A 72,089-nucleotide genomic window follows, 5' to 3' on the forward strand; every position below is an offset into this window, starting at 1 on the left:
GTGTGACCCTGAGCATACCCTGTTTGACTTCTTTATCTGTATAAAGAGCTGGATGGGGAAAAGAGGGAAACCATACCAATGTCTTTACTAAGAAACTCCAAATGGGATTGTGAAGAGTTGAACATAACTGAAAATTACTGAAAAACAATAAATAGTCTTGGTAACATCTCCACTAAGTGAAAATGGCTACATGGTAATGTAGCATTTTATTTAGAAACAAAAGACAAGGATTTGTATTCTACCATTTACTAGACTTCTGACATCGGACAAGTAATTTCATTTTGTTGGACCTATTTCCTCAACTTAAATATAAGGAAGTGGCAAAAGATTATATCTTAGATCTTTCCTAGCTCTAATATTCAGTGATTCTGTGACATTGGGTATAATGGGTTTGATGTCAATCAACTAGCTATTCAAGTGGTATTACTAAGGTCCTACTGTGTATCAGGGACTATACTAAGTACCTCTTCCAAGAAATTTGTTAGTAATTGTGTTGTTAATGGCTTAACCCAATTAAAATTCTTAAGAATTGCTTCAGAAGTGACATGAATTCTAGGGTCTTCAGGGTGTATGTATAATTTTCATCATGATCCTCATGATCCTCAAGAATCATAGTCCCATATAGAATCATGAAAGGAACCTCAGAAGTTAACCCCTACTTAAAGAATAACCCTTATATAAGACTAGAGCTATTTTCAAGTTACTGGGGCTTGTTCTTACTTCCAGCACCCTTTTGCTTGTTATCACCTATCACTGGGACAGGTAGATAGAGCATTTAATAAAACTTTGGGTCTGGAGTCAAGAAGACCTAAATACAAATCAAGCCTCATACACTTTTCTAATTCTGTGATGTCAGGCAAGTCATCTGTGAAATGGGAAAAATATAGAGCACAGACAAATATAGCAATAACCATATCTCTTTCAAGGTCATACCATCTTGGCAACATAAAAAAAAAAACTTGCAGACTTGAATTTCTTTTTCTTGGGAGTTTCTGAAGCAGAGCCAAGATGGCAGAGTGAAGCCAGGAAGTTGCTCCCAGTTTCCCTCAAAAACCACATGAAACCAAGCCTTTGATCAGAGTCCAATGGAATGAAATCATTCTCCAGCTCAAGATAGATTGGAAGGAGTTCAAGAAAGGTCAGTCTCACTGGAGGGAAAGGGATGTATAGCCCAGCTCAGACAGTGACTGGGAAAGCCAGTGAGAGGGTCTTAATCACAGCAAATCAGCAATTGAGACCCTCAATTCTGATTCAGTAGTGGAGCAGAAGAGTGGGGCAGCCTCCAGTCCCAGTTCAGAAGGGAAACTGCCAGTTAGGGAAATCTGGAGAGAGTAGATAGGGATCCCTAATGGTGTGAGCAAGATACCAAACACAACGACCCCTGGGCTCAAAGCCAAGGCTGAGCTGCATGGGAATCTTGGGATAGCATCTCCTTTACTCCAGGAGCAAGGTTCAATTATAAAAAGCACAAAAGAGGAAATAAAAAAGATAAGGAAAGAAAATGAGCAAGAACCTTAACTTTAGAAAACTACTATGGTGAGAGGGAAGACTAAGACACCAACTCAGAAAAGGACAAAATTTCCACAGAGGAAATCTCAAAGAATTATATAAATTAGTCTCAAGTCTAAAGAGGATTCTTGGAAGTATTAATAAAATATTTTAAAAGGCAAATAAGAGAGAAGAAAAAATGAGAAAAGAAATGAGAGAAATGTTAGCCGATGTTTTTTCCCTATTGACTTGAAATTGATTAAAAGTGGAGCAATTATATTTTTTCAACTTTATTTATTTATATAACCAAAGCAAGTCATATTTAAAGTATTTTCTCTAATTCAGTTTGACTTGATCATGTTCAAGATTTTCAATCTATTATTTTTTAAAATATGAAAATCAATGTCCCTTTCCCCAAGAAAATAAAAGGGGGCATGAAATTGTATATACCTGGTAGAGTTCTCAATATATAGATTTTTCCTAAGAATTTGTTCGTGTTCATAATTCCAGGAAGATTTGAAGATATTTCTCTAATAGAAAGTTTGGATTTTAAGAATGTCCAAGGAAAATTATCACTACAAATTAGAAGTGGAGAGGAGGAAGGAAGACACATTAGATTGTGCATGTCTTTTTTTAAATCTCAATAATATAAAAGAATGAGACAAAGAATGAAAAGATTCCTGCTCTTAGGGAAATTACATTCTAATGGGGAAACAAGAAGTATGTGTGCATATGTATACATACAGGTGCACAAAAATATGTATTTATACTTGTATATAGATACAACATTTCTTTACCCTCTGTAATCTGATTTCCAACCGTATCATTCAACTAAAACTACTCTCTCCAAAGTTACCAATAACCATTTTATTGTCAATTCTAACACACATATGTTCATATATAGATTACATTAATACATAAACATGTGTATATTTATATGTGTATATATATGTGTATATGTTGCATAAGTGTGTGCATATGCATAATGTGTAAATATACATATATGTGTGAATAATCAGTTGGAGATCTTGTATATGAGCAAATCAAACTGATTTGTAAAAATGGCTTTAAATAATCTTATTCTCTGTGTCAGATATACACTGGATAAATATAGAATATAAGTACAAGGTAGTTGGGGCGGGAAGGATAAGGAAAGATATCAAAGAAGGTGATACTTGAGCTGCATCTTGAAGGAGAAAGATTCTAAGGTTGAGGTGAAGAATGATATTTTTGAGACTTAGGGGACAGTCAGTGTAAAGGCAGATAGATGCCATACATAAAGAACAGAAAAGGCCAGTTTGATTAAATTGCAGAGTAAGGAAAGGTAGGGGCATAATATGCTGTGATTCTGGAAAGATACACTGGGAATAAGATTAGAACCTCAACAGAGTTTATATTTTATCTTAGAAGCAATTGGGGACCATTTAATTTACTGAGTAGGAAATTTAGCAGTGTAGAAGACTGAAACAGGGAAAGACTTGAATTAGAGAAACCAATTTGGAGTCTACTGTATATTTTAGGCAAGAAATAAAAAATGATGACTGTGTGAGTAAAGAGAGAGATTGTGGAAGAAGAAATAGCTAAATTTGGCAACTAATTAGATATTGAAAATAGATTAAATTGAATCAGAGTAAAAGATAATGCCAAGGTTACAAATCTAAAACACTGAGAAAATCGTGGTGCCTTGCATAGAAATAGGAAAGACTGGAAGAGAAGTATTTTCAAAATGAAAGTAAATTATTCTGTTGTAAATTTTTTTGAGTTGTAACTGGAACCCCTACCTTTTAATGTTCAAGAAGTAGTTGAACAGAATCTCAACGAGAGTCTGTTTGATGTCCAGACTTGTGAGTCATCTGCATGAGTGCAATAATTAAATCAGTGGGATCTAATGACGTTACCAAAAAATAAAGTATAAAGGGAAAAAAAAGACCCAGGATAGAGACTTGGGAGACATACACTTTTAGGGCTTGTGATGACTTGATAAAAGAGTTTGGGAAGAATTGATTATACAGGTAGGAAGAGACTAAGGGGAGCAATGTATCTCTAAACCCCTAATACATAGAATACACTCAAGAGAAGAGGGAGCTCAATAACATCAGGTGTGAGTTGTGGCATGAATGAGAGGAGATGAAGTGGATATAATGAGGGAAGATCCATTTTTTTTTCTTCTAAGAGTTGTCTGGGAAAGAAGACAATAGCTTGAGGGAATGGTAAGGAACAATATAGGTTATTTTTAAGAATGGAGGAGTCTTGGTCATTGTCATTCTGCAGTTAGAGAGAAGATGAAGATTTGAGGAAAGGGGATAATTGTGGGAATTATCTTCTAAAGAACTATTCGGTTTAAATAAATCCACAGTGACTCTTTAGATGACCAACGCAAGTACTGCCATGCTCCTTGAGAACCATGGAGAACTTGGCACATTTTAGGAATTTCTTCTGGTGCTGAGTAGAGCATACAATTGCTAGGATTGATATAACACTTCTGTCACTGACCTAGATCTTATGAAGAATAGGATTTGGTGAGTAGAAATATGCATCATAGCTAATGGTTACAAAAAGTAAGTGACTTCAGTTTGGTATAGCTTTTTTTCTTGAAGTCAAACTGGTTCCATGAAAACACCATTTTCTTTCCTAGATGTGTATTATTTCCTTTCATACCATGTCTGAAGAGAGCTTAAGAAAGATTTCTAATGATCATCATATCTACTATAAGCAACAGCAATCCCAGAACTTTTTTCATCTTTTAATTTTACACTTTGAAAATAGAAGTCCCTAATTTTCTCAGAAATGATAGTTTCCAACTCCTAAAAAGGAAAACAAATCATTGTGTGATCAAGTTTTGGTGATGGTGAGAAAAACTAAAAGAATAGCTCATTGGTGCTAACATTTCTCCTTACCTAAATAAATTAGCACAAGTCATAAAAAGATGTTATATATCTGTAGCTGCTGGCTCTGGATTAATCAAATTTACATCAGTTATCAATGTGATAAAAAGTGATCTATTTATTGGAAATCTCTATTCCATATGGTCTTAACTACCTCCCTTTATCCATGCCAACTTTTCTTTTAAAAGGTATATGTACACGATAAATGTTGGAGGTGACATGGAAAAACTGGGACACTAATACATTGTTGGTGGAGTTGTGAACTGATCCAAACATTCTGGAGAGCATTTTTTAACAGTGTCCAAAGGACTATCAAATTGTGTATACCCTTTGATCCAGCAGTGTCTCTACTGAGTCTGTATCCCAAAGATAGCATAAAATAAAAAAAAAAGAATGTGCAAAAATATTTGTAGCAATCCTTTTTGTAGTGGCAAGGAACTGGAAACTCAGTGGATGTCCATCAGTTGGAGAATGGCTGAATAAGTTATGGTATATGACTGTTACAGAATATTATTGTTCTGTAAGAAATGAGCAGCAGGATGATTTCAAAAAGGCCTGTACAGACTTGCATGAACTGATGCTAAGTGAAATGAGCAGAATCAGGAGAATATTTTATATAGGGACAGCAAGATTATGTAATGACCAACTCTGATGGACTTGGCCATTCAACAATAAGATGATTCAGGTCAATTCCAATAGATCTGTGATAGAGCCATCTGCATCCAGAAAGAGAACTATGGGAATTGAATGTGGATCACAACATAGTATTTTCACTTTTGTTGTTGTTTGCTTGCCTTTTTCTCATTTTTTTCTTTTTTTAATCTGATTTTTCTTATGCAGAATAATAAATGTGGAAATATGTTGAGAAAATTTGCATAAATTTAACCTATATTGGATTACTTACAGTCTAAAGGTTGGGAAGAAGAGGGAGAGAGGAAGAAAAATTTGGGATGCAAAATTTTGCAAGGGTGAATGTTGAAAACTATCTTTACATATATTTTGAAAATAAAAAGCTATTATTAAAAAGTATATAGGCATTTGTGTATATATGTGTATACAAACATATCTTATATGTATGTTTCTTTATATGCATCATATATATGCATAAATATTAAGAATTGTTGAGTTGTTATATTCACCAGATAGGAAAAATTGAATAGAATAATTTAAAAGCTTGTAAATCCTAGTTCATTTCATTCCCAATAAGCACAAATGCTGAAAGATTTCCATGTATGAAAAACATTCTATAAAATGCCAGCTTCCATTAACACAGGGAAAATCTGATAACTAGCTCTAAATAGTATTTGCCTCAGCTTTTTCATTCATTGTAATTATAAACATTTCCATAAAATATATGTTTATCAGGGGAAAATATTCTGAAACTATGCTTTGAATCTAGAATTTTTCCCCTTCTATTTTCATTCTTATCTTCATTATGAAGATAAGAAGTGCTAGAATACTTAGATGGTTCATAAAAATAGCAGTCAGCCATGAAATTTTTCTCCCTGGCTTTTAAAGCAATGCATAGTTGCCAAAGGAAGAGTAGCACCCAGCATGCTGAAACTTTTCCGTTTGGCTGGGTTTCTATTTTGCAGTTAATAGTCTTCTTATATGGTTGGAAAGTTCTCTGCCCTTGAAGTTTGCTCCATGATGGTAGAAACTATCCTACTCCCTATATTAGCCTATAATCTGGGTCTTTGCGTCTTAAACCAAAGTATTCTCCTCCATTGGCAATTAAGGGCTGCCTCTTTTATGCTTGCTCAATGGGAGTTTGAGAGAGTGGAGAATATGGCACATACATTCTAGCCTCCTGAAGTATGAGTAATAAATCTAGTGTTCGGTGTGTTCTTCCAATTTGAGCTCCTACTGAATAATTGAAAACCAGAATTCTGCATTAAAGGATGTATAAGGGACAAGTAATTGGCACATTGGATCAAGCACCCTGTCTAAAGTCAGGAAGATTCATCTTCTTGAGTTCAAATCAAGCCTCATACTTTTACTAGCTGTATAACCCCGTTCAAGTCACTTAACTGTTTGCTTCAGTTTTCTCATCTGTAAAAGGAACTAAAGAAGGAAATAGCAAACCACTCCAATTTATTTGCCCAAAATGAAACAAACAATAAAATGAAGTCACAAAGACTCTTTTGACACAACTGCTATGACTGAACAACAACAAAGATTTGCATAAATGTAGAGAAAGCATTCTATGTAGGAACAACAATACTAAAGACAGATATAAACATGTTAGTGATATATCACTTCTATATATGAGGCCATGTAAAACATATTTCCATATTAGCCAGATTGCACACCAACCCCCACCTGAAAAAATTAGGTAGTTAGATATTGTCCAGGCTAGAGAAGAATGTGAATGTCTGGAGCAGGGAGAGGGCTGAAGTTAGTCAAGAGGTAGGATCAAGTCAGAGCATATATTCACCAAGCATTTATTAAAAACTTATCATGTCCCAAGTGCTATCTTAAGTCCTGAAAAAGACAAATGGGAAACCATTCCTGCATCAAGAAACTTGTACTCCAGAACCAAGAGAACATTGTGCAACAGCAAGATTATATGATGATCAATTCTGATGGAGGTGGCTTTTTTTTTTTTTTAACAATGAGGTGATACAGGACAGTTTCAATGGTCTTGTGATGAAGAGAGCTGTCTGCCCCCAGAGAGAGTACTGTGGGGACTGAGTGTGGATCAAAACATACTATTTTTTTGTTGTTGTTTGCTTTATTTTTGTTTTCTTTCTTATTTTTTTTTCCTTTTTGATCTGATTTTTCTTGTACAGCATGATAATTGTAGAATATCTATAAAAGAATTACATATGTTTAACATACATTAGTTTACTTGCCATCTAAGGGAAAGGATAGGAAAAAGGGGGGGGAGAAAAAATTAGTACACAAGGTTTTGCAAAGGTGAATATTGAAAACTATCTATGCATATGTTTTGGAAAACACTTTAAAAATATATTTAAAAAACTTGTACTCTATTGGAAGAAATAAGATGAACATAGAAATATAAGTGTAAAATGCATGTAATGTAAGCATAATACTCTTACTGAAGAGAGGGTACTAGTACATGGGAGGAGGAAAGGAAGTCTAGAGATCAGGAAAGGCTCTATAGCTACTTGAGCTGAGATTTGAAGGAGAGCAGGGAATTTAAGAAGTTGGGCATAAGTAGGGTTAGCTTTCATGGCACAGGGACTAGAGAAAGAATTTCACATATGGGAAATAGCTAGTAGACTAACTTGGTCTGAACATAAAATAGAATAGAATAGCTGAAGAAGATATTAGGGCAGTACATCTGCAAAGATAGGTTGGAGTCAGTTTGTGAATGGCTTTAAATATAAAATAAAGGAATATATATATATATATATATATATATATATATATATATATATATATATTATATATATATATATATATATATTGATAAGAGAGAGCCATTGGATACTCAAGTAAGGGAATAATATGATCAAGTACATACTTTAGAAACATAACATGTCTATGTCTTCCTCATTCTCAAGAAATCCTCATTTGATCTATCTTGTGTGGACAATAATTTGATAGTTATCATCCTTTAGGGTTAGGGTTAGTGTCATCTCTCTTTCTTTTCCTAAATAAATTTCTGAGAAAACTGTGAACAATTGGTGCCTCCACTTCCTTTGTATTCATTCTCTTCTTTATTCTCTGCATTATGGCTTCTAATGTCATCATTAACTGAAAGTATTGTCTTCAAAGTCACCAATCATCTGTTAATTACTTAACCTAAAGGATTTTTTCATCCTAATTCCTTTTAACTTTGCTATGCCCTTTGATATTATCACATTCTTTTTAAATTTATACTCTCTTGTCTCTAGGTTTGTATAGAATCCTCTCTTGTGTTTTTCTATTACTGGTCTGATTGCTCTTTATCAGTCTCCTTTGTTAAATCTTTATCCAGGTCATGATCACGTCTTGTCTCTTTTCTCTTCTTCAATTCTCTGTCTCTTTCTCTCCTTTTTCCCCTTTCTCCTTCTTTCCCTCCTTCCCTCCATTCCTCTCTTTCTTTTATTTTCAAAATACATTTATGGTTTTCAGCATTCACCTTTACAAAATTTTGTGTTCCAAATTTTTTCTCCTCCCTTCCCCCACCTCCTCCCTTAGATGGCAAGTTAATCCAATATGTTAAACATATGCAATTCTTCTATAAATTATCATACTGCTCTCTCTCAACACATGAATATATATATATATATATACATACATATACATATCTATATTGATTATCTCCTCAATTCCCAATTATGCAAATTATTTTACTGTCTCTTTATCCAGTCTTAATCTATCTTCTGATTTATATATATATATGTATACATACACATATATTTCATTTTCCTAATTACATATAAAAACATTTACTTTTAAAGATTTTGAATTCCAAATTCTTTTTTTTCCTCTAATCTTTCTTCTACCCATTGGGAAGACAAGTAGTATATCAATTATACATATGAGGTCATGTAAAATATGTTTCCATATTAGCCATGTTGCAAAAGAAAACACACACCAAAAACAAAAAAAAGAAAAAAAAAACAGAAAAATAATGTTTAAAAAGTGTGCTTTAATCTGCACTTAGAGTTCATCAGGTCTTTCTCTGGAGATGGATAGGTCCTTTGAAACTGTCTTGAACAAAGTATTTGTCTTTTACAGTTGGTCATCATTACAATATTTGCATTACTGTGTACAATATTCTCCTGATTCTGCTTTATTTCACTGCATCAGTTCATATAAGTCTTCCGAGGTTTTTCTGACATGATCTTGCTCATTTTCCAATTATATGCTACAATTTATTCAATCATTTTCCAATTGATAGTTACTCCTTCAATTTTCAATTTTTTGCCACAAAAAAGAACTGCTATGAATATTTTTGTTCAAATAAATCCATTTTTCTTTTCTTTAATCTTGTTGGGATACAGATGCAGTAGAGAATTAAGAGTATATACAATTGTACAGTTTTTTTTGCATGTAGCTCCAAATTGCTCCTGAAAATGATTGCACATAATTCTACCAAAAATTCATTAGTAGCCTTATTTTTCCACATCCTATGCAACATTTATCTTATATCTGGTGATATCTCAGAGTTATTTTAATTTGCATTTCCATTGATCAGAAGTGATTTAGAGCATTTAAAAAAATGACTTGTAAATAGCTTTCTTTTTTCTTTTTCTTTTTCTGAAAACTGCCTGGTAATATTCTGTGATAATTTATGGTTTGGAGAAAGCTTGTATACTTTTAAATTCCCTAGATACTTGAAAAATGAGTCCTTTGTCAGAGAAACTCCATAAAAGTTTTTCATAGCTTTTCTTTGAATTTTGGATGAATTTGTTTTGTTTGTGCAAATTCTTTTTAATTTGATGATACCAAAACTGTCCATTTTACATCCTGTAATACTCTCTGTTCTTTGGTCACAAATTCTTCCTTGATCCATAAATCTAAAGGTTAAATTATTCCATGCTCCCATAATTTGTTTTTGATATTGCCCTTTGTCTAAATCACATATCCATTTGGACCTTATTTCAACATATGGTGTGATATTGTTCTATGATTAGTTTATGCTAAATTGCTTTCAAGTTTTCCTAGCAATTTTCATCTAATAGTGATTGGGTTTATCAATCACTACATTACTAAAGCCATTTATTACTGTGTTTTGTGTACCTAATTTATTCTACTTCTTAGCCGATACCAGATTGTTTTCATAATTACCACTTTGTAATGTAGTTTGAGATCTGGTAGGGATAGACTGCCTTCTTTCACATTTTTTTTCATTGATTGCCTTGATATTCTTGACCTTTTTTTCTTCTAGATGAGTTTTGTTATTATTTTTCTACCTCTATAAAATAATTCTTTCATAATTTGACTTGTATGGCACTCAATAACTAAGTTAATTTAGGTAGAATTGTCATTTTTAATCACAATGGTTTAGCCTACCCTGCAGCAATTAAAATTCCTCTAATTGTTTGGATCAGGGGTTTTTTGTGTTTAAAAATGTGTTTTGTAATTGTGTTCATATAGTCCTTGGGTTAGTCTTAGCATGTATCATTTTATATTATCTGCCTTTATTTTAAATAGAATTTTTCTTTCTATCTCTTTGTATTGGGTTTGTTGATACTATACAGAAATGCTAAAGATTTATGTGGATTTATTTTCTATCCTGCCACTTTGCTAAAATTGTTGATTGTTTCAACTAAAATTTAGTTGATTTTCTAGGGTTCTTTAAAAATATCATCATATCTGCAGAATTAAAGTTCTGTTTCTTTCTTGCCTATTTTTATGTCTTCAATTTCTTTTTTTTGTCTAATTGTAATAGCTATTATTTTTAATAAAAAGTTGAATACTGGTAATTTAACCACATTACAGATGTTTGCTCTTGGTTTTATGTGGTTTCTACTTGTCAGTTTAAGACAAGCTCCATCCATCCTCTGTTTTAAATAGGAATAGGTATTGTAGTTTTTTCAAAAGCTTTTTCCATACCTTTTGATATAATCATATGATTTTTTGGTTTTTTGATTATTGATGGATTCAATTATGCTGATAGTTTATCTAATATTTGACCAGCCTTGCAATCCTGTTATAAATCCCATTTGTTCATAGTGCATTATCTTTGTAATATATTGCTGTGATTTCCTTGTTAATACCTTATTTAAAATTTTTGCATTCATTAAGGAATTCAAGTCTAGCACCTGATACTAGCTTAATCACTTAGAGGTCAAAAGAATGTTCTAAGATCTTGTCACTCAGAAGGTACCATCCTGAAATGGCAATAGGAATTCTCCAAATCAATGAAATTATAGTTCTATTTCTATCATTTTCTTATCACAACTATGAACTTATGATGATAAATGACTTAATGGTTTAACACACTATTTTTCATCTTTACATATTTTTCCAAGATCTCACTGTTGCATAAAATGAGATAAATTTGCATGTGCAATGAGATATAAAAAAAACAATAGCTTGGGTATCTAAATGAATATAGATTGACGCAAAGGTAAATGCTTGAAACCAATATCTAACTAGATGGGATTAAATACACAGTTCAAAAACTGAGAATTGTAATAATATGTTTATAGGAAAAAATTCTTCATGTATAAATTGGTGATTTATTATCTGTGAACAAGAATATGATCTGACAATATTTCAGAGCAATTATTCCACACTTGATCAAGGGTTTAAAAATTAACTTTGAAGCAACTTTCATTTAATATCCAGAAGACAAAAAAATGTATGTACATAGATGTAGTCATTAATATTTTGGTTTTATATCCTCTCCATTGCAAATATTCTCTTCCTTATCTTCCCCAGAGAGCCATCTCTTGGAACAAAGAATAAAAAAGAAACAGAACTTATGTGTATGTACATTTTAATTTTTTTAAAAGTTCATTTAGGTAGGTGTTCAAATGACATATTATCAAGAAGATTTCCGTTAGTTATGACTAGATACATTAGCTAAAAAAAACCCAATGCTAAAGTATATAGAGGGTTTTTATTTAAGGACCATGTAGTATGTGAGAAAATAAATATGTAACACCAATAATAATAATACATTTTAATAATCAAAGTAGTGGCTGACACATAGCACTTTAAAATTTTACAAAGTACTTTACATTAATTCACTTCAGGACAACATGTGATGACATTCTAATTTCCCTGACATGTTCATACATCCTCCTTATTGCACAAGATGGCTCTCTCTGGCAATGATTAAATCAGGAAGTAACAAAAGTCAGTAAAAATTTAGCAGAACTCCCAGGGACAGATAAGTTCCCATTTTTAGTCCTCTTTTAGATATGCACAAAGCTAATAAATATGTGTTTATATAATGCATATTATTATATAAATATGATACACATATAAATATATGTTTACATATGCATTTATACACAATATGCATATGCATATATACACATATATGTAATAATGCTACTCTTCCTTGTGTTCTTTATCCTCTTGTTCCACTTAAAATATATAGGAATTCTGCCTAGAGCTTACGTTTCTTGAGGCACTAAAAAATGGACAGAGGTCAATGGTAAAAAGTAAACCATTCAAGTGTGAATATCATTGAATGTGAATCATGTCTGTGCTTCCAAAGAGTATGTTCCCTTTTATTGTGAATCTCCACTTCAGGAAATATGTAATATTTTCCAAGGGACCATAACAGAAAGAGATGCCACAAGTGCAATTACCTGCTAGGTCCTTAAGCATAACATAGTCATTTCTTCAGTATCAATGACTGACCAACATTGTTTATACTGTGTAATGTGCTGAGGCAGCTAGGTAGCACAACAGAGTACTGGGCTTGGGGTGGGAAAGACTCATTATCCTTGAGTTCAGATCTGGCTTTATACACCTACTGGCTGTGTGATTCTGGGCAAGTTATAACACTGGTTGCCTCAGTTTCCTTCTATAAAATGAGCTGGAGAAAGACATGGTAAATCATTCTAGTATGTTTGTCAAAAAAAAAAAACTCAAAGGGGTCAATGAAGAGTCTGACATAACTGAATAATTACAGCAAAATTGATTGCAAGACACTTGTTGCCATCAGAATATTAGAACGCCTGTTCCATGATAAAATGCCAAGAATGTGGATCTAAATAACAAAATTGATTATAATTTGCAAGATAAATCAACATTTTAATTTGGTGCTATACCTTAATCATATCTCAGGTGTGCATAATTACTGTATTTCCATAAAAATAGAAGACATCATTTAAGTAGTCCTTTATCTGTTATAGCAAAATACTCATGCAGCCTACCAGTCTTAAAACATGAGTTGAAATTAATGTAAAACAACTAGTATAATTAAAAACTTTAAAAAATTTATAGACACTAAGTAAATGCCACATACACTATGCACACATACCTTAAAATAATAAATTTTTAAAAAATTTCTAAATGACTATATCCATCACTTTAAAATGTTTCAGTTATAGTGATGAAAACACTATAAAATACAATTAAGGATCTTTTAAATTATAAATAACTAACCTGTAAGAAAAGACAACTACTCAGTTTCTTCTATGTTGTCACATGAGTAAAGATAGGGATGCAATTCTACCTGTTGTAAAATTTGGTTATAATTTGATTCATTGTCAGTCAGTCAATTAACATTTATCAATTATTTACTATATCAAGCACTGTGTTAAGTGCTGTCAACACAATAAAGAGGGGGAAAATAGTATGTGCTTTCGAGGAGCTCATAATCTAATGGGGAAGACAACAAACAAATGAATCTGTAACGAACAAACTATACACAGGATAAATAGAAAATAATTAAAACAAGAAGAGCACTAGAATTGAGAGAGGTTGCAAGGGGAATGCTTTTACTGTAAACTTAATAAACCTCGACAACAACAGTTAAATTACATGATTTTCAAAAGAAATTTGAGGGGGGATGGAAATCACTAGATGTGATGGCTCAAGCCCATAACCTCTGCTCCTGAGTAGGTTTGGCTGCTGGAAAGGATCACTTGAGCTCATGAGTTCTGAATTGTAGTAGGGTACAGCCAATCAAGTGTCTGCCCTAAGTCCAGTATCAATATGGTGTTCCCAAAGGAGCAAAGGAGTACTAGGCTGCCTAAGAAGAGATGAATTGCTTTAAATAAGAAAAGGAAGTCAAAGTGTCATACTGATCAATAATAAGAACCTACAATCCAAAGCTAGGTGAGAATGGAAACTTAGTCTTCAAAACAAAATGGAACAAAGTAAAATAAAATAAACACTAAATTACTTTAAATGGTTATTTACATATTTGTATTAATTTTTAATTTAAAAATGAAATCTTCCGTGTCCTTTCCAGATCTCTTTTCTTCTTGTAAATTGTTTTCTAGATTTTTTTTACTCTTTTTCTCTCTGTGTTTCTATGTGTGTGTGTGTGTGTGTGTGTGTGTGTGTATAAACACACACACTATGCCATAACATGTTTAATGTAATAATATTAACATTTATAGTATTTTATGTTATATTATATATAATATATCAATATATTTTAACATGTATTATATATATTATATATATATATGTATGTATGTATTTTAGGAAACTAGTCTTGAACTCAGGAAGACAACTCATGCTGAGTTCAAATATGACCTCAGACATTTACTAATTGTGCCACCTAGGGCAAGTCATTTCTTGAGTTTACCTCAGCTTTCCTCATATATAAAACGAGCTGGAGAATGAAATGGCTAACTACTCCAGTGTCTTTGTCAAGGAAACACCAAATGGGGTCATGAAGAATTAAACACAACTGGAATGACTGAACATCAATAGCAAATATAGTCAGTATTTATATTGTCAATCTGATCCCTTTATTCATTTTGTATCACTGCATATGAGACTTTCTATATTTCTTTGTATTTTTCACATTTGTCATTTAAATGACAAAATAATTTTCCATTACATTAGTATACACAATTGGCATAGCTTTTTCCTTTGGATATATGGGGTTTGGGTGAATGGGATTTTTTTTGGCTGTTATGAAGCTATACAAGTAAATCTTTTCCCCTTTAATGACATTTTTAAGCCACTATTATAATATAGAATATAATCTGTTTTTTCATTTTTTTGTGTTAGTCCCCAAAAAATGTAGCTCCAACAGCAACATAATAGTGGATATGTCTTATAGCTATGCAATTTTTAAAAAATCTCTTTTAATTATCTTTGCAGAATCAAAGATTCAGGCATGGATGCAGTTGCCATGAAGTCCAACATGTACATGAGCAAGTGTCTCGTTTACAGTAAATTCTAAAAGCCATTATTCTGTCGCTCTCTGAAAATATTGAGTGAAGGATAGTTCTAATTATATAAAAAAGGACAACAACAACAACAACAAAAACTTTCCCACTATATAGTCTAAATTTGTCTCTTGGAGTTTTCATTCATAGGTTCCAGTTCTTTCCCCTGATGTTGACTAAAACAGTCTAGTTCCTTTTTCACATGTTTTCCCTTGAAATACCTGGAGACTTCATGTCATGTCTAATTAACTTTAGTCTTCATTTCTCAAAGCTGAATTTCATCAATTTCCTTGCATGACATGTACATCTCACCTTCCTCTGAGGATGCTCCAGTTTGTTAAGTATTCGTTCTAAAATATGGACAGTCAAATTTACAAGAATACAAGGTTTTCTCCAATTGATAAATGGTCAAAAGATATGAACAAACAGTTTTCAGATAAAGAAATTAAAACCATTTCTAGTCATAAAAAGTGCTCTAAATCACTATTGGTTAGAGAAATGCAAATTAGGAAAATTCTGAAGTACCACAGATTGGCTAAAATGACAGGAAAATGTAATGTTGAAAGTTGGAGGGAATGTGGGAAAACTGGGACACAAATACATTGTTGGTGAACTTGTGAACTGATCCAACCATTCGGGAGAACAATATGGATACCCTTTGATCTAGCAGTGTCTCTACTGAGCTTATATCCCAAAGAGATCTTAAAGGAGGGAAAGGGACTTAAATGTGCAAAAATGTTTGTGGCAGCCCTTTTTGTAGTGGCAAGGAACTGGAAATTGAGTGGATGCCCATCAGTTGGAGAATGGTTGAATAAGTTATGGTATGTGAATGTTATGGAATATTATTATTCTATAAGAAATAATCAGCAGGATGATTTCAGAGAGGCTTGAAGAAACTTACATGAACTGATCCTAAGTGTAGTAGAACTAAGAGAACGTTGTACATAGCAATAACAAGATCATACAATGATCAATTCTGATGGACATGGCTCTTTTCAATAGCACAGTGATTCGGGCCAGTTCCAATGGTCTTATGATGGAGACAACCATCTACAGCCAGAGAGAGGACTGTGGGGACTGAGTGTGGATCACAACATTGTATTTTCACCTTTTTGTTGTTGTTTGCTTGCATTTTTTTTCTTTCTCATTTTTTTCCTTTTTGATCTGATTTTTCCTGATAATTGTGGAAATATATTTAACATATATTGGATTACTTGCAGTCTAGGGAAGTGGGGGTGAAGATAAGGGAGGGAGAAAAAAAATTAGAACACAAGGTTTTTTAAAGATGATTGTTGAAAACTATGCATTTTTTTAAAAAATAAAAAGCTAAAAAAGGATTTGGAGTTCTCACAATAAATAAACAAATAAATAAATAAAATATGATCAGAACTGAACACAGTCTTCTAGATATTTGAAAAGAAAATAACAGGAAAATCAACTCTCTCTTGTTTTCATTTTTACTGAAGAACTTCACATTACTCTATTAAATGTCATATTATATTTCTTCTAGCTTGTCAAAAGTAATTTTGGATTCTGTTGGTTATCCCTCCCAAGAAATTTAATTATTACAAAGTAGTAGCTTAGAGTTATTTTATTTAGTACATTTCTGATCATTAAAAAATTTAAAAAATATTTCAGTATATTGCTTATTTTTGGTTTCTTTGAAACCTGTCAATTTATATCTTTTAGCTATTTTTCCATTAAGAAACAAAATTTACTTAATAAATCTTTACTGATTTTATATGCAATATTTTTGTCAAAGATATTTACTCCAAAAATCCCATTAACAGTCTGTTTCTTTCTTTGCACCATTTTTATGTGCAAAATCTCAGTATTTTGTTCATCAAATGATTATGTATTATTAAATGCATTATCATGTATTTGTGCCATGGCTTAGAAAGTTCCACTTTTCCACAACTTTGAAAAATGTTTAATTTCCTTTTAAATATTTTACTTTTATCATTCATCAGTTTAAAATTTATTATAGTATTTTGTGTGAAAATGCGGATCTAATGCCATTTTTACTTTTCATTGTTCCAAATGATTTATATTTGGATACTGATTTTCTTCCCAATGTTTTGTAAACCTGGATTTATCAAACACTAGCCTATTATATAATTTGGCTCTTTTTTTTTTTTTGCTCTAATTTCAAGTTACCCATTCTGCTTTACTTAAAATTTGTCCAATATTATAAATTCATTGCCAGATAGTTTTGATCAAAACTACCTTACAGTATAACTGGAAGTTCAGAAATGTAATTATTCTACCATGATCCCTTGTTTTTCTTAATTTCCATTAATAATATTATTGGCTATATTCTTTCATTTATGTATAGTTAATTGCACTTAATAGTCCATTGGAATTTTCACTGGTATGAAACTTTTGAAATTAACTTTTAACTTAATTAATTTAATTTTTCACTTTTAAAATTAATTTGAGTAACATTACCATTTTTATTGTGTTTGTTATATCTTTTTTTGTTCAGTCATTCTTCAGTTATGTCTGACTTTTAGGGACATGACTTGGGGATTTTGGATTTTTTTGGCAAGCAGCTTGAGCGGTTTGCCATTTTCTTCTTCAACTCATTGTACAGACGAGGAAACTGAGGCAAATATTGTTAAGTGCCTTGCTCAGGGTCACCCAGTTAGTAAGTATCTGAGACCAGATTTGAACTCAGGAAGTTGAATTCTTCACTTGACATTCTGGATAGTGTGCTACCTAGATGACGCATTTAATTAAATATCTCTATTATTTTCCTTTATTTCTTTAAAAATTGTTTTTGCTTTTGTTAAACAAATTCTAGGTTTATGCTGAAATATTTGATACATTTCATTATTATTGTAAACTATATTTCTGCTCTCAGCAATTTCCCTAGGGATTAAGAAGCCCTTGTAATTTTTGGTTCACCTCACTTTGATGAGAGATAATGAAATGCAATGGAAAAAGGACTTGATTTGAAGTCTGGAAAGAGCTAGGCTTAAATATAAGCTTTAACACTTTCTGGTTTTATTTATCATTTAAATCATTTAATTTATCAGAGCCTCAAGTTTCTCTAATATTAAGTAGGAATTAACATTTGCATTATTTACTGCATATTGTTTTTTTGGTGTGTGTATGTGCGCACGTGCATGTATGTGTATTTATCATGAGGGAAGAAGAGGCTATATTTTAGAAATGTTTGTTATTTTTTTGTTCAATCATTTTTCAGTTTTATCCAATTCTTTGTGACCCATGGAATTTTCTTGATAAATATACTTGAATGATTTGCTATTACCTTCTACAATTCACTTTACAATTGAGGAAACAATGGCAGAGTTAAGTGATTTATCCAGTGTCACATTTTATAAGTGTCTAAGGTTGTTGACCTTCCTTGGTAGAACCAAGCCTTCCTATCCCCGGATCCAGTGCCTCATCAGATGAGCCATCTGGTTGCCCCAATTCAGAACAACCTGCATAAACTACCTGCTATGTTACATTGCCTCTCATCATTTCTTATATGCAATATTCCATTACTCTCAAATACCATAATCAATTCATTCATTATTCAGTCTTTTGTTTCCAATTCTTTGTATTATAAATATGTTGCTATGAATATATGTATACAAATAGATTTTTTTTTCTATCAATGACCTCCTTGGAATCAAGTACCTATATTGATATGGTTGCCTATCCACAGAATTATGAAATAATGATTGCAATAAGATAGCAAGATCTTAATACAGTTAAAGGCAGGGCCATTGATGACCCAAGACTTTTTCTCTGTGTCCTACAAGTCTCTATTACATATTTAAGTTAAAAGTTAACTGTTTTCTTTGTGAATTGATTAAAACTTGATTTTAAATATACTTTTTTGGCATCTAAAAAGATATTAACCTTGTGAAAAAGTGATTTGAGGTTTAAGTTTTATGGTATTTAAAGTTTTATATGTTATACTCAAGCTTCTGTCATTTATCTGTTTTACTGGAAATTTTAATGAAATTTTAAAATAAATAACATAATTGTAGAAGCCTATCATTATTATGGTAATTTGAAATTTTACAATGTTACATCTCAGTAATTGAATGATATTCTATACATTTGTATTCTTCCAGAAAAGGCATTCTTCCAGAGAAAGAATTAATTTTCAAAATAATAGTAGCTTTCTTATTTTCAAAATATATGAAAGATAGTTTTTAACATTTACTCTTACAAAACCTTGTGATCCATTTTTTTTCTCCTTTCTCCCCTACTTCCCCTCACACCCTCCCTTGGACAGCAAGTAATCCAATATATGTTAAACATATTAAACATGTTAAACATGTTAAACATGTGCAATTCTTCCATACACATTTTCATAATTATCATGCTGTACAAGAAAAAATCAATCAAAAGGAAAAAAAAAGAAAGAAAGCAAAAATCAAGAAAACAACAACAAAAAAAGTGAAAATGCAATGTTGTGATCCACATTCAGTCCTCACAGTCCTCTGTCTAGGTGCAGATGGCTCTCTCCATTATGTCTATTGGAATTGGATTCACTTCATTGTTGAAAAGAGCCACATCTATCAGAATTGATCACCCCATAATCATGTTGTTACTGTGTACAATGTTCTCTTGGTTCTATTCACTTCACCTAGGAAAAATTCATGTAATCGTTCCAGACCTTTTTGAAATCATCTTGCTGACCGTTTCTTCTAGAACAATAATATTCCATAACATTCATATACCACAACTTATTCAGACATTCCTCAACTGATGGGCATCCACTCAGTTTCCAGAAGAACTGATTTTTTAAAAATATAGACCTAAGTATGCTATTTTTCTTTCTTTTTTCAAGTCTTCTAGTACAAAATGACGAATATTGAAATGTGTTACATGATTGTACACTTATAATCCATATTTGTTGCCTACTTTCTCAGAGAGAGGGAAAGGGAAAGAGGAAAGGAGGGAAAGAGAGAGAATTATTTTAACATGTACTTGGGAAAATACAATATATATTTAAAAGAAATTATTATATCATTTTCATTGCATATTACATGCCACAATTTGCATTTTTGAATTTAAAACAAGTGTGTTACATTGAACATATTCCTCATAGAAATAAAACTAAGCAAAAGCTAAAAATACATTAATTGCTACTACAAATAAACAAATGGATTTAGCTTTTGTTTTTTCAATCTGCTAATAGTGAAATCATTGGGCTAAGGGTCAGAAGACATTGGCTATAGTACTGTAAAAACTTAGGCAATTTTAATGAAAATATTTTAATGATCTAGAAAAAATAACAACAAAATTCATATGGAACAATAAAAAGTCGAGAATCTCAAGGGAATTAATGAAAAAAAAAAATCAAATGAAGGTGGCCTAGCTGTACCTGATCTAAAATTATATTATAAAGCCGCAGTCACCAAAACCATTTGGTATTGGCTAAGAAATAAATCAGTTGATCAGTGGAAAAGGTTAGGTTCACAAGACAGAATAGTCAACTATAGCAATCTAGTGTTTGACAAACCCAAAGATTCTAACTTTTGGGATAAGATTTCATTATTTAATAAAAACTGCTGGGATAACTGGAAATTAGTATGGCAGAAATTAGGCAAGGACCCACACTTAACACTATATACCAAGATAAGATCAAAATGGGTCCATGACCTAGGCATAAAGAACGAGATTATAAATAAATTAGAGGAACATAGGATAGTTTATCTCTCAGACTTGTGGAGGAGAAAGAAATTTGTGACCAAAGATGAACTAGAGACCATTACTGATCACAAAATAGAAAATTTTGATTACATCAAATTAAAAAGCCTTTGTACAAACAGAACGAATGCAAACAAGATTAGTAGGGAAGCAACAAACTGGGAAAACATCTTTACAATTAAAGGTTCTGATAAAGGCCTCATTTCCAAAATATATAGAGAACTGACTCAAATTTATAAAAAATCAAGTCATTCTCCAATTGATAAATGGTCAAAGGATATGAACAGACAATTTTCAGATGATGAAATTGAAACTATTACTACTCACATGAAAAAGTGTTCCAAATCACTATTGATCAGAGAAATGCAAATTAAGACAACTCTGAGATATTACTACACACCTGTCAGATTGGCTAAGATGACAGGAAAAAATAATGATGAATGTTGGAGGGGATGCGGGAAAGCGGGGACACTGATGCATTGTTGGTGGAGTTGTGAACGAATCCAACCATTCTGGAGAGCAATCTGGAATTATGCCCCAAAAGTTATCAAAATGTGCATACCCTTTGATCTAGCAGTGTTTCTATTGGGCTTATACCCCAAAGAGATACTAAAAAAGGGAAAGGGACCTGTATGTGCCAAAATGTTTGTAGCAGCCCTGTTTGTAGTGGCTAGAAACTGGAAAATGAGTGGATGCCCATCAATTGGAGAATGGCTGGGTAAATTGTGGTATATGAATGTTATGGAATATTATTGCTCTGTAAGGAATGACCAGCAGGATGAATACAGAGAGGCTTGGAGAGACCTACATGGACTGATGCTTAGTGAGATGAGCAGAACCAGGAGATCATTATACACTTCGACAACGATATTGTATGAGGATGTATTCTGATGGAAGTTGATTTCTATGACAAAGAGACCTAACTGAGTTTCAATGGATAAATGATGGACAGAAATAGCTACACCCAAAGAAGGAACACTGGGAAACGAATGTGAACTATTTGCATTTTTTATTTTCTTCCCGAGTTATTTTTACCTTCTGAATCCAATTTTCCCTGTACAACAGGAGAACTGTTCGGTTCTGCAAATATGTATTGTATCTAGGATATACTGCAACATATTTAACATATATAGGACTGCTTGCCATCTTGGGAGGGGGGTGGAGGGAGGGAGGGGAAAAATCGAAACATAAGCGAGTGCAATGGATAATGTTGTAAAAAATTACCCTGGCATAGATTCTGTCGATACAAAGTTATTATTAAATAAAATTAAATTAAAAAAAACTTAGGCAATTAATTTTAAATCTCTGGATTTCATTTTCTTCAGATATAAAAAAGGGAATTCAATTACATGATCCCTAAAACCCATTTCAGCCCTAAAATTCTAGAATTTTATTATTTGAACAATTAAAAAAGGTAAAATAAATTCTTAAGGAATAATTAACCTTTTGCTTCTGTACAAACTAAAGCCACATATTTATTGTGGTAACGCAGTTAGAATCAGGTATAAGAACTGAAGTGTCCTTAAATAATTGTCAAGGTTATGCCAGACAAAGGAGACAGGTAGCTGGTGCCAAAGTGCTGGAGTCAGGTAGACTAAAGTTCGAATCCAGCCTCAAATAGCAGTTGTGTGACACTGGGGAAGTCATTTATTCTCTTTCAGACATATTTTCTTCATGTGTAAAATGGGGATTTCTGCCTTCCTTAAATGGCTTGAGCATAAATTTGAAAGTGGATTTATTATTTTGAGTTGTAATGCCGGTAAATAATTCTATTGATCAATACTGGATATTATAATCTATACTTAAAAAATGGTATCATTAGCATATATTGAAAAACTATTACTGAGGTGGTATAGTAACCTGAAATTTAATCTGTAAAATGAAATCTTTAATTAGGTGATTTTTATTGTTCTCTACACATTTCTAGGTTATCAAAGGAATACTGGAAAAAACAAGATATTTAAAAGGCCATTATTCTTATATTTTTGAAGAACATGAAATAAAGCTCAATTTTATATCAGTATTTTATCCTTCCCACAAATAACTGAGTCAAAATTTCTCTGCATTATTTGAGAATCCAACAAAATTTTATGGCTTTTTTTTTCTTTTTCTTTTTTCTTTTCATATAGCTCTTTCAATAAATCACTCTTCTCCTCACCTCCCACAGTTAGTGGTTATTAGCACATTTCTCATGCTATCCTTAATGATAATGCCTACCTCTACATCTTTGACCACATCATAACTCTTTCAGCAATTTGTATCCTCTTTCATCCCTTCATGATAGATCTTACCTCCTTACATTTAGATTCTGATATGAATCACAAAGAAATTAAATAGAATACACTGCAGATATTACTTCAGGCATATTGTGGGAAATTTTAAACAAGGGATAGAGATTTTTTCAGCTAAAAGTTGTGCTAAAATCATTATAACTAGCAGTTGGACATATTTGAAATATGAAATAAGAACCATTGGAAATTAGCTTATATTCAGATAAAACACTAGTTTTCAGATATTGTAATAATTATTGTTTGCTGATTTTATGTTAGATGAAGGGGCAGGTCAGTTCTTTGAGAGCCTCCACAGCTGTGAATTATAACACTTGAAGGAGCTACAAAGCAGCCTTTGCAGATGTTCTTTATGGATTGGGAATGAAATAAATTGGAGGCAGAAGGAAGAGGAGAGAGATCAGAGAACAGCAACTGTGTCTCAGTGTCCTTATATCATAATCCTCCTCTCACATGAAGAGATCCATTCTACAAGTCTGAGTTTGACCTCCAGCAGCCACTGGCAGGTGACTCCTATATCACAACATATCACAACATATACTGCCCAACATGGTGCACAAGAATAACAAGAAATAAAGAAGCAGCAGTGCTCAAGAGCTGTTTGTGAGTAGGATCCTCCAGAGTTCCTCCAATAACCCATTGGGAAGGAAAGGGAGAAGAGACCCAGTAAGACTTTTTTTAATCAGGATAATTAAATGGGCCAACACATCAAAGAACCAAGCCAGGAGACTGATGAGAGACTTATGAAAAAATCCTATTCTGACTACAATCCTCTTCTCTGTTTGAAAGTTCACCTCCATCACATCTCACAAGCTTCAATACTTGTTTGCACTCCCTAGCATACAGGACTCAGATACCTTAGCATGTGGACTTAGATAACAGTCAATGCATAAACTTATTGATCATGCTGTGAGGGGAAAATAATCATACTCCCATAAAACAAAAAAGAGGGAATTGCTAAGGACCATGCCTAAGTAAAAGGGAGGTCAATTCTCCGAGAGCCTCCACAGCTGTAAATGATAAACTTGAAGGAGTAGAAAAGCAGCCTTCGCAGATGTTCCTTGTGGATTGGGAATGAAATAAATTGGAGGCAAGAGAGAAGAGGAGAGAGATCAGACAATGCAACTGCCTTTCAGTCTCCTTGTATTATCATCATCCTCTCTCCTCCTGTATCACAACAATTTTACATATTAATGCATAATATGATGCAAATTTTCCTATATTTTTATAACAAAATGTTCTGGTGCTCTTCCTTCATAATATAAAAGAGAAATTTCAAAAGAAATCCAAAATTATTTTGCTCTTCTATACTGTGGCACTGACAGTGAGTTTACCTCAAAGGGAATAATAATAAATTCAAAATATAAGTTTATTTGGTCAGGTGATAAAATGTATAGCATAGCAGTCCTTGGAGTCAAAAAGACTCCTCTTGCTAAGTTCAAATCTGGCCTGATACTCACTAGCTACATGACCCCAAATGAGCTGGAGAAGGAAATGGCAAACTACTTCAATATCTTTGCCAAAATTATTATATGTCAATCATATTAATATTGTTTTAGATGCATTTTTATATATGGGTAAGTGTGTGTATATATATACATATATGTGTATGTATGTATGTATATATATACATATGTGTATACCTGAGTATATATGGCTATGTATACATGTAGGTGTATGTGTATATAGATATATGTATATGTGTATCTGGATGGGTGTGAATTTATATATGTATATATTCATATGTTTAACAACATATAATGATGTATTAATAGTAATATATTATATTATAATATACATATATATTTGTGCTTAACTATATCCCGTTTGGAGGAGGTGAGGGCAGGATGAAAAGGGAAAAAAAGAATAAAGTTAAAAATACACAGCAGAGAACAAAAGAATAAGTAAGAAACATATGGGTATCATAAATATAATTTCTTCTATTATTATATAATATTTCTTGAAATGGAAATTTGTTTTGAATCCTCCCTAATATTCTGCTGGGCACATGAAAATGTTTTGTTTTGTTTTGTTTTCCTTTTCTATCTTTTTTTCTGATCTGTTTTTTCTCATTTTGTATTTAGTTCAAAAATAATAATAACAATAATAATATTTTTTTTTAAAGCTATCCCAATTAGCATACAATGGTTAGACTACTGAGTCTGGAGTCAACAAGACTTGAGTTCAAATTTGATCTCAGATACTTAATAGCTGTATGACTCTGGGGAAGTCTCTTAGCATCTGTGCCTCAGTTTCCTCAGCTGTAAAATGGAGATAATAACACTTTCCTCAAGTGTTATCATGAGGATTAAATGGCACAATTGTAAATAAAAATGCTTACTCTTTTCTCCTTTCCTTTCCTGTATATATATGGTATATATGTATGTATGTATGCATGCATGTAAATGTGTTTATAAGCAGTTTGTGTATAAATAGATAAAAAAGTAAAACATACTTTTGTGCATATGTGATATAGATACAAATATAGTTAATATATGCACCATAGTCAATCCACATATATGTATATCACTTTCATTCACATACGTACATATGTTTGTATTTCTAATAGAAACTAGATTTGTGATGTTTTTGGAATAGTTAATTCCAAAATGAGGAGATTTTTTCTAATGTTCAAGTTGGCACCGCCTCTGCAACTTAAATTTACAGAGAATTCTCAAGAACATCAAGTACTGAAATGACTTAGTCAGGGCCACAAAATCCCTTGAGTCTGAGACAAGACTTGAGCCTCAAATGTTTCTGAAGGAACATTTCTCTTTCCATTAGTCAAGTTGTGTCTATGTATCTTTGATTCCTCTATAATGATACTGATAACAGCTAATATTCATCTAGTACTTTATGTAGAGTATGGACTAGCTCTCTGGGGGGCCTCAGGGACAGCCAGAATCAGAATAAATTAAAGTTCTTGGTCTTTAGTGGGAGAAGTGAAGGAGGCAGGCAAACAAAATCCTGGATTCTGGACTCCAGAGTCACCAGTCTCTCTCCTCCTCATCCTGCCACCAAGTGCCTCTGGCCTCTCTCTCTCCACCCTCCAATCCTTGCTTATGATTGTCTTAACACCAAAAATTCAGCCAGCATCAATTGTGAGAAGAGCCATTATCCAAATATATGCTAATAGAGTCATTGTCTCACATCTCATAGGTAATTAGCCTTAAGTGCTTGGTTGTCTGATTCAAGCATACCTTTTTTGGAGTTTCAGCCCTCTACAACTTTAATATTCATAAAGGTCTCTAAAAATAGTATTTCTTTAAACATTAAAAAATGTCCTACTAAGCATAATCCACCAAGAAAATAAAATACTCTTTAATGGAGATAGAGTGTCAGGCCAGATGAGAAGACTTATCTTCCTGAACTCATATTTGACTTCAGATATTTTACTAGCTGTGAAACCTTGAACAAGTCACTTAATCTTGTTTGCCTCAGTTTCTCATCTATAAAATAAGCTGGAGAAGAAAATGGCAAACTACTCTGGTATCTCTGCCAAGGAAATGCTAAATGGGATCACGACTGAACAACAAAAAGTCTTATATTCTTTGGGGAAAGTCCAATGATTTTTACAAGCCATTAAGCTGTCATCCTAAACCCTATGCTGATTTTTTTGCTAAAAACAAACAAACAAAAAAAAGCAAAAACAAGTCAGCCCATAAAAAGATATTTGTCATAAGCCTTAAAATAATTAATAAATCTTTGAACTCGAAAGGAGAGGGAAATGACATATTAGAGACACAGAAAAACCTCAGAATAGTATGTCTTATTTTTTCTAAATGCATGCAGGTTAAGGAAAATACAGTTTAGAGTCTCCTAAAATAACAGAAATTATGTCTTTGATGTCTTGGAAAGTTCCAACACCTCCTTGATTAAAATGAGACTAAGAGAAATCTAATTTTTATGTTTTCATGGCAAATCTTCAAAGGTATATTTGTAAACAATAAAAATAAGGGTCCCATGTCTCGTTAAAATAATGAGTAGTTTGTTCTCAAATGATGACACCAGACAAATTTCAAAAACAGTTCCAAATATGGTCCTAAAGTCACTCAATCTTGTCACCTAGCTTAAAGAGTAGGACACCTTTTCATTATAAAAATGCAAATATCTTCAGAACATAAGTGACTATTTTAGCTTCCTATAATTTAAACACACCACAATGTAAAATGCAAATATAGAAAGCTATAAAAAGTGGGTATAGAATTAGCAGAGCCATAGAGATTAAATTATCCTACCATATTTAAAAACACATCTTTTAACACACCTCCTAACTTGTGGCGTATTTCATGCATATTAGGTTTATCGTTGAATTATTGTTATTTTGTTAATAATAATAATAACTGACCTTTATATAGCACTTTAAGGCTTATAAAGTACTTTATATTATCTTATTTGAGATAAATGAGATTTAAAAACAACACTATGAGATAAATACTACAGATTTTTTTTCTAAGTTTACAAATGAAAAAATTGTGGCACAATGAGGTTTTACTGTAATCACATAGATAAGATGTATTAGAGGCAATGATTTGAATCCATACCTTTCCTGACTCCAGGAGTAGCAGTTTTTCCACTATGTGACATTGAAATCTATGAAGCTTATGCTTAGTTACTCTGTATGTTAGAATCTTCACTCTTCATAGCCTCATTCTTCTTCTTGGGAAATACACAAAAAAGAGGAATATAGATGTCAGAGAATCCACACCCTTACTTAGCAGTAAACCATTATCTATCTGACTTCTTTGAAGTTCTAAATAAAGCATAGTGTAATTAAAAAACAAACAAACAAAGCTAAGCAAAAACAAAAACAAAAGCAAAAAAAACAGAAAAATACTGGAGGGAGACACATCTAAGTTTCAGATTGTAACCATGCCACTTGTTTAGCTATGTGACATTAAGGAAGAAATTTACTCTTTCTGGGCCTGAATTTACCCATATATAAAATAGGATAATAATACTTATATTACCAACTCAACAAGGTTGTGAAGAAAGTGCTTTGTAAACTCTAATATGTTATATTAATTAATAAGTTGTTGTTTTTGCTAAAATAGTGGGTTATAAATGGAGGTAACAATCATTCCAACCCTTCATAGGTTCAGTAAAAATGTCACACCTGACTAGGTATAGTTCATCCCTCCTTCCTTCCCTCCTTCCCTCTCTCCCTCTTTCTTCCTCCCTCTCTCTTTCTTCCTTCTTTCCTTCTTTCCTTTATTTTCCCTCCTTCTTCCCTCCTTTCTTCCCCTGTTTTTTTTCCTTTCCTTTTTTCCTGCTTTTCTTCTTCCCCCACTTCCTTTTGTTCCTTTTCTAGTTCCTCCTCCCTTCCCTCCCTTTTTTAAATTAGTCTTTTGGGACAGTTAACAACTAGATCATATATACCATATATGAAAGATATGTCTAAATTTCAACAAGATACTTGAAAAAAATCTCTCATAATTTTATTGTTAAAACAGAGAATTTTGGGTTTGGATGATATCATGATTAGATTTAGACATAATCGAATGGCTTGTCTGATACCATATCTTTATAGACAACGGAATCAGAGAGGGATGGAAGCCCATGCCCAAAACCATAACATTACTTCACACCACAATATAAGACCAAAGCTTTGTTGAGTCCTTTCTTGCAGATAACTGGTGTTCCTTTTCAATACATCCTGTACTTAAAATCCTGCTGACATACTGACCTTTGAATTTCTACTTTAAGAACCAGGTATTTTTGCTCATGTCTGCTCCTTTAGATTTAGGTATATTGAAGAATTTCTAGTATCATGCCAGTTTGGCCTTACAAACAGATTCACTAACAATAGATGAAAATCACATGATAAAAGGGCAAACTCCCTAAATACCCAATAATGATCTTGAGTCCTTAAAAAAATTAAGAAAGATTTAGTCAATATCCTTTTTTAAAAAAAATTATCTTTCTTTTCTTTTTTCTTTATTTTGCATTATTTTGTTGTTCATTTTTTTTTTTTTTGGTCTTAAATGATCTCTAAGGTTCCTTCCAAATCTATGAGCTATTATCAACATCAATACAACTAGTCAAATTTGTTTTATAGCCATTTATGTGAAAATAATTCTATTCCCATGCAGTAAATGTCAGATTTTCAGTCATTATAAAATTTTTATCAGGATTCTTCATCAATTTATTGTACTTCTGCTCAAATATTTTTTTCACAGTATTATTTGTAATTGCAAAAAAGTGTAAGCAGTTTAAATGTCCAATAATAAAAAAAAAGTTGGATAAAATGTGGAATATTCATGTAATCAAGGACTAAGAGGCAATTAAAAGTGAAAAATTTGAGAAAAGTGAATAAATCTGAAAATCTCTTTGTTTGGTTTCAAAACAAACCAAAAATCATAACTATACATACTAGCAATAACTAAGTAAAAGGTCAATATATTCTTTGTATGAAGGCCAGCTTCATTTTAAATGGTTGAAATGGAGGAGGTAGTGAAAAATCGATCAAATAGTGAACACCTGTCAGGAATTAATTTTTTTAAATATAAGGAAGGAAAATATTGTTTCTCTATTTCTGTAGCCAGATAAACTCAGTATTTTTGGTTTAAAAGTCTCAAGTCTGAAATAACATTTCCTTTTCATTTTTTTACATTTTATTTTTCCCAATTACATCTCATCACAATTTTTAATGTTCATTTTAAAAAAAAGTTTAAAGTTTCCAATTTGCTTATTCTGCTCCTTTCATTAAGAAGGCAATTTAATACATTTTTTACATGTGCAATCATGCAAAACATATTTCCAATTAGTCATTGTTGCAAAGAAAAATAGAGAACAAAATGTTTTTAACATTTTAAATATTTTTGATTATTTAGTACACTTCAATTTTCATTTAAATTCGATCAGTTTTTTCTCTGGAGTTGGGTAGCATTGTTCATCATATGTACTTCCTAATTGTCTTGGATCACTGTACTGCTGATAGCTAAGTCATTCACAGTTGATAACTGTACAACATTGCTGTTATTTTGTACAATGTTCTGGTACTGCTCATTTCACTTTGCATCAGTTCATATAAGTCTTCCCAGGTTTTTCTGAAAACATCCTGTTCATCGTTTCTTATAACACAATAGTATTCCATCACAATTTTATACCACACTCTATTCAGCCATTCCCCAACTGATCAACATGCCCTCAAATTCCAGTTCTTTTCTACCATAAAAAGAGCTGCTATAAATATTTTTGGCTATATATACATCCTTTTCCTTTTTAAAAAAAATCTCTTTGGGTTACATACAGATTTGGGGGCATTCCAAATTGCTTTTCAGAATGGTTAAATCAATTTACAATCCTCAACAGTGCATTCATGTCCCAATTTTTCCATATCCCCTCCAACATTTGTCCTTTTCTTTATAGTCATATTAGCTTATCTGATAGGTACGAGGTGGTACCTCAGAGTTGGTTTAATTTGCATTTCTCTAATCAATAATAACTTAGATCATTTTTATATGATTATAAATATTTTTTATTTCTTCTGAAAACTATCTGTTCATATCATTTAACCATTTATTAATTAGGGAACAACTTTTATGAAGTAATAACATTTTGGAAGAGGCATAAACTCTTTTATCTGAGTATAAGACAGAATATTTTAAGTATTGTAGGACATTGCCAATTTTCAAGTCTCATGCTTCTTCAGTTTTGGTTTAAATTGTTTGAAATGTAGATTCTTCAAGATTTCCTCAATCAAGGATCATCTTCTCAGGAGAATATTCAACTACAGCTGTGCATATAAAGAAAAATAAATAAATTCATATGCAGCAACAAGGTTCTTTTCACACAGAGTCCACTTTTATTTGATTGTTGTTGGTCATCAGAGGAGAGGGTTTGCTTTTCATTCTCTCTGGCACATCATTAGAGCTATCCACAAAGAATACTTTTGCTGAACAAAGGGACATTATAATTCTTCTGTACTCCTTTCTGAAATTCTGATTCAGCAATCCATATATAATAGCATTAAGGCAGCTGTTAAAGTAGGCCATGTAGTAACTGGACACAAACAGCCATTCTGGAATTCTGGGAATGATCTTGACGGGGTTGACAGCCACTGCAAGACCTATAAAGTTTAAAGGGCCCCAACAGATGGCAAAAAGCACAAAGACCACAAACATGGTGACAAAGTTCCTGAAGTCATGTGGTTTCAGTTTGAGTTGGTTGTCAGGTTTCACCCTCCGTCTTATCTGAAGGACAAGGATCCATATTCTCAGGTAACAGAAGGTAACAATGATGATGGGAGTGATGAAATGAAAAGTCACAATGATTATTGTATATGCTGAACTGACAGATTGTGCAAATGTGCAGGAAAAGACCCTGGGGTCATACTGGAGTGATCCAATCAGCAAATTGGGCACAATGGCCACAAATGTCAGCAGCCAAATTATAGCAACATAACAGAGGGAATTCTTGTTACTATACAACTTGTCATACTTGAAACTATGGCAGATGTAGCAGTAGCGGTTAATGGCAATGCCAGTGATGTTGAATATGGATCCAATGACACTCAGACCCATCAGAAAACCACTAATTTGGCAGTGTAGGTATCCCAGGTTCCATCCATTGTGAAATATAGATGTAAGTACCAAAGGGTATGGGTAGACTGCCACAACCAAGTCTGCAATGGCCAGGCTTACCACAAATATGTTGCCTAGAAAAAAGATAATTATAAAATGTGTTATTTTCACTCTTTGCATTAATTTCATTTTCATTATATTGGCATTTCTGAAATTTCACTTTGCAAATGGAATTTTGAATTCCAAATGATTTTTTTTCACTTCATAAGGAAATATTAATACACTATTCATTTCTTATATAATTTCAAATCAAACTGTTCTTTCAACCAGTCAAATTACTAGAGATGCCATATAGAAATACACAGAAAAAAATAACAACAACATTTAAAGAAATAATACGTCAAGCATATTAAGAGATAGTGAACCTAGTTGTGGTCCCTTTAAGAAGCTAGTCCATTCAGATTGATTTATTCCTTTCTGATTCCCAACTCATCCTAGCTGATGTATTATCAATTCAGGAAGCTAGGACCTTTGGTTCACAAATCCTAGTCAAAAGCACCTCTTTGAATTTCAATAAGAAATCTGGGCTTGTCCCAGCCCCCACTGGATCTGAGCCAACTTGGGACTCCACCCACGGGCACCTTTAGCTAAATCTCTCATTCTAAAAGACCCAAGCTGGAGTCCTCTCTTTGCAGAGGTTCCAAACATGCCAGCCTTATGCCTGGCATGCCAAGGGTCTCTGCCCACTGGAATAATATTTCCAGTGCCCTCTTCTCTTTACCTAACACCTTTTACTATTAACTAGACTTTAACCTTACTTCCTCTGCCCATAATAAACCTCTTTTATCAATCTAGTTTTTCAGGTCTGTAAATTCCTTTACAGGGGATTGTTGTGCCACCGCTAGACCTCATTTAACTCTCTACCTTTGAGCAGAATCCAAAGGGATTGTAGGGGAGCTTTATTTGACTTACTGTTCCCCAAACCTGCCACTAGACCTCATTTTCATTTGGGTACCCCAAAGCTAAACCTCATCAATAGCATACACACCTATGAATGCGCGCGCACACACACACACACACACACACACACACACACACACACACATATCAAAATGAGGAAAGCTCAGCAATACCACTGTTGTGCCACAGTTCCCTTTTGATGTCCTGACCTAGTTTCCCCATTGTCCTATTTAGTTACTCTGCCTCAGGTTATAACCTTTCCCTCTTAATGTTTGATGAGATAGAGGTTTACCTCAGTTGTTCTGCCCCAAAACCCCAGGCTACAATCATTACCTCTTAAATGATTAATGAGATAAAGGTTTTATATCTTTAGGTTATAATCATTCCTTCTTAATGTTTGACAGGATAAAGGTTTATCCATTTTAGACGTCATCAGAATACCAGTAATCTCTCCAGTCCCTTCCTCCATTACTTCATCCTAGGTGCCTCCCCTCATTAGGTTATCCCCATCCAGGTACCTCTCCCATTGTGTCATTGTTCTTGTTATCTTATAATAGAGTCTTGCTGTCTAATGCTCAATGCTGGATTCTTTGAGATGATAGTCTCATCCAACCCTGGGACCAAGATCCATTTGTCTCAGTATATCTCTCCATTTAATAAACTATTAAATTGGTCTCTAATCTCTGCCTTGCTCAGTTTCTCCGGCATTATACCAGTACTCAAACTATCCAGAGCAATCATTTATCAAAATAATCTTATGCTGGAAACAAAACAGAAAAATGTATCTGTGGAAAAGACAATGAGACTTAGAAACAAATGCTTACAGCAATTTAGAATACAAACTTCTAGCAAAGGAATTCAATATTTGACAAGAACTTCTAGGTAAAATGAAAATCAATTTTGTGAAAAATTAGTCTAGTTGAGCATTGTATATCTCATATCCTAATAAATTCCAGATCACCAAATAATATAAATAGAAATAACATGACATGAAAATTAAAAAATGAAAGATTGTACATTTCAAAATTATGGATAGGATAACAATTCATAACCAGAAAAGCAAAAGAAGAAAGTAAAAAAAATAATGTTATGCCAGAGAAACTGAGCAAGACAGAGATTAGAGAACAATTAAATGGTTTATTAAATGGAGAGATTTACTGGGACCAAATGATCCATATTTGGTCCCAGGACTGAACGAGACTACCGTTTCAAAGAATGCAGCCCTGAATATCAGAAAGCAAGACTCTTTTATAGGATAACAAGAACAATGACATAATGGGGGAGGTACCTGAATAGGGATAACCTAATGGGGGGGAGGCACCTAGGATGACATAATAGAGGGAGGTACTGGAGAGGTTATTGATATTCTAATGATGTCTAAAATGGAAAAACCTTTACCTGTCAAATATTAAGAAGGAATGATTGTAGCCTAAAGATATAAAACCTTTATCTCATCAAACATTAAGAGGGAAAGGTTATAACCTGAGGCAGAGTAACTTAGGACAATTAGAGAAACTGGGTCAGGACATTAAAAGGAAACTGGCACAACAATAAAAAAAGATATTGATTACATAAAATGTAAAAGCTTTTATATAAATAAATTAATACAACTACTCACATTTTCTAATATTTCTAAATCCTCACATTAAATGTTTCTTACTCAAATCAGACACTTAAAAATCTATAGAGAACTGACATAAATGCCATTGCTTAACACATGCATATGCACATTCCCTCCTTATATCATTGATCCTTTTCAAGAACAAAGGACAAACAATCTTTGAGTAGTTAGCTTCCCCAATGGGAACCAAATTGGCCAGTTCCAGTTGAACAATGCTTCTTTCTATCTTCCTTCTCTCTCCCTTCCTTTATTCCTCCCTCCCTTCCTTCCTTTCTTTCTTCCTTCCTTTCTTCTTCCTTCCTTTCTTCTTCCTTCCTTTCTCCCTCCCTCCCTCCCTTCCTTCCTCCCTTCTTCACTCTCTTCCTTCCTCTCTCCCTTCTTTCCTTCCTTTCTCCCTCCCTCCCTCCCTTCTTTTCTTCCTCCTTTTCTCCTTGCCTCCTTCCATTCTTTCTTTTTTCCTTTTTTCCCTCCCTCCCTTCCTTCCTCCCTTCTTCACTCTCTTCCTTCCTCTCTCCCTTCTTTCCTTCCTTTCTCCCTCCCTTCCTTTTTTTCATCCTTCTTCTCTCTCTCTTTTCTTTTCCTTCCTCTTCCTTCCTCCCTCCTCCCTTAGTTCCTTTTCCCCTCACTACTTCCTCTTTCTCCTTTTCCTCTGCCTACACAAAGGATCATAATTTTTCATGTGAGTGCTCTATAAAAAGGATCACACATTTTGATCACTTAAACCTCTTAAGACATCTTGAAGAGGGAACCCCAAAACTAAAAAATCCTTAAAGGAGAAAACCTCCTTCCACTCTGCCTCAGTGAGGGGACTCCACCCCAAGCACAAATAATTTCATCTTTGTTAACTGGGTGGGGTAGGCTCAGTCCCAAAACCCATTCAATTAAATTCAATTCAAATTCTAAGCCTAGCTGAAACCCAGCCAGGAGCCAATCTGGGACTCCACCCATGAGCCCCCTTCAGCTTGTCGCCAAAACCCCCTATTATAAAAGAGAGACCCAAACTAAAACCCTCTTTGCAGAAGTTGCAAACATGCCAGCTATGCCATGCTTGGCATCCTAAGGAGCCCCTATCCACTGGAATATGGTTTCCAGTGCCCCTTCTGTTTACTCTCACCTATTTCCTTAACTAGACTAGACTTTAACCTTACTTCCAATCCCCATAATAAACCTGTTTTATCAATCTAGGTTTTTGGGTCTGTAAATTCCTTTACAGGGGACTCTTTACAGGAGACTTATAGGGGACTTCTGCCAGAAGGGAATCCCAGAACTCCTTACCCTTGCACTGCCACTAGATCCCATTTAGACCTTATTTAACTCCCTGACCACCAGTAACCCTAATTTCATTTGGGTACCCCAAATCTAAACTTCATCAATCTTGGAGCTTACAAGCTAGAATTTTTTTTTCTTCCCTATTTATTTATTCTATTATTAAAAGAAACTGGGCCAATTAACTCTTTTGTCCCCTGTAACTTATTTATGATTTTTTGAAATATAGCACTCTAAAACATGGCTTTGATAATGTCCATTGGGATTTATATGGAGCTACTTGATAATATCCCACAATCCCTCTCTAGGAGAAGGAGCATAAATAGAGCTTCAGTGAGCCAGTCAAGGGAGTTCAGCTGAAAAGACTTGAGAGGGGAGCATCAAGTCAGTTCAGGAGAATCACTCTCTTGGAGATGCAACCAGATTCACTTCATCTCACACCACTGTGGTGGCTGGGCTCCTGCACTTCCCCCACTGAGACCAAGCTGGTCTGAAAGGCTCTCCAGAAAGCTAGCCAAGCCCAAGTGAAGGAGGCAAGAAAGATTCATTCCATTTTCCACCTGGCTGGCTAGAGGCTGAAGAACAAACTTTTGGATTTGGAGACATTTGGAGGGAGCTCTTGGAACCAAGCAGAAAGGTAGGCCGCTAAGAAAAAGTAATCAGGCTATTTTGGAAGGAGAAAATAAACATTTGCATTTTATCACCTGGCTGTGTTTTGAGGTGATTATTACTTTCAAATGCAACTAAGGCTGCCTCCAGAAAGGGGAATTTGAAGCTAATATCCCAGTCATTAACACAGGTAGACAACCTGTGATTTATCAACCAGGAGAAGTAGTAGCATCAGGCTTACTGTTACATACCCCTAATAGACAATCTGATGATAGTTGCCCACATTTTGACTTCAAGCAGTAGAGTCCAGGGATATTTTAGACTGCAGCTGTGACAGATGACGACCTATGCTCACTATTTATGTGAATGGAAAACAATTAAAAGGATTGGTAGACACAGGTGCAGATCATACTGACATTAGAGGTGTCAGCTGGCTCAGTCACTGACCAAAGATTAAGGCAGACACCTACATGTCTGGAGTAGGAGGATCAATAGCAGCAGAAGTTAGTGCTACCCCTATGAAATGGACATTTGAAAATGAAACAGGAGTTTTTACTCCTTTTGTGGTTGAAAAAATCCCCATCAATCTGTGGGGAAGAGAAATTTTACAGCAGATAGGATTAATATTAAGTACTTCGGCTTTTTAGGCCCGGCTGCTGTTGAAGGCCTGCCAGCACTCTCACCAGTTCCTATTCAGTGGAAAACTGATACATCAGTGTGGGTAGAACAGTGGCCCTTAACAAGAGATAAAATTCAGGCCTTAATAGATATAATGCAAGAACAACTTGACCAAGAACACTTACAACCTTCTCTAAGTCCTTGGAATTCTCTAGTATTTATTTTTAAAAAGAAATCTGGAAAATGGAGGATGTTGACTGATTTAAGAAAGGTAAATGAACAGATGGAAACTATGGGAACTCTTCAGCCTGGACTTCCATCTCCTACAGAATTCACCAAGCCAGCTTACAAAAGAAGCACAAGAGGCTTTGAGAGAAGTTCAACTGGCTGTATCCAATGTGGTTGAAAGAGTAACTCAAAAACCCTTGGAAATATCAATTTTTGCTATGAAAGAGGTACCCACAGCAGTCCTTCATCAAGGATACAATGTGAAAGAGTGGGTGAACCTCCCGGCACAACCAGAAGCCTTACTCCTTACCCAGTGCTTGGGGCTAGAATTTTATTAAAGGCCATTAAGTGAGCAGTACAATTATCTGGGATAAGACCTGACAAGATATATACCTTTTATACAAATACACAAATTAATGTATACTTTGAGACCATCCCAGAGTGGCAAATTTTATTGGCCACGGTTCCAAATTTTGCACACGGGTCTCCATTAAAGATAACCAGACTATTGCATAATTGGCAATGGATTTTTGAGAAGTTTTCTAAGGTTCCTCTTAGAGGACCAACTATCTTTACAGATGCATCCAAACAAAATATTTGTGCTGTATACTCTCATGATTTAACCATAAAAAGAATAGTCAGAACTCCTTTTCAGTCCACTCAGCAGAATGAATTATATGCGATCATGCTAGCTCTCACTTATTACCCAGGAGACATAAATATAATATCTGATTCAGCCTATTCAGTAGGTGTGGTACAAAGAATTGCTACAGCCCAAATAAAATTTGTAGCTTCTAGTATATCTCAGCTCTTTAAGGAACTTCAAGAGCAAGTGAGAAAGCATCCAGGAAAGATTTATATCTTGCATGTCCACTCACATAGTGGACTTCCAGGTCCTATTTTTGATGGAAATTCAAAGGTAGATAGCCTTTTAACTATGTTAGCCAGTACTTCTTTGTTTCAGGAAGCCCAGGAATCCCATTCTAAATATCATCAGGCTACTCGAGCTTTACATTTACAATTTGGGATTACAAAAGAGGAAGCTAGGAGCATAGTAAAAAGCTGTATAGCTTGCCTTCCTTTTCTTGTTCATTATAATTTTGGGGTACCAGATAAGTTATTAATCTTGATACTGAGAAATGAATAAGTCCAGCCTCCAACACTACAGAGGCTAAAAGTTTCTGTACTGGGACTGGTTGCCCAATGGAAGGTGCCTCCTGCAATGATGCCCTTCTTGCGGAAAAAGTGTGCACTTCTAAGTGTGCTCCTGGAAGGGTGGAAAAGTGATTCCTGATGATGAGTTTAGACAGCATTAATCCAGGGGGGATGAAAATTATTTTTCAACAGTTTCACAGATCTCTTGGGAGGTTTTCTGGAGGCAGCTTAGTTGCATTTGAAAGTAATAATCACCTCAAAACACAGCCAGGTGATAAAATGCAAATGTTTATTTTCTCCTTCCAAAATAGCCTGGTTACTTTTTCTTAGCAGCCTACCTTTCTGCTTGGTTCCAAGAGCTCCCTCCAAATGTCTCCAAATCCAAAAGTTTGTTCTTCAGCCTCTAGCCAGCCAGGTGGAAAATGGAATGAATCTTTCTTGCCTCCTTCACTTGGGCTTGGCTAGCTTTCTGGAGAGCCTTTCAGACCAGCTTGGTCTCAGTGGGGGAAGTGCAGAAGCCCAACCACCACAATGGTGTGAGATGAAGTGAATCTGGTTGCATCTCCAAGAGAGTGATTCTCCTGAACTGACTTGATGCTCCCCTCTCAAGTCTTTTCAGCTGAACTCCCTTGACTGGGCTCACTGAAACTCTATTTATGCTCCTTCTCCGAGAGAGGGATTGTGGGATATGAGAGAGTGGGATTATGGGTTTCCTCCCAGAGTGCTCTCTGGCCCTAAGAGCTTCAAGGGAGGTGTGAATTCAGATATCTCATACTAAATCCTGAAATCTCCCAAACATTTGAACTCCAATGAGTAAAGGTGTGAATACAAGCATTGTTTCTCAGTTCCACTTAGTACCTTGTTTCTTCTGGCCCATAACATCTCCTTGTAGGATCAGATCAATAATACTGAACCATGCTAAATTAGATAATTACTGTCTTTATCAACTCTAATGACTTAACAATTTGTAAAGATTCCAACACTCATCAAATTAGAAAGATGATATAAGAAATAGCTAATACTGGAGAAATGTAGGAAGTCAGGAACACTAATAGTTTACTGTTATACCTGCAAATTTATCCAACAATTTGTGTAATCAATTTTGAACTATGTGAGAAAGTCAGTAAAATGTTAATATCCTTTTATTTTGAACATAAAAGCCAGCAAAGTAAGTGACAGAAAAATATATCTAACATATACCAAAATATTAATAGCAGCATTCTTTAGGGTACAGTAGCTAAAAACAAAACAAAGAAAATTGAATCGATGATGAAGGGGAAATGAAACCGTGTTCCCTTTAAAATGCTCACTCTGAAACTATGTCCCCTTTGAAGGAAAGATCAGGGTTTCCCCAGGCTCCAAGGAGTCTAGAGAGAGGGCCCATCCTCCCAAGATGAAAGAAGCAACACTATTCAAGGGCAAATCAACTCTCATTGATCTTTTGGAAAAGTCACATTCTTATTCAGGAAATTCTAAATTCTTATTCAATTGAGAAATCCTAGTCTGATCAGCTCAGGCTATCCCAGCACTCCCTCCTCTTTTCCCTCTCCCCTGACAAGAGCCTCACATAAAATAGGTTTCCTTTTACTCATTTCTTTGCAGAAGGTCCCAAAGCAGGACCCTGCCTGCTGAGAAGGCATTCTCTTCTCAGTGCCAGCCTCCATTTCCCTAATTCCATTTTTGCCAATTAACATTTCGGTTTCATAAATTCCTTCAGGAAGAATCTGCACCAACTAAAAGGGGCATTTTAACAACTCTCTGATTGCTACTAACGTCATCAATGTGGTTTCTCATCAATTGGGAATTGGTTAAATTAACTGTGGTATGTAATGTAATAAAATTAACATGATGTTCTTAATAGCTAATGTGAGGAATTCAGAGAAACATAAGATTTGTTTGAAGTGATATATGTCATTAAAAAGAAGAACACTGCTTACAATGTCTACAAAAATAAAAATTAAAAAACTCTAAAAGGAAACCAAAATCTAAAGAACTAATATGACCAATCATAGAACTTAGAGAAAAGATTGGGAAATAAAGTTGCATTTCAAGAGTCATAGGGGACTATGAGTGTGAATTGTTGTATACTGTTTCAGGCACACAGGAACAGTGTCAATTGGTTTTAGATGTTTTTCATATTTAAAGAAAAGGATAATCAAGTTGTTTGGTGAAGGGCTATTTGCACATTTATTTGATGTTAAAAGTGTATTATTAAAATTAACTATTTTTAAAGATATACAAATAATGCAAGATGAAAATAAGTCTCAGAAATGCTAAGAATCAACAATAAACTTGAAAAGGCAACAAAACCCTAAATAAAGTGGTCAATAATAATAACATACTACCAAATTAAGGAACATCTTCTTTTTTTGGCTAAATTATTAATATGGGTTTTGGGGAGATAGTAAGGGGTAGTTTGTAAAGAAATAGTCTTGGGTCAAAGGATATGAACAGACAATTTTCAGATAATGAAATTAAAGTCATCTATAATCATATGAAAAGATGTTCTAAATCACAATTGATAGAGAAATGCAAATTAAAACAACTCTGAGGAACTATCTCACAACTCTCAGATTGATTACGTCAAGAAAAGATCATCTTAAATGTTGTAAGGAATGTGGGAAAACTGGGACACTAATGGATTGTTGGTGGAGTTGTGAAATGATCCAACCATTCTGGAGAGCAATCTGGAATTATGACCAACAGACTATAAAACTGTGTATACCCTTTGACCCAGCAGTGCCACTACTGAGTCTATATCCCAAGGAAATCATAAAATGGGGGGAAAATGAATTATATGTCCAAAAATGTTTGTAGCAGCTCTTTTTTTGTAGTGGCAAAGAATTGGAAAGTGAGTAGATGCCCATCAAGTAGAGAATGGCTGAATAAGTAGATGCCCATTAATTAGGGAATGACTGAATAAGCTATGGTATATGATGAAATATTATTGTTCTATTAAAAAAATGATGAACAAGCTGATTTTAGAAAGGCCTGGAAAGATTTACATGAAGTGATGCTCAACAAAACAAATAGAACCAGAAAAATAATATACACAAGCAGGATTATGCAATGAACTGTCAAAGACTTGGTTCTTATCAGGGCTTCAGCAATCCAAGACAATCCCAATAAATTTTTTTCAGAAACGCCATCTGCATCCAGAGAGAGAACTATGAAGAATGAATGTAAATCAACAAATGCTAAGTTCCTTTTTTTTTTTTTAATTTTTTCTTCTGTTTTTTTTTTTTTCTCTCTCTCTCTCATGGTTTTTCCCTTTTATTCTGATTTTTTTTTCTCCCAGCATGATATATAAAGAAATAGGTATTTAAAAAATCAATGTACATGTATAGCCAGAAAAAAAGAAAACAATTAAGAAGAGATAGTTTGGGGAATTTATTGGGAAATTTTGGTCAATGCAATTGATTTCTCATACTCCTTTACCTGGCAGTTACCAAATCCTACATTTTTGTCTCCATGATCTTCTCATATATATCATCTCTTTCCTTTTTTTTTTTTAATAACTTTTTATTGATAGAACTCATGCCAGGGTAATTTTTTACAGCATTATCCCTTGCATTCACTTCTGTTCCGATTTTTCCCCTCCCTCCCTCCACCTCCTCCCCCAGATGGCAAGCAATCCTTTACATGTTGAATAGGTTACAGTATATCCTAGATACAATATACGTGTGCAGAACCGAACAGTTTTCTTGTTGCACAGGGAGAATTGAATTCAGAAGGTATAAATAATCCGGGAAGAAAAACAAAAATGCAAGCAGTTTATATTTATTTCCTAATGTTCTTTCTTTGGGTGTATCTGCTTCTGCCCATCTTTGATCAATTGAAACTGAATTAGCTCTCTTTATCGAAGAGATCCACTTCCATAAGAATACATCCTCAAACAGTATCATTGTTGAGGTATATAATGCTCCTGGTTCTGCTCATTTCACTTAGCATCAGTTCATGCATCATCTCTTTCCAATCAAATGAGAAAGTATTTACAAAATGCACGTAGTAGACACTATATAAAATGCTAATTCCCCTCCTTTCCCCTTTTTAATCATTCTGCCAATGCCCTAGTTTAATCACAACTTGGATTGTTTCAATAGCCTTCCATTGGAATTCTTGTCTTATCTTACTCATTCTAATCCATACTCCACACAGCTATCAAGTGATTTTCCTAAAATACAAGTCTGACTATATCATCTTCCACTTTTCCTCACTCAATAAATTAAGAGGTATCCCATTACCTGTAGGATCAAATATCAACTTCCTCTGTTTGGCATTTTAAATTCTTCATTATTTTTGTCCCAACCTGACTTTCTAGTCTTATATCTTACTCATCCTTCCACACTCTACAATCGAGCTCTACTGACCAGTTTGCTGTTCTAGACCCAGGGTACTCTCTCTTCCATCTCCATACCTTTGTATTGGTTGTCTTCCATACCTGTGATGCTATTATCCTTCACCCTGTCTCTTAAAGTCCCTGACTTCCATTCAGCTCAAATGCTACTTCCAAAAGATCTTTCCAAGTCACCCCCACTCCAAAATTTCTTTTCTAAGGTTACCTTCTAACTTGTTTGTATATATTTTGCATCTATTAGGTGTCCCAAAAGCCTTAGTACAATATTAAGCTTTAGAAGCTTAACACAGCACTAAAATTTTTGGGACTTCCCTCCCTTCTTTGCTTAAAATGAGTATTCCTTAAGTGAAAAGATTTTCATTTATGTATTTGTTTGCCCATCTTTAATATAGGGCATCTGATAAAGATTTTTCAAATCATATCACTTTCCATACTGGCAAAATTTATAAAAATCTGACATTTGGTCACTTTGCATAGTTCCAGAATTTAAAATAGAAAAATTCAACAATTTAAAAATATTAAGTATCTACTGAGTGCAAAACAATGCATTAAGTGTTGAACATACAGATGCAAAGTTCAACAGATGCCCTCAATCACTTACAAACTAATAGGACAATTTTAAGATAAACAAATGAATATGCTACCAAGAAGGACATCATAGAAACATTGAAGGAACCCAGAGTAATCTAGGGGTTAAGCAAATGAACTTTTGTCCTTCATCCATAATACCCCTAAATTGGATAATTTTATCAAGTAAATCTTATTTCAAAGAAATACACTATAACATTAATAAGCCTACCTAAAGAAAGATGACTTTCCCCATTTTAATATACTTTTCAATAGAACTGTTATAAAAATATGCTTTCAAAAAATAAGCTATAATAAAGAAAATAAAAGTGATGTTAACTATACTTAGCTTGAATTGCCAATAAAATAGTTATATTTTAATGTACATATATTATATAAGTCTACATGTGGTTTGAAAAACACAGAAATGATAAATTGAACTTTTAAAGTACATGCTCTTTGGATCACTAAATTCATGTCCAAATTTCATCAAGTCAAAATAAACTAATGCAAATATATGGCAAAAAAATGTTTTTCAAATACAATTATAAATAATGTCACAGCCAGTGTAGTATGACTTTCATCCTCTTTATATCTTCCATAATTTATATGTTCAGGTAATTATAGTCAATTTCTATTCAGATCATTATGCTAATAGAGCTATTAATATAATTTCCTATGAACTTATGTACTTTTTAAAAAAATTCATAGGAAATTGTAAACTACAGGTTTTATATATATACATATATATAAAACAATGGCCATTATAAAGTTCAGCCCAATGCTGTTTTCTTGAAGTTTTCCATAACAAACTAGTTCATCACTCTAGCATTCACTCTACTGGCAATGGGCCTCTCTATATTTAGCCCACATGGTCCTTATTCACAACCTCTTGCAAAAAGACTTTCTTGTCAGAGCTTATATAGTACTAGGCATAGTCCTTGAGAGCCTAATGTCACCTCCATGTTACTTCAGAGTAAGACATCATTGGCTTAGTGATTGAATAATTAAATCATAGGAACTGTAAGACATTTAAAACTTCATCCTGGCTACTCCCTATAATCCTTTGCTCCAACCTCTAATAGAGACCCAAAGGAAAAAAAAAATTACAAAATGGCTCCTTTATTCATTAATCATTTTCTTTATTATTTTTAGCATATTTACAAATTTGTCATGTTGTATAAGAAACATCAGACCAAACGGGTAAAAAACTATGAGAAAGCAAAAGGAAACACAAAAGTAAAAACATGTTTCAATCTACATTCAGTCTCCATAGTTTTCTGTGATGACCGCGTATTTAAAATCAGCCGGAGTCAGGAATTCAGGTTAAGGGAAAAATCTTCAATCTTTATTCTCAGTAGAGGTAAAGAAGGATTGTGATAGCAATATGGGCAGCTGCGACAGGAAGCCAGCTAGCAGAGGTGAAAAAGGATTGCAGGTGAAAGGGGGATCGGAGGTGAAGGGTGGTCACCATAGCAATGGGTGCAGCTGTGTCAAGAAACCAGCCAGCAGTCTCTCTTTCTGCTTTCCTTTTCCCTCCCCTGCCTCCACCCACCAAAAGCGTCATTTCCTATACAAGACATCAGGACTTGCACAAAGAGTGGGTGGGGGCATTCTTTCTCCAAGCATATATATTAATAGAGTATGGTCCAATTACTATTTAATCTCACGCGTGGGACCTCAGTGCATCAACTCAAGTCTCAGCCCATTACAGTTTTGGTTTTTTTTTGGATGCAGATGACATTTTCTATCCCAAGTCTATTGAAATTGTCTTGAACCATCGAATTGATGAATTTTCTTTATTATTAAATATTACTTTAATTAAGTTTTATTTTCTCCCTCTTCCATACTACAAAAGAAAAAAAAAAAAGATAAACTCTCGTAGCAAATAATGATTTAAAAAGTCCCACATGCCAAAGTATGTGTCTCATTTCACATATTAGTTTCTGTCAAATATCAGGAGGTGGGTAATATAGATCATCAGGCATTGGGAATCATAACTGGTCATAAATTTTTACATAGTTGTTCATTTTTATAATATTGTCATTTCATTAACCCATTATATTATCAAATCTGATGATGAATACATTATTACTCTTTTTTTTTACTGACACATAATTGGGATCAGGGGGATAAAGTGTGAATGACTTTATAATTAGAGCTAGAAGCAAACAAAATGGTAATTCATTTTTAAAAATTGTCTATACTTCCACAAGGAAGAAAAGGGATATGATGAGGCTAAAAATGTTCGAAGAATCTGAAGCAAAAATTGCTTTTATCTTGCTTTTATAACATAGGCTATAGCTACAGTCCTTCTCTTCAGATATACATACTTTCCCCTATATTTGAAAATTTCTTTGACCTCATTAGTCCCTCTAGTTATCATCCAATCTCCCCACCACTTTCCAAGTAAGACATCTACAACTAGTTGTCTCCATTTTCTTCCCACCTATTTCTTTCTTAGCCCCTGTGATGTGATAGAGATCCCGCTATCATCTTTTTGAAGCTAAGGTAGTATGGTTAAATAGTTCTGCAGATAGAAAATCCAGGGTTTGAAACCTATCACAGATACTTTGCAGCTATGGGAAGAATTTCTTGTATCTATCTTTTGAGTACTATTCCATTGTAACATCTTAGGACATTATCATATGCTTATACTATGAAATAATCTCCTGACTTCAGGGCTGGTGCTCTATCTACCTGCCCCTAAAAATATTTTCTTAAGCATAAAGAAGAAACCAAGTTTTGATAAAGGGCACATATGCTTATTGAATTTAAATGAAGATGACTGAACATTACATATGTCACCCCCCAATCATACATAATATTACATGATAAGCACATTAGAGAGTAGAGATGTTAAGTGCTCTGTAAGTTCAAATGAGGAAAGTCAATACTAATTTGGGGAATTAAGGAAGGCTTCATGAAAGAGGTGATAGGTGGGTTTTAAAGAATAGGTGGTATAGGGCAGATAAGTGGTGCAGTGGGTAGAACACCAGCCCTGGCATCAGGAGGACCTGAGTTCAAATCTGGTCTCAGACACTTAACACTTCCTAGCTGTGTGACCCTGGGCAAGTCACTTAACCCCAAGTGCCTCAGCAAAAACAAACAAAAAAAGGATTTTTAGTGCAAGTAACACTTAATAAATATTTCCTGTTCACTGTTGATCTTCCAGAGCAGAAATGGCACCAAACACAACTTGATGCAATATTCCAGGTGAAGTCTGATCAAGACAGAGTAAGGGGACTCTGTATTCTTGAAATCTATGTCCTTCTTAATGGAACCCAAGATTGCATTAGCTTTTTTTTGATGCTTGTATCACATTGTTGACTCATATTGATCTTATAGTGCACTCAGACTCTCAGATCTTTTTCAGGAAAAAAAAACTCAGCTATTCATCTATACTTTGCATACTAAACTAAATTTTCTCTAGAACTTGGAATCTGGAGAAGTCATGGTTGTGAATGGACACAAATTTAAATTGAAAGAAGATGGTGGTAGAAGAAATACAAATATATGTTTATTGAAAAAAGGGATAATATTATATTTTATATAACATTTTAAACTAGAAAATCTCTTTGAGGAATACATTATATACATTTAAGTAGATTAAGATAAGTACCAGCACATAAATAGTGAAACAATACATTGTACTGAATGACTAATACATTCCAGGAACAATGTTGGGCAGTAGGAAGACAAAAATCCGTATTCTCAAGGAGCTTTCAACATAAAAAGGATACAATATATAGATGTTTATAATAGTCTTTTGAAGAAGAATCAGGGATACCATGGAGGGCAACTATCACTCTCTCCCAATAAATATCTTTGGCCATACTATGAGATAAATAGTCCTAGGTGGGGGAGAACATTTATGTCTCAATGTAGCTTTTTGAGGGGAATCTTGATGTTCTTTTCTTATCACTTCTTCTGAACTAAACAAAAACTGAATACATACATAATTATGAAAGAATTTTGAAAAAAATACTTCTAAAATATTGAGGATAAGGAAGGAGATAATAAGAGAGTCTTTATTTGCATATGATACATTCAAGTCCCCTGGACCAAATAATATTAGCTAACATTTACATTATGCTTTAAGGTTTGCCAGCTCTTTCCATACATTGTCATTTGAACCTCACAGAAACCATGTGAGATGAGTACAATTATTATTTCCATTTTACATATGGGGAAACTAAGACACATAAAGATTTAAGTAATTTTCTCAAAATCACACAACTAGAAAATATTTGAGGCAGGATTCACACCCAGATCTTTTGACTCTAAGCCCTTTACTATTGTGCTATCTAGCCCCCTGTTCATCACATAACCTTTATCCTCAGATACTGAAATGATAGGCAGATGTGAAAGCACAACCACTGTCAATGAGATGTGAAAGTTCATGAAGAATGTGAGAGGTAGAGCAAAATTGGAATAAAGTCAATATTGTCCTGATTTTCCAAAAAGACAGGTGGGGGAAAGAAGACAAATAACTCTCTGAGTTATTCTTGATTCCTAAGAAAATATTTAAGTAAAATCCTAAAAATAATGATTAGTGACCAAATAAAAAGAGAAGCATTGATTCCAAAAAAAGGCAAGGAAAAAGTAATGCTAAGTTTATATTTCCACTTCTTTTCAGCAGGATTACTAAACTGGTAGATTAAGAGAATATATTTGCCTTTGGTTAAAGCTGTCTTTTTTGGGGGGGCGGCCCAGGGGAGGGGGGAAGTCACTGTTTAAGTTTATTTCCATGACTCTCATTGTTTAGATTAATAAGAATTGAAAAGGTATTAGGAAATCAGTCTAAAGTGATCCAAAACATTCTATTATCCTAACACCTTTCAGTTATAATCATTCAGACAAATTAGAAGTTTGCTATCAAAATTCCTAAAAATATTTTGTGTTTACTCATAAATTGATTTGTCATTTTGAATACTTTATTAGTATACTGATTATTTTATATAAGAATAATTCATACGTATACTAGATATTAACATCAAAATTGGCTGTTTTCTATACTAATAATCCAAGAACAAATGCATTTTAATAAGATTTATTCTTTCCAACAGATGGAATATACTATTCTTAGTATTATGATAAATAATACATAAATAGACAATAAAATAAAAGCATAACAATTTATGCAATGGCCAAAAGAGTGTAAATAAAAATATATTTTGAATGACTCCCTTGCTCTGATCAATGTAGTAACTGATCATTACTTCAGAAGACACATGCTCCTTACTTCTCTCTAGAGAAATGGTAGACTATAGGTACTGAATGAGGCATATTTTCAGAAATAATATGCTGACTTGTTTGCTTAATAGCTTAATTGATTAATAGCACTAATTTGTTATAAGGAAGAATATCCTTTTGAGGAATCATTGCAAAGTAAAAAATTACATCATAAATAAAAATGTTTTCAAATAATACATAAACAGGTATATATTATAATACATATAAATTATATATTAACAAGTATACAATAGCATTATAAGCAAAGTGTGCAGCCAAAACACATGATGATTACATGCAAAAATCCCTGAGCTAACTCTCAAAAGATCCGAGTTTTAGTCCTAACCTTCCACTGTGAATTCATGACACCTTGTACATTTGTGCCTCTGCCACACAAGCAAAGGTCTTTTCAGATTTAATGATCAATGGATAGAACACTGAACTTGGAGTTGGGGTTCAATTTCTGCCTCAGACACTTAATAACTATGAACCTTGACAAGACACTTAACTTTTCTGGTTCTCAGTTTTCCCATCTCTAAAAATTGGACTCAGTGGTCTTTAAGATCTCTTTGGTATATGATGCATCATCTTATGATCTTCATAAATAGCCAAAGAGCTTTCTAGCTCTCAAATCTAAGAAAGAAGAAATACAAACTTGAAGAGGAAAATGGGAAGGAGGAAAAAAGTCAACACAAAATTTAAGTAGTCGAAACCAAGACTTGTAAAAGTGAAAGTTAAACTACATTTTTAAATGAATATATGATTGTTGTAAAGGATTCCAGATGAGAACCATAAAATAATCCCTTTTATTTACTTTCAGAAAAGACCAGACAAACAATTTTGAATTTTCAAATTTATTCTAGGATAATAATGAGTGATTAAAGTTAGAACGCTTATTGATTGTTGGGTTAGATTTCAATTATTTATATGAAGGGTTCCAGATAATTGTATCAGGAGTTACTGGTAGGTCCCGAAAGGTAGCATGCAGTAGCAGAGTAGACTTGATGTCAGGAAGACCTGGGTTTAAATATCATCTTAATTACATACCATCTCAGTGTCCACAGCCTTTAAAGCCCCTTTGTGAGGCAGCTTAATGACATATGGATAGAGCTCGAGGGCTTGGAATCAGGAAGACTCATTCAAATCTGGACATTTCCTAGATGAGTAACCCTGGACTAGTCATATAATCCTATCATTCCTTAGGCTCCACATCTGTAAAATAAGCTAGAGAAGGAAATACTAAAATTCTCCAATGTATTCACCAAGAAAACTTCAAATGAACGCATGAAGAGTTGGACATGACAGAAAACAACTGAACAACAACAAAGCTTCTTCAAGCTCTAAGTCTATGATCCTATGGTATTTCTGTGGCAGTTTTCAGGTTTTTGATGCCATCATATCCATTCTGTAAAGAGTTCAAATGTTTTCATCAGAGAAGGAACGTATCCAGATTTCATCTCCCTTTATTTTTCTACTCTCTTTAATCCCTCATTCCTTCACTTTATGCACTATGGCAATCCCAAAGTTTTGAGGAAATAAAAGTATCCCTTACTCATAAAAACTCCTTTTTCTTCACTTAGAGCCACTAATTACCTACAACTAAAAAATTCAGATACTGTATTTTAATCCTTTTTTGGATAGATAACTATGGATAAATCTGAAAGTCATGTTTTGATTTGCCAATATACACAGTGGACATGAGCAACACATTAAAAGCAAAGTGTTATAAAGAAGAACTAATATAAAGAAATATATGGTCCAAAAAAGAAGATGAGATCATCAAAGGAAAAGAGTAAGAGATAAGCAATGAACAACTGAAATCATCACTGTTGTTATATGAGATGTAAAGAGAAAGTGAGAAAGACTCCAGAAGTTGGGGGAACTTATGTGGTAACTTTACAAGAGGTCAAGGCCAGTAGTCACAAAGAATGGGGAAGCATAAATGCCCTACGAACCTCCATCATTTCAAGGAAGATTCTTGTCAGTGACTCTTGTCAATTGCATGTGAGTATTTGTCAACTGGTGAAATGTGGACATTACAATAGAGTTAAGGATAATGAACTTGAATGATTTCATTGATAGAGGGAATTCTCATGTAAGGAAACACTCTCTACTAATTCAGATTCATCACCTTCTTTGTAAATTACAGTTTAGAGAGTTGCCTAGTGTAATTTGAGGTCATATAACCAGAAGATGTCATAATCAGGACTTGAATGCAGATCCTCCTGGTTTCAAGATCAACTATTATACAATATTTTCTCTCCTTATAATGTCATTGAATTTCGAATTATAATCATAGTTTTAAAAAGTCAGAATGCAAGCAGACTAATAATTAAATATTTTGAGAAAAGAAAATAATCAGATTCCTAGTTAAAAAATAATGTCTAGCCTCTGATGAATCATAGGTGTGTCTTTTAATGTATTTGGCCCATAGAATTGAGATAGGAATAGGCCCACATATTAAAAAGTCCTTCACTTGTTGGTAATCTCCTTGGAGGTAGGAACATAAATTACACTTCTTTTATATTCCACACATATCTATCAAACTGATCAATTAGTCATCTAGAATTCACTTTGTGCTAGAATATTTACTATGCTAGAATATTTAAATCATTAAGCAGAAAAACGAATCATTACTGAAAGGGAAAGATTCACTTACTTAATGAGTATAACATCTTCAGTGGAAAGTAAACAGCTTCAAATCCTTGAGAGTTAAATTTCCCTCTTGGAACAAAGTTATGAGGCACTTTACTATGAGTGAAGGATTGGTAGGAAGAAATTACGTTGCTGTTTGAGGTACTGAAACACAAGACTCTTCAAACACTATGACCTCCACTCAGTAGAGAAATAAGCTATCTAAAATACAGGTATTGCTGCTGAAAATATGATTGAGCCAAGGCAGTAGACTAATCTATTTGAGTTGTGGCACAGGCAAATATATATATGGATCAAAACTGAGAATTAGTTCTCAGATAAGTAATTTCAAAACACCTGTCAGTGGACACATGTAGATAGTGATCTTCTCCTCCTGTGAAGTACCTTTCATATATATACTTTTTTGAGACTTGGTCTCCCTATATTGGTCCCAGGCTGAAAGTGCAGCTGCCACTCATGAGCCAGATCCTAAAATTGATTATCATAAGAGATTTATCCATTTTTTCAAATGGACAGGTCACCTCTTTCTAGGCAACCTGGTAATCTACTGCTTCCAGGGGCTCATGATAGAGGTACCACGAAATACTGATACCTCTATCAGTTTTAGTCCTTGTGAACTCAGAAGTCCTGAACTGAAGATAAGTACACTTTTAGTGTACTCCAAATCAAAGACTATGTGTATGTCTTGACCAACCAAAATACTTTTTATTTAATACAAAAAAACTTTTGCTATCATTAATTTTACATTTTTCAAGAGTTGCCTTAAATAATAAATATTATACAAATTTTTATGTATACATATATTTAATATATTTTCAGCCTGTTAATATCATTAATGTAAAATGTTTTCCTTTAAAAAATACATTTTGGTAATTATTGAAAACATTAATAGAAAACTATCTTTCATAATTTTTACATGCTGAATGTAACTTCTCAGTTTGCATTTTCTCTAAATACAATATATAATGTTGGGCTCTTGGAAAATAATTCCTTTTTCATCTCATGCTCTTCACAGGAATCAACAAAAATGTGATCAAATTTCCCAGAAGCCATTACTTCTGATTTTATTGAACAAGCACCATAAATCATCATCATGTGGTAATTGATTCTCAATATTCTCTTGAACAATTTAAGATTTTATAATCATAATTTAAGAAAAAAATTTCAGCAGGAAAGAAATTGGAAATCAAAATTAAGGACTGTTGTCTGCAAATCTGAAAAACATCCTGAAGCACAGGCAGTTAAAGATTTTCACCTATGGAATCTACTTAGGAAGTCACAGACCATTAAGGCCAGTCTAAGCTTATCAAAGCATTAAGCTACTAAATAGATGTTTTTAGATTAAAAAAAAAAATTCTTTTTATTTTTCCATCCAGTGGAGGCAGTATTATCCGAAAAATCTATATACTAGAAAGAGGAGTGGGCTGATCATATAGCAAAAACAAGAGATAATAAATGATAGAACTCCAGTATCTCAAGATTATATTATATATAATATATGTATATATTATATTCTTAATAATAAGCACATAGTAAGTGCTTAATGAATGAATGAATATCATAGCTAATATTTATATAGTGCTTATTATGTGTCAGACACTGTACTAAGCATTTTATAATTATTATCTTATCTTCCCAACAACCTTGGGAAGTAGATATAATTAGCTACATTTTACAGATAAGGAAACTGAGGCAAACAGAGTTTAAGTGACTTGCTCAGAATCACAGCTACTTTTACATATATAGAATATTGTATATATGTACATGTATATATATATATGCATGTACATGCATACATACACACATATTTACTCAATCCTTAGCTTTCAGGGAAGGATGTTCATGAAAACAAGTGCAAGAGTTAAAAAAAACAAAAGCAAATGTTTATACACTGAAACTATAGGAAATAGTTTCCCACAACCACCAAAAACTATTGCTACAAATTGCTGAAAACATAATTTTCCATGTAATTTTTTATAATAAAACTTTAATGCTGGTAATTTTTCCTAATACAGTAACCATTAAATAATCCATAAAAGACAGTACAGAAAATAAAATTGGTAGTATGAAGAATATTTTTCTCATTAGTAATTTCCTCAAATTCTGTGAGCTTTTGTGTTGATCTCAATTAAAAAATATTCTCAGAAAATAATTTTCATAAATCTACATTATCATAAATACATTGCAACAAATGAAATTCTTAAAACTAAAACATTTTTAACTTGAATCTTATCTTCTACTGTATCAGATGGTGGTGTAATGGTTGTACTGTATACTACATTTCTGTAAAGTTCTCTATCCTGACTGCCTTCTGAAAACCAAGGGAGAGATTATTGGAACTTAAATCATTGAATATGTATAGATTGGCAAAATATCAACATCACTTCTTATTCTATCCTTCATAGCTGGCTGTTGTTAATAGAGATCATGAAGTATACATCAGCTTGAAATAATCCATCAGCTTTATCTGTTTTATGGATTTTCAAGATCCTTAAGGCTCTCAGAGTATTGAAGAATACCAGTGGTGAGTTGGTATTTACCCCGGAGGCTGTGTTAGATAGAATAGACAATTTCTCAATTTCTCTAGTCAGTTGGTCGATTAGGCCAATAGTAGCTGCAGGCACAATTTATCTAACATCTTTGTTTTCTCAATAAATCACATCACTAACTTTGCACACTTGGGTTTAGAGCCAATGGACTTACACTACACCTTGAGGGCATAACTGCAACACAAAACATGAGTTTTAATTGCAAACAATGAACGTATACAACAAATATACAGGGAGACATTATAATGGCAGGGTGAATAAGACCAATGAAGTGCTTAGTAAGATATGAACAACTCAACAAAGTTCCAATCATTGAGTCTCTCATTTTTTTCTATTGTACATACCCACAAATATGAAAATGAAGTTACTAATAAAATCATGCAAATACCTTAAGTCAAGAAAGTCAAGTCAAAAGAATGTCAAGGAGTAACAAGCATGTCAGCTAGGGGAAAAACTATCCATTGTTTTGGGTGGCTATTTTATAGAAGATTTTGAGGGATATACATAGAAAAAAATTGCTTGGTATCAAAAAGTAAAGAAAGAACTAGTTTGATCTGCATAGGCTTGATGCTGATGAAATTACTAACCCATCTATAAGGTGATTTTAGGTATACGTGGCTAAAGGAGCTGTATAATAGAAAATAACCTGAAAGGTTGTTTACCCCAAGATTAATGATTTTGTTATTGAGTAGCCTGTACCGTGACAGAGTAAAGACAAAGAAAGCTGGATATGAGATGATGTAATGAGATGGTATATATGAAGGAATGTAACTGTGAGAAGCTGCGGACGCCATTAGAGAAAATGTAAGGTGCTTAATAAACGCTTGCAGTAAATTAGAAACATCTGATGTGTCGGGTGCTCTTTGGGGAAAGAGAGCAGCTGGAGTGAGCTGCTTCGGAGACGTCCCAAGTACCTGGAGGATGGTAAGGAACCCAGTCATAGTTCTCCTTGGTGAGTAGGGGAGCTCAACAGTTGAGACCCTCTTGGTGAGTAGAGGGAACTCAACACCCATCAAATCAATGAGAGGGAAAGGCAGGTGGAATCCCAAGCTTTACTTACATAAAGTCAACTTTTCTAAGCTGTGGAGCCAAATCTGCTTTGCAAAAGGGCTGAAGGAGACAGTGACTCAGAAAAGATACAAGAGTCAATTTTATTATATATATACACATGAATAGCTCTCACCTAAAGAAATGCATTTTTTTGAGTGAATTCAAATCAAACTGTAGAAAAGTCATACCAGAGTGAATTTACTCCTACTAAGTAAAGGAATCCTAGAGATTATTTAATATGATTTGCAAAGACAAGGCTATCTCTGAACTAGAAACTGTCAAATCTCAAAATCAGCATTGTCTGCCATTGCCACTATTAACCAACATAGGATTACGAAACATAAGATTTTGTTATCTTGAAACTTGCTGCATTTTAACTTGAAGCATATAAACTAGGGATTAAAGAATATTTGTGTGAAAGTTAAAACCTTAATATTTGTTCTATTTCTTAATTTTATATATTTTTTTCATAGTAAAATATAATAAACTAGCTTCCAAAATAAAAGACCTGTAACTTTTCAAACATGGAAAATATCTCAGAAATATGTTACATATATTTGAAATTTTCAAAACTCAAATTTAATTGTTCTCTATTTTATCTCTAATTTTTAAAGTGAAATGCTATTTTACATGATGGATTAGGGACCTATCATGTATTGATTAGTTATCCTCATTTTGCATTTGTGAAATCTTCAAACTATAAAAAAGATAGGTTACTTGTCCAAAGTAACATACTAAATAAATGTCTGAGGTGAGCTTTGAATCTATCTTCATGATATCATATCCAGTACTATAGTCTCTCATTATTCAGCACGTAATTTCCCTACACATAGAAAGAAAATACTATTGATTCAATATTCAATATCAATTGGACATAATTTCAATTTTTCTCTTTGAAAATGTGGAGAGAGATTTCACTGAGAGATTTTCAATGATAGATTTTCAAACTTTAAAAGAGTCATTAAAATCTTTTTATGGCTATTATCCTAAAAAAAATGTGCATGACTTGTTTTGTTAGTCCAGTGGTTCGCTACATAAAATTTGTAAAAGCATATTCTCATTTTTCTTGTTTGGAGAAGATCAAATTTAATTCTTATATAAAAGTTCATGAACAAAGTACATATTGACACGTTTCTTTTATATAGTTTTTTCTTCACATAATTATAAAATAATTGAACCCAAAAAAAGTTGTGACTTCTTAAAGTCATAGACTAGTTAAAGGCTGAACAACACCCACAACCCAGGTCTCTTAATCAGGGTTCTCAACTGCAAGGTTTCATGTTGTCCTATCTACAAACTCTGAACTCACCAGCACTCCACTCTGACCCAGGGAATCTATGGATGCTAGAAAGAAGAGTGAAATTCTGTTCTTTGTATAAAAGTAGAGAAAACAAAACTTGATCTTTCAGTAAAATTTCAGGAACAAAAGCACTAAACATTTCCTTTAAAAATAAAGTAGCTTAAAAATATTAAATGGCTTACATCTTAACTCCAAAGAAAAATTCAAATTCTAAAGTGAGGTGTCTTGAATTCTTGCTCTTTTTTCCTCTATTCCCAGCCAAACATCTCTATTGCCAATGAAATAAATCCAGCAGGAATAAAGAGAATGAAAAGCAATAAGGCTTTACATAATGATCTTTGGTGAGTCACATAAAATAACCACATTTATCTAAAAAACATATCCAGGGATCCTCAAACTTTTTAAATAGGGGGCCAGTTCACTGTCCCTCAGATTGTTGGAGGGCCAGACTATAGTAAAAATAAAATCTTTGTTGTGTGGGCCTTTAAATAAAGAAACTTCATAGCCCTGGGTGAGGAGGTTAACATCCTCAGCTGCTGCATCTGGCCCACGGGCCATAGTTTGAGGACCCCTGTAATAAACTGTCCTCCAGGTGGAAAGTTCTCTTTTATTGTGGCTCTCATTAAAAATGATCATTACAGAAAGCATCAAAGACACAGCTGTAGACAAAGTCCCAGCTAGGCAATACAATTTGATATTCTTCCTCAGTAGTAGTAGTATTATTGGAACTTATAAAATATTTCAATATGAAGCTCCTAAATAAAATGTGATTAAAGTTGGAGGGAAGTTCTTAAAGCTTTTTTTTTTCCTTGATGATACAATTTTCCATGCAGCATGGTATCTGAAGCAGTAAGGGGCAGTGGACAGAAAACTAGACTTGAAACAAGGAAGACCAGGCTAAAGACTTGTCTCTGACACATGGTCCCTTTATGATTCTGGGTACTTACTCTCTTGGTCAAAAATTCTTAACTTTTTTTGTGTGTCATGAATCTGCTGAAGCCCATGAACTTCTCAGAATATTTCACAAATATTTATTTAGTCCTCACAATGGTGAATCTTTCCCTAGTAAAATAAATTATTCCTATCTGCAAGGATCTTACAATCATATTTATGCTCAATTAAAAGAGTAAATTCATTTTTCTCTTTTCCATACTGGATAGAGCCCTCCTAAGGTGGGGGGGGGCATGGGAGTACACAGAAAAGGACTGCACATATGAAAAATCTTTCCTTCTTAGTAGTTCTCCCTATCATGTCAATTTCCTTTGTGTGCTTGTGTGTGTGTGTGTGTGTGTGTGTGTGTGTGTGTTATATCACCTCTCCCTAGAATGTAAGCCTCTTGAGGGTAAAGGATGTTTCATTTACATCTTTGTCTCTGTAAGAAACAGCTTGTTATAAAAGATAACTACTGGATTTTCAGTCAGGAAAATCTGTACTCTGATCTCCCATTAGCTATCTCTTTATCTGAAAAGTGGAAATAAGAATACTCATAAGATTTAACTCAGAGAGTTTTTTTAAGGGTCAAATGTGATTATAAAAAGAGCTAAATTAAATTTTAAAATAATCAAAAGAGCTGTCTAGATTGTAAGTATTAATGTATCCAAAATAGGATACATACTATCTTATGCACATGGTAGGCACTTATAGAGAGATCTGCTGGATTAAAAACATAAACATCTTCACTTGGATGATTTTCTCACAAATAGGCAAATATTGCATCAGTGTATAACCAAAACATGATGCTAAAATATTTAATTCCCTCTAGTTTTTGAAAGATTTGCAGAAATTCACCTGAAATAAAACCATTTATCTTCTTTTTATAGGTTAAACTCTTTCAAAGAAACAAACAAAAAAGAAATTGATATTTAATTGGCATATTCATGATGTTACAAATGAAGCATTTTAAGGATTTCTATAGTTTATTCATCCATTCATAGTTCATTGATTTATTCAGTGAAAATTTGTTAAGCACTGAGACTAGACACAAAGAAATTAATGAGATAGAATCCATGGCCTTCATGCCTTCTCCTGGCCATGCATTTGTTCTTGTATTAATAATTAAACTTTGTAAACATCTTATAATTCTTATAATTATACGTAAACTATTATATATACATATAAACACTCTATTTCAAAGCAAATGACTAAAATACACAACTCAAATTGTGGAAAGAAATTACACCAAGGATTCTTAACTTGGGATCAATAAACTTTTTCAAAAAGTAATTTGGTAAGCAGTATAACTGGTTTACTTCTCAATCATATTTTTTAATTCATTTAAAAATAATATACAAAAAGGTACAGAGACATTGCAAGATGCCAAAAAGTGTCCAAGACATTAAAAAAAAAAAGATTAAAAACTCCTGGTTTACAATAAGTTGATTTTGTGAACCTGATGTCTGCAACTTAACAATAAACAAACAAACAAAAAAACTTGCTTTAAATTTTTTTCTTTTAGGAAATAGAAACCAATTCTAGCAAACTTTAATGCGAATTTTTTTGGGGTAATCTGAAGACAATATTTTGTTTTCAAAAGAATAATTTGGATTAAACACTTTTAAGAAGAGAATGCTTGTTGCTGAAATCTATGAACTCTTACGGAAAACCATGCAAAATAAATAAATAAGACAGGTAGATAGATAATAGAACAGAGACATACGGATAGGTAAATAGAAAACCAAGTGGGGAAAAGATCTATCTATAAGCTTTGTTCAATACCAAAAGAAGTTTTAGGGAGAAAATTCAATGAAAGTAAAGTTTCGTTCAATACGAGAAAAAATTCAGAATGAAAGAACTCTAGACTGTAATAGGACGACTTTAGGAGCAGTTCACAAGTATCATTCCAATAGTCTCTCACCTCGACTTCTTTTCCCCCCCTTTTTTCTGAGTTTTGTTTGTTTGTTTGTTTCTATTTCCCACGTGCTCCCGAGTCATTTTTACCTGCATTCCTCAACTTTTTGTTCCGATACACCGAAAGGATGACGAGGATGTTGCCCAAGATGTCCACTACAATAGTACAGATGAGGATAGATGCAAGAGTAAAAGGTACCCATGCAGGACGTTTTAAGACCCTCTCCTCCTGGCCGGGACCGTGCTGGGAGTAGTTGAACAGCCCGGTGCTGTTCTCCATCATTTTGTTGTCCTGCGATAAAATAACAGAGTCTCCCCCTGTCTCAAGCCCCTGCATCTTCAATCACTCTCTGGGTGTGGGAATCCCTCAAACAACTTTCAGAGGCTCTCAAGTTTTTGCTATTCCTCCACCAAGCAAATACACAAGTGGGGACTGGCAGTAGGAATGAGGACCGATCTCTAGGTGCACTATAGGTAAAGACTAAGCGAAAATAAAGTTACACCTCCTCTGAGGACCCTCTCCTCCCTGGGAGGAGGTTCCTCTCTTCAGAGGTTGAAGTTGCACCCCTCTGCAATTCCTTCTCCTGCCCGAGATCTCCCTCCTCTTCTAAGACTGAAACTGCACCCCTTCTCTCTCGAAGTCTCCCTTCTCCTCCTTGGATACTGAAGCTGACTCTTTTTGGGAACCCCCCTTCTGCTCCTTAGGGGTGTCTCTCTTCTTATGATCTGAAGTTGCACTCTCCCCTCTGGGTTCTTCTTTCTCTTCTCCTGAATCTCTCTCCTTCTCCTGAGTCTTAACCTGCACCCCTTCTGCGGTTCTCCTGATTTACAGGGTTCTCTCTCCTCGTCAGGGGTGGAAGCTGCACCCCTCTAGGGCACTCTTTCTCCTCCCCAAGGCTCCTAGCTGCTCCAGCCCCACCAGTTCGAGGCAAGTTCCTCCGGAATGTACAACTGCCCGATTCAATCTCTTTTTATAGCGTCTCACTCGCCTTCTCCTCGCCCCCCACTACCTCCAGGTGACATCTAGCGTGGATGACCGACCAGGTCTTAACGCTTCAGGGGAACTGGGCACCCACCCCGGGTGCTGTGTGCCAACAGCACCCCATAGCGACGATCTGGAGTCTAGCTTTTCATTCACCAGCAAGAGTAAACCAGGGGAAATGCGCAGGGACTCTGGTGAGCTCCCTTCAAACATCATTAATTTAGTCATCACATTTGTCCCAGGGCATTCTTACAGCCAATGATTCTCCTTCATCCTCAAAGTGATTGGCCGGGAAGTGAAGCCAACTAGCTAAAGACCAGAACAAAGTCTAGTGAAATACCATGGCACAATGGAAAGAGCACTGCCTGGAGTCACAGGGCCTCCCTCCGAGTTCTGCCTCTTCTTACCTATGTGATGTTAAACAAGTGGTTTCATCTCCCCCATCTGCCCCACCCTTTCTTCCTTTGACTATCGGTATGGGTGTGTGTGTCCGTCTGAATCTCTCACACACACTCCCAACACACACACACTACAAAAATGAGAAGAATGGAATGAATGGCATTGGAAGTGGGGCTCCTTCTAGATTTGATTCTTTGAGTTCCTGCCTCTCTATTTCCCCTTATCCATGAAATAATTTCTGCCACCCGATTTTCAGAGATCAGGCATGGGGGAAAATAAAGATGTGTCTTTTTCCATTCTCAATTGATATAGTAGAACTCCAGACCTAGAGTACAGAAGACCTATTGAAAAATGACTAGTTGTGTGACCCTGGGTCTCCAATTTCGTCATCTGTGAACGGAGTATTAATAGCATTTTGTGAGGATGGAGTGAGATAGTATTTCTAAGTATTTTGTCAACTTTAATGGGTTATACTAATGTTATAATAATAATAATAATAATGGTTAGCATTTAAATGATGATTATTAATAATAATGACCAGCAAAGTGTTTTACAAATATTATCTCATATTATCTTCACAGTTCTGGGAAGTAGGTTTTTATTATTATTCCCCATCCCACAGATGAGAGAACTCAGGTTAAAAAAGAGAGATTCAATGACTCCTTTAGGGTCACCCAGGTAGCAGGTAGCAGTGGATAGAAAGAAGGCTTGGGTCATGTACTACTAAGTTCAAATCTGGCCTCACACTATTACTAGCTATACAACCTCCAGCAAGTCACTTAACTTCAGTTTTTGAAATTGTAAAATTAGAATAATAACAGCACCTACCACCTAGGGTTGTTTTGAAGATAGAAAAAGAAATAAAGTTCCTGGCAAATAATAGGCACTCTGTAAATGCTACCAATTATTGATAATAAAGTAAGCAAAGATTTGCATTTAGATCTTCCTGACTCCAGATTCAGTGCTCTATCCACTAAATCATAGCTGCCTATCTTTAAAAACATGTCTATGAAAACTTCTGGAATGAACAGACTGTTTTTAAAAATAAATGTATTTACCCTAAAAAAATAAAAACATATCTATGTACATATAGATGTGTTTGAAAAAAATACAGAAACAGGGAATATACATAAAAAGATCCCATAGGCTACATGCTGACTTAATTTCCAAATTTAATATTATTTATGTTTTATTGTCTTTTTAAATTTTTATTTTGTTAAATATTTCCCAATTACATCTTATTCTGATCTGGTAGTACTCAGGAATGTTAGAGGAAGCATTTCCTCTCATTTGACATCTGTGATATCAAATCTGTGGCACTTACCACACAGATTGCTTGTGTGTGTTAAATGAGATAATATATGTAAAGTCCTCCTTCATAGATTTGTGAAAGCTGAAGGAGTTTTTATTAGCCTCTGCATAAAGGAGGGTAGAACATCCAATGTATGCCTTCTTCCTGAGACCTTAGAAAAAAAATTGAATGAACTTTCTTAAAAGTACCTTTCTGAGTAGGTTATGCTACAATCTCCAATACCAACTTCTAATTCTTACTCCATGCTAGAATGGAGAAAGATAATGTAACAAGGGATGTGCAAAATTGCCCTGCCTGTTTCCTGTGATCCCTTATGCTTTCTCATCAGTTGGGTGCTTTTGGAATAACAAACCCATAGGGCTGCCTAGAGCAGCTACAGTAGTAGAAAGAAATGTAGGAAGACAGGCAATGAAGGAGGAATCAGCTTGGCTCTTTAGCTACTTTTTGTGCTGGTTATTTGCCTAGATAAGTAAATATTTATCTTGAGAGAGATCATGCAGACTTAGAAGTGATCTTGTGAGTATAAGATGTCAGGAGATTCTGAATTCTCTACAATTGACATTAAAAGTCTCTAGTGACAACTCTAGCACTTATTTTTATAATAACCATTAGTCAGAGGAACCACAAACCCTTGGGTGGCCTGCCAAAAAGCATGGACCTGGAAAAGGAAGAGCTGAGGTAAAATGGAATAATGCTCATTTAGCAATCCTCCAAATTCTGATGCTCCAAATTAACCACTTCACAAAGTATAATAGTAGTTATAAATTGCTGAAGTCTCATGTATCCTTCTGCCAAGGAAAGTGTTGGAGAACCTTTAGGTAATATCTAGCCACTGCATCCAAATGGCTCTGGAGAAGAAAGTGAGGCAGGTGACCTTGCCCAACCCTACCACACCTAAATCCAGCAAACTTGCATGAAGTGGCATCACCACCCTGATGTCATGGTCCTCTTCAAGAACAAAGGGCAAGCAACAACAATTTTTGCATGTAAGAAATAAATAGATATCTCTTATTTGACTCATGTTTTACATTCAGTACCTTCCCTTTGGGACAAACTTAGACATAAATCAAACTAAGATGTAATTTCTCCCTGAGGTCTCAGGATGGAAATGTAAAGATCCAAACAATGTGAGACAAGTAGCCAAATCCCTGTGGCCAGATTTTTAAAGGATAGCGAATGCTTGGCATGCATGGGTGAGACCCCAGTTAAAAGAGATCCCTTAATAAAGAAGGAAGGGGAAGAATACTTTCTGTCTCAAAAAGTGACTTTTTTTTAACAGAGGAAACAAACAAATGAGTAAATAAATGAATAAGAAAAAGGAACAAGCATTTATTAATTATGTACTCGGTGCCATTTACAAATCTTAAATCATTTGATTCTCACAGTTACAGATAAAATAATTTGCTCAGAGTCACTACATCTAGTAAGTATTTGAGGCTGGATTTGAAGCCAAATCTTTCTGACTTCAGGTCCATCATTTTATCTATTATCCCACCAAATAAGTACATAAATCATATATAAATATGTACATACATACATATATCGTTTGTCATTTCTCTAATTTTCTAAATAAATAAAATCAGTTTTTCTAGTAAATATGAGTTTGTAGAATGATGATGATGAAAGCCTGCAGACAAAGTCTTTCTTTGATCAGTCTTGTTATTAATATCCACTCCTCTTTGACAAGTATCAATTCTCCTTTGTAATAGTATTTCCAGTGCTTAAGGCCATATGATTAATAATTGTTTGTTGAATTGAGTTGAATTGTGGTATGGTACAGTGCCTAGAGCCTGGAATTGGAATGAGAAAGACCTGCGCCTTAAACACTTACAATGCTGTACTACCTAGGCAAGTCCCTCAATCTTCCTGAGTTTTAGGCAACTCTCTAAGCATGTTAGCTGAACTTCCTATAAGTGACAATATTTTAAGTCATCAGTGACTTAAGAGTACCTAGCAAAGGCTATTGTTCAATCTGGCAAAGGTTATTGTTCAGTCATTCAGTCATGTCCTTTCTCAACCTGACCCTATGGACATTATCCATGAAGTTTTCTTGTCATTGATATTGGAGTGGTTTGCCATTTCCTTCTCCAGTGTGTCCTCATTTTACATACGGAACTAAGGCAAATACGGGTTAAGTGATTTATCCAGGATCACACAGCTATAAGAGTCTGAAGCCAGAATTGAACTCAGAAAGAGGTTTTCTTGATTCCAGACCTGCCACTATACTACTTAACTGTCCCGGTAGTAACTACAAACTATTTATCTTGCATTCGGGTACCATTTTGCCCTATACCCGTTATCCTAACCCCCTCAAAAAAAAGCTACAAGCAATGTACAATAGTTAGGTTTTTTACCCACATACAATATCAATACCAACAGTATAGGACCATGTGCAAGACTAAGATTTTTCAGCCATAACTCCTAATACTGATACTTAGATATCAAAATCCACTTATTTCTGCATCTTAATATTTGGTTACAATTCCTAAGGCTGGTAGGGGCAAGCAAATTATTTTGCTTAGGCATTTGAGTCCTCAAGATACATTTTTGCACAAATTATGTAAAAATCTTAGTCATAAAGCTATCTTTAGCATATATGCATATTCTGTTCAGTTATGAGGAGGGTTCCCAAAGTGATAATTCACAGGGTTTGAGATATGGGAAAATGATAAGGATACAGATAGATCCCTCTCAGACAAGATGGAATACTAAATAATAATTCTATCAGTATTAGTCAATTGCCAATTAGTCAATTACTTTTCTTTTTTCCAGTCCTCTAACCTAACAAAACTCTAGTCCATGAAATTAAATCTGGATAGAAGTATTATCCAGAATAACTTTTAGAAATTATTTACATAATGCATAAAAGTATGTGTGGTATGTTCAATACAGAGATTCTTATGTACAAATTAGTGACCCTTTTTTCTATTTGAATTTGACATTACTGGTTTACATTAATTATATCTTCCTATGGAGGTTATTATGGACTTGTACTCCCAGATCCCCCTGGAAAATGAATCTCTTCACTAGAGCTGACCCTCAAGATTGAGTGGCTTGCTTTGACTAATTTGTACATAAGAATTCTTGCACTGCATATTGACTTTGTATTAAAATGTAATGTTATTTATGTTCTATGTATTTTGTTAATTATTTTTCAATTAACATTTTAATCTAGGAACTTAAATGTTATCCATCAATTGAAGAATGGCAAAATAAATTATGCCACATTAAGCTTTTATAGTACTTTTGTGTTATAAAAATGATGAAGGCGATGGTTTCAAAAATACCGGGGAAGATTTGTGTGAATTGATGCAGATTTAAATGAGTAGAAAAAGGAGAGTGAAGACAAACAATTTTGAATGATTTAAGAACCATGATTAATGTCCAATCACAATTTCAGAGGACCAATAATGAAGCTCCTGGAAAAGAGAGTGATAAAGTCAGGCTGCAGATTATGACATATTTTCAGAAATATTAGAGATATTTGGAAATATTTTTCTTTGCTTAGCTGTACATATCTATTACAGTTTGTTTGTTTTTTGGGGGGGAAGGGAGCATGGAAGGGAGAAAAAATAGTTTTTTGTTCTTTAAAAAAATTTAATTTAAATATTTGAAAGAGAGTCTGTAAAACAAAAACAAAAGACTTGACCTTGGTTATTTGATAGATACAAAAGAGGCAGATCATAAAGGACTGTTTGTATTTTATCCTAGAGGCGATAGAAAGTCACTGGAAATATTTTATTAGGTGAGTACTCTAGTCAGATCTTGTTTTAGCAATGTCAACTTGATATATGTATGGATGATTGATTGGAGAAAGAAAAAAGTTGGGATCTATTAAGAGATAACTGTAATAGGATAATTGAGAGGTAATTAAGTCCTGAAATGAGGTGATGTCCTTGTGTGTCTAGGGAGGAAATAGGTATAAGAAATATTTAAGAAGCAGAATTGGCAACTGATTGGGTATGACAGGTAATGGTGGGAGAATAGTCAGGAATGATTCTGAGATTGCAAAATTGGGTGAACAAAAGAACTGTGGTCCCTAGAAAGATATAAGGAGAGACTTCCGGTTAAGATGGTGGAGAGGAGGCTCACAGTTGCATAAGCTCCGTGCTTTCTCTCACTATCCACTTCATTACAAGCCTCTGAATCAATGCTTGACTGAAAAAAACCCACATATAGTTACCAAGAGAAGCCATCCTTGAGATCCGCCAAGAAAGGTCTGTCTTTACTGGAGGGCTGGGGCGGTTTTAGATCGGGCGCAGGCGGCGGGCAGCGGCAGTGAGAGCACGGGAGCAGACTGGAGAGGGGGTGGGGAGTGATCGCAGCTGTCTCTGCGGGGAGAGCTTAGCTACAGGTTTGGAACCTGCAGCAAGTCAACAGCCCAGCAGAGAAGCTAAAAACACCGGGGCTGAAGAATACAACCGCAAACAGCTGGAGTCTCTCAGGACCTGGCCGCCTCCCCCTTCCCCCCCCCTCAGTGACTCAGCACGCTCTGGGATCTCAGAGCGCAGGCGCAGCACAGTCCTGCTAGTGCCTCACTGCTGCCCCCTGCAGTCTGTAGAGGAAGCTCGATAACACACCCAGCCCCCCCCCCAAAGAAAGACTCCAGTTTTTTCTGTTTTTCTTTGGTAGTTTGTCTCTGATTAATAGACAGAATGAGCAAGAAGCTGAAGAGGACTTTAACCCTTGACAGCTTCTACACAGATAGAGAGCAGACTCTAAATCCTGAGGAGACTAAAAACAGGCAGTCCCCAGGTGAATCCCCAAAAGAGGAGATCATCTGTTCCTCAGCACAGATGAACCTCATAGAAGTGATTAAAAAGGCTCTCACAAGGGAGCTAGAAGAAAAATGGGGAAAGCAGAGTGAGGCTTGGCAAAAGGAGAGGGAAGCTTGGGAAAAGGAGAGGGAGGCTTGGCAAAAGAGCCTGGAGAAAGTTAAAGAGAGAGTGGATAAAGAAGTAAAATCCTTGAAAAATAGGATTAGTGAACTGGAAACAGAAAACAGCTCTCTAAAAAGCAAAATTGGTGAAATGGAAAAAAATTCCACAGAACAAAAGAACTCAATTGGACAATTAGAGAAAGATTTTAAAAAAGTGAGTGAAGAGAATACTTCACTGAAAATCAGAATTGAACAAGTGGAATTGAATGACTCGAGGAGACAAGAAGAATCAGTCAAGCAAATCCAAAAAAATCAAACAATGGAGAAAAATGTGAAATACCTTCTGGGGAAGACAACAGACCTGGAAAACAGATCCAGGAGAGACAATCTGAGAATCATTGGACTCCCAGAAAAACATGATGAAAAAAAGAGCCTGGACACTGTCTTCCAGGAAATTATCAAAGAGAACTGCCCAGAAGTCATAGGAACAGAGGAAAAAATAAACATTGAAAGGATTCATCGATCACCCACTGAAAGGGATCCTAAAATCAAAACACCAAGGAATATAGTGGCCAAATGCCAGAACACTCAGATGAAAGAAAAAATATTGCAAGCGGCTAGAAAAACCCAATTCAAGTATCAAGGAGCCACAATAAGGATCACCCAGGATCTGGCAGCATCCACATTAAAAGATCGTAGGGCCTGGAATATGATATTCCGAAAGGCTAAGGAACTTGGTATGCAACCAAAAATAACTTACCCAGCGAGAATGAGCATCTTTTTCCAGGGAAGAAGATGGACATTCAACGAAGTAAGCGAATTTCATCTATTTCTGATGAAAAAACCAGAACTTAACAAAAAGTTTGATCTACAAATATAGAACTCAAGAGAAATCTAAAAAGGTAAAGATTAATCTTGGGAACTATATTTTGACTATATAGATGTATAAAGAATACATGTATACCTTGTTCTAGAAATTGATGTGGAAAGGACATTGTACCAGAAAAAGGGTAAAGTGGGGGTAGTACATCTCATGAAGAGGCGAAGGAAACCTATTATATCTGAGAGAAAGAATGGAGGGGGATGAATATAGTGGGTATCTTACTGCCTTCAGAATTGGCTGTAAGTGAAAAATCTTAAGACATATTCAATCTATGGTGAAACTTCTCCCATCTCATTGAAAAGTGAGAAGGGAAAAGTGGAAAGGGAAGGAATAAGCTAAGCGGAAGGGAATACGGGAACTGGGAGGGAAAGGGGTAAGATAGGGGGAGGAACTCTAAGGCGGGGGGAGGGACACTAAAAAGGGAGGGCTGTGAGAAGCAAGGGGTGCTCACAAGCTTAATACTTGGAGGGGGGGAAAGGGGAAAGAAGGGAGGAAAGCATAAACCGGGGTTAACAAGATGGCAAGTAATACAGAATTGGTCATTCTAACCATAAACGTGAACGGGGTAAACTCCCCCATAAAGAGGAAGCGGTTAGCAGAATGGATTAAAAGCCAGAATCCTACAATATGTTGTTTACAGGAAACACACCTGAAGCGGGGAGATACATGCAGGTTAAAGGTAAAAGGTTGGAGCAAAATCTACTATGCTTCAGGTGAAGTCAAAAAAGCAGGGGTAGCCATCCTGATCTCAGATCAAGCTAAAGCAAAAATTGACCTAATTAAAAGAGATAAGGAAGGGCACTATATCTTGCTAAAGGGTAGCATGGATAATGAAGCACTATCTATATTAAACATATATGCACCAAGTGGGGTAGCATCTAAATTCTTAAAAGAGAAACTAAGAGAGCTGCAAGAAGAAATAGACAGTAAAACTATAATAGTGGGAGATCTTAACCTTGCACTCTCAGAATTAGATAAATCAAACCAAAAAATAAATAAGAAAGAAGTCAAAGAGGTAAATAGAATACTAGAAAAGTTAGATATGATAGATCTCTGGAGAAAATGTAATGGAGACAGAAAGGAATACACTTTCTTTTCAGCAGTTCATGGAACCTATACAAAAATTGACCATATATTAGGACATAAAAACCTCAAACTCAAATGCAGTAAGGCAGAAATAGTAAATGCATCCTTTTCAGACCACGATGCAATGAAAATTACATTCAACAAAAAAGCAGGGGGAAGTAGACCAAAAAATAATTGGAAACTAAATAATCTCATACTAAAGAATGATTGGGTGAAACAGCAAATCATAGACATAATTAATAACTTCACCCAAGAAAACGATAATAATGAGACATCATACCAAAATGTATGGGATGCAGCCAAAGCGGTAATAAGGGGAAATTTCATATCTCTAGAGGCCTATTTGTATAAAATAGAGAAAGAGAAGGTCAATGAATTGGGTTTGCAATTAAAAATGCTAGAAAAGGAACAAATTAAAAACCCCCAGTCAAACACTAAACTTGAAATTCTAAAAGTAAAAGGTGAGATCAATAAAATTGAAAGTAAAAAAACTATTGAATTGATTAATAAAACTAAGAGTTGGTTCTATGAAAAAACCAACAAAATAGACAAACCCTTAGTAAATCTGATTAAAAAAAGGAAAGAGGAAAATCAAATTGTTAGTCTTAAAAATGAAAAGGGAGAATTCACCACTAACGAAGAGGAAATTAGAGCAATAATTAGGAGTTACTTTGCCCAACTTTATGCCAATAAATTCGACAACTCAAATGAAATAGAAAAATACCTCCAAAAATACAGCTTGCCCAAACTAACAGAGGAAGAAGTAAATATCCTAAACAGTCCCATCTCAGAAAAAGAAATAGAACAAACTATCAATCAACTCCCTAAGAAAAAATCCCCAGGACCAGATGGATTTACATGTGAATTCTACCAAACATTTAAAGAACAATTAACTCCAATGTTATATAAACTATTTGAAAAAATAGGGATTGAAGGAGTCCTACCAAACTCCTTTTATGACACAGATATGGTACTGATACCTAAACCAGGTAGGCTGAAAACAGAGAAAGAAAATTATAGACCAATCTCCCTAATGAATATTGATGCTAAAATCTTAAATAAAATATTAGCAAAAAGATTACAGAAAATTGTCACCAGGATAATGCACTATGACCAAGTAGGATTTATACCAGGAATGCAGGGCTGGTTCAATATTAGGAAAACTATTAGCATAATTGACTATATCAATAACCAAACAAACAAAAACCACATGATCATCTCAATAGATGCAGAAAAAGCATTTGATAAAATCCAACATCCATTCCTAATAAAAACACTTGAGAGCATAGGAATAAATGGACTTTTCCTTAAAATAGTCAGGAGCATATATTTAAAACCATCAGTAAGCATCATATGCAATGGGGAAAAACTGGAACCTTTCCCAGTAAGATCTGGAGTGAAGCAAGGTTGTCCACTATCACCATTATTATTCAATATTGTATTAGAAACACTAGCCTCGGCAATAAGAGTCGAGAAAGATATAAAAGGAATTAGAGTAGGCAATGAGGAAACCAAACTATCACTCTTTGCAGATGATATGATGGTATACCTAGAGAACCCCAGAGATTCTACCAAAAAGCTATTGGAAATAATTCATAATTTTAGCAAAGTAGCTGGCTACAAAATAAATCCCCATAAATCTTCAGCATTTTTATACATCACCAACAAAACCCAACAGCAAGAGATACAAAGAGAAATTCCATTCAGAATAACTGTTGATACCATAAAATATTTGGGAATCTATCTACCAAAGGAAAGTCAGGAATTATATGAGCAAAATTATAAAAAAGTCTCCACACAAATAAAGTCAGACTTAAATAATTGGAAAAATATTAAGTGCTCTTGGATCGGCCGAGCGAACATAATAAAGATGACAATACTCCCTAAACTAATCTATTTATTTAGTGCTATACCAATCAGACTTCCAAGAAAATATTTTATTGATCTAGAAAAAATAACAACAAAATTCATATGGAACAATAAAAAGTCGAGAATCTCAAGGGAATTGATGAAAAAAAAATCAAATGAAGGTGGCCTAGCTGTACCTGATCTAAAATTATATTATAAAGCAGCAGTCACCAAAACCATTTGGTATTGGCTAAGAAATAGATTAGTGGATCAGTGGAAAAGGCTAGGCTCACAAGACAGAATAGTCAATTATAGCAATCTAGTGTTTGACAAACCCAAAGCCCCTAACTTCTGGGAAAAGAATTCATTATTTGATAAAAACTGCTGGGATAATTGGAAATTAGTATGGCAGAAATTAGGCATGGACCCACACTTAACACCATATACCAAGATAAGATCAAAATGGGTCTATGACCTAGGCATAAAGAACGAGACTATAAATAAATTAGAGGAACATAGAATAGTTTATCTCTCAGACTTGTGGAGGAGAAAGAAATTTGTGACCAAAGATGAACTAGATACCATTACTGATCACAGAATAGAAAATTTCGATTACATCAAATTAAAAAGCTTTTGTACAAATAAAACTAATGCAAACAAGATTAGAAGGGAAGCAACAAACTGGGAAAACATTTTCACAGTTAAAGGTTCTGATAAAGGCCTCATTTCCAAAATATATAGAGAACTGACTCAAATTTATAAGAAATCAAGCCATTCTCCAATTGATAAATGGTCAAAGGATATGAACAGACAATTTTCAGAGGATGAGATTGAAACTATTACCACTCATATGAAAGAGTGTTCCAAATCATTATTGATCAGAGAAATGCAAATTAAGACAACTCTGAGATACCACTACACACCTGTCAGATTGGCTAAGATGACAGGAAAAAATAATGATGAATGTTGGAGGGGATGCGGGAAAACTGGGACACTAATGCATTGTTGGTGGAGTTGTGAACGAATCCAACCATTCTGGAGAGCAATCTGGAATTATGCCCAAAAAATTATCAAATTGTGCATACCCTTTGATCCAGCAGTGTTTCTATTGGGCTTATATCCCAAAGAAATACTAAAGAAGGGAAAGGGACCTGTATGTGCCAAAATGTTTGTAGCAGCCCTGTTTGTAGTGGCTAGAAACTGGAAAATGAATGGATGCCCATCAATTGGAGAATGGCTGGGTAAATTGTGGTATATGAATGTTATGGAATATTATTGTTCTGTAAGAAATGACCAGCAGGATGAATACAGAGAGGACTGGCGAGACTTACATGAACTGATGCTAAGTGAAATGAGCAGAACCAGGAGATCATTATACACTTCGACAACGATATTGTATGAGGACATATTTTGATGGAAGTGGATTTCTCTGACAAAGAGACCTGAGTTTCAATTGATAAATGACGGACAAAAGCAGTTACACCCAAAGAAAGAACACTGGGAAACGAATGTAAACTATCTGCATTTTTGTTTTTCTTCCCGGATTATTTATACCTTCTGAATCCAATTCTCCCTACGCAACAAGAGAACTGTTCGGTTCTGCAAACATATATTGTATCTAGGATATACTGCAACATATCCAACATATAAAGGACTGCTTGCCATCTAGGGGAGGGGGTGGAGGGAGGGAGGGGGAAAAAAATCGGAACAGAAACGAGTGTCAATATAATGTAATTATTAAATAAAAAATAAAAAAAAAAAAAGAAAGATATAAGGATAATTAGAGGAGGGGTAGATTTAGAAGAAAATACAATGAGTTCTATTTAGGACATCTTGAATTTGAGTGCTAAAGGAAAATCCAGATGGAAATATCCAAAAGTTAGTTGTCAATGAAAGACTAGAGCTCAGGAGAGAGAGCTGAGCCAGAGATGGCCTAGATTTTTTTCTAGGATACTAGGAAGAGACATCCTATGGTGAAGGCAAGAAGGGAAAAGCAAAACTTTAACTAGATACAATTTTGTTCCCGTATAATTTCATTTAGGGGAAACA

At 34.3% G+C, this 72,089-nt stretch overlaps 1 protein-coding gene across 1 annotated transcript; it reads right to left on the minus strand.

Moving 5' to 3' along the window:
- Positions 1–30,899: 30,899 nt before the first annotated feature.
- Positions 30,900–58,934, minus strand: MTNR1A (melatonin receptor 1A). The gene is made up of 2 exons (XM_051966704.1): positions 58,742–58,934; positions 30,900–31,768 (listed from the first exon to the last, which is right to left on the minus strand). Exons 1-2 carry the CDS (start codon positions 58,932–58,934, stop codon positions 30,900–30,902), a joined length of 1,062 nt encoding a protein of 353 aa, XP_051822664.1.
- Positions 58,935–72,089: the final 13,155 nt, after the last annotated feature.

The sequence above is a fragment of the Antechinus flavipes genome, chromosome 6 (assembly GCF_016432865.1).
Source record: "Antechinus flavipes isolate AdamAnt ecotype Samford, QLD, Australia chromosome 6, AdamAnt_v2, whole genome shotgun sequence".
Lineage (NCBI taxonomy): Eukaryota > Metazoa > Chordata > Mammalia > Dasyuromorphia > Dasyuridae > Antechinus > Antechinus flavipes.

Excerpts from the sequence above, each read along its gene's own strand:
- MTNR1A (XM_051966704.1), bottom strand. The coding sequence starts at position 58,934 with ATGATGGAGAACAGCACCGGGCTGTTCAACTACTCCCAGCACGGTCCC. Across the intron at positions 31,769-58,741 it reads CAAAAAGTTGAGGAATGCAG|GCAACATATTTGTGGTAAGC; the intron begins GTAAAAATGACT and ends TCTTTTTTCTAG.